The sequence below is a fragment of the Benincasa hispida genome, chromosome 8, assembly GCF_027475165.1.
Source record: "Benincasa hispida cultivar pf3 chromosome 8, pf3_genome.v1.1, whole genome shotgun sequence".
NCBI classification, from domain to species: domain Eukaryota; kingdom Viridiplantae; phylum Streptophyta; class Magnoliopsida; order Cucurbitales; family Cucurbitaceae; genus Benincasa; species Benincasa hispida.
The window spans coordinates 20,521,499-20,593,587 of record NC_143485.1 but is presented as its reverse complement, the minus strand read 5'-3'; the positions used below and the strand labels follow the sequence as shown (position 1 = coordinate 20,593,587).

At 34.1% G+C, this 72,089-nt stretch overlaps 1 protein-coding gene and 1 pseudogene across 2 annotated transcripts; both read right to left on the bottom strand.

Annotated features, from left to right (window-relative positions):
* Positions 1-45,058: 45,058 nt before the first annotated feature.
* LOC150034426 (uncharacterized) lies at positions 45,059-63,352 on the bottom strand (annotated as a pseudogene).
* A 5,568-nt stretch (positions 63,353-68,920) lies between these two features.
* LOC120083583 (dof zinc finger protein DOF3.6) lies at positions 68,921-71,038 on the bottom strand. 2 transcript variants are annotated; one of them, XR_005483462.2, is made up of 3 exons: positions 70,584-71,030; positions 69,386-70,417; positions 68,921-69,185 (listed from the first exon to the last, which is right to left on the bottom strand). XR_005483462.2 is itself a non-coding variant. In XM_039039404.2 (2 exons), the coding sequence occupies exons 1-2, from the start codon at positions 70,635-70,637 to the stop codon at positions 69,446-69,448; spliced, it is 1,026 nt and encodes a 341-aa protein (XP_038895332.1). In that variant the 5' UTR covers positions 70,638-71,038; the 3' UTR covers positions 68,921-69,445. The 2 variants fall into 2 exon arrangements, 1 of the variants encoding a protein (XP_038895332.1); XM_039039404.2 differs by having other exon boundaries at positions 68,921-70,417; positions 70,584-71,038.
* Positions 71,039-72,089: the final 1,051 nt, after the last annotated feature.

The window sequence follows — 72,089 nt, the reverse complement described above, 5'->3', positions numbered from 1 at the left end:
ACTACTAGCTTCATCGTTGCATTCCAGATTAGTTGCTTCGGACGACAAAGAAGATCCTGACATCTCCCCTCTAATGCGGCGTCGCAAGGAGAATGTGTCACAAGGGTCCACAAGTGACCCAACATTTTTTCAATGCATAAAAAAGGAGAAGGAAAGAAAAAGAAAATTAGAGGAGAAGGAAGAGAAAATGTCACGGACGCGCCAAATTATCGCATCAGGCAATTTGGCCAGAAAACTTCACGATGAGGAGGTTTTCCGTGACAACGAAAGGGCGAAAGAAGAGGAAAGAAGAAGGCTCGAGGATGAGCAGCGCATTGCGCTTGCCTCGGATCAATTTAAAAAAGAAATGAGAGAAGAAGAAGAAGCGGAGAAGAAGGAAAAGGACGAAAAGGAAAGAAGCCGCAAAGAAAATATTCAGCGGGTCAGAGAGCGGAAAAGTAAAGAAGTGGAAGAGTGGGAAAAGGAGAAAGAAGATCAACGCAAGGTGCGGGAATGCATCCAAAGACAAAAATCCTGCCTTACGTCCGCTTAGGAAAAAGGCAAAGCAAAAGTGGAGAGCAGCGAGCTTGCGTCGATCGGGAGGCGCCCAACAACCAAGAATGAAAATGATGATCTATGGATGGAAATGGGCTTCTTTCCTGTGTCGATGCCACTACCGAATCTCATCATCAACATTGTGGTGCAACATGGGTGGGAAGCTTTCTGCCAATGTCCATCCATCATAATTCCATCGGTGGTGAGGGCCTTCAATCATGGCCAGCTCCACGACACCGAAGATGCGGTGATCGTCGAAGGGAGGGTAGTGTCGTTCAGCACAAAGGACATCAATCAACTCTATCAGTTGAAGAATTTCTCAGAAGCACCGGGTAAAAAACTGATTGATGATCCTACAGAAAAAAATATGGAGGATGCGCTGAGAGTATTAACGCAACCGGGCACCAAGAAGACGGTGTCCTTAACGGGCATAAGAACCCTCGCCTCTAACCGGCTTCTACTAGAAGTGCGCCTGTGGGTCTATTTTGTGAAGAGGAGACTCATCCCAGCATCACATGACAAAACCATTTCAAGGGATTGAGTTATGGCCGCATATTGCATAGCACGCGACATTCCGATTGATGTGGGCCAACTTCTTGCAAAGAAAATCTAAGGTTTTTGTTGGCCGAGTGAGAGGCCAGTACTTCTTCCCATGGACAATTTCGAGCCTATGCCTATCTGTGGGCGCGAGCATTGAAGAAGAACCCATGCCAGAAGTGCACGACATCATCAATACCAAAATCCTGAGAATGCTTCTCAAAGATTAGCCGCATCTGAACTTCCACCGAAACGACCCCTCATTGATTTAAATGCGCCGCAACCACTAAGATCTAAGAAGCAACGCTGCAATGACAAAGGGAAGGAAATCGTCCAAGGAAGTTCACCGCAGAAGCAAACCAAATTACCCTTGGACCCTTTACCCTTAGTCATTCGTCCACCAATCCCAACAAATGAACCCGTTTCCCCTCTTCCCAAACAATTCACCAATCTCCTCCTTGCCCTTGACTCCAACCCCGCATCTCCAGCAGCATCCACCCGCCATTCATTTCCACCCCACCTTTCACCGCAAACATCGCCACATGTTGATGACCCACACGGTTTGGGAGCAGGCCCTTCCGCTCAACCCCAAACCGATGCTGGTGAAACATCGACGGCGCATCCCTCTACCGCATCTCTTGCTGTTGCCTTAGAAGATATGCGGGGCTTCTTATCTCAAAAGCTATCCATCTTCCACCATTCATTAACGGGTTGCGAGAGAGCAACACAAAGCTGCGACATGCGATGGCCAATATTCAACGCAACATTTTTACCATTTGCCAGAATCAAAGACAGATGGCTAAGCGCAACCATGAGCACTTCAATTTCTTAATTGCATATCAAGAAGTGCCACAAAGAGCTCCTCCGCAACACCCTCCTCACCAAGAGCCCCTACCGCAAATCTAAATTTGGGGGTGTACCAACTTCTCCACAATTTTTCATTCTTTTTGCGGTTATTCAATTTTTTTTTTTTTTATAGATAGCTATACCTTATATTCTTCTGTAGATGCTTACAATTTTGTGTTGCGATCATTATAATTCTTTGTGTACTTAGACAAATTTTATACAACTGAGTGATTATTCTTTCCATATGCGTTGGCCTCTTTATTTTTATCATCATTTGTCAACTTATCGCGATAATTCTTTTCTTTTCTTTTGCATTGTTTATTTGTACTGCCATGATGAGTATAATGCGTAACCTTAGAACAATTTCTTTATACATTGTAATTTCTTCCTAATACTTAGAAAATTCATCGCAATAGCTCTATTTTACCTTCTCTATTACAAGACTCTAATAAAACCTTATTTTCAAAATTTTGACTAAGTGTTTTGTCTTTTCTGTCCAAAACAACGCAATGAGGACCTTGCGCATCTCTAAATTTGGGGGTGGGGAAGGTCTGAGCAGATGCGATCAAGCGGAGGCAGTCATATCAGGCAAATGCGTTCATCATCATAAAAAAAAAACTCCGCTGTCAGTGCAAGGGAAAATCCCAACCTGATAAGAGTTAAGTCGTGAAAGGAACCTGCTCGTAGTTGGATGTTTGCATGACACTCGTTGGAGCAAGTAAAAACGAAGGTAGGTTACCAGGATCGACGCAATACAAAAAGAGAGAGAGAGAGAGAGAAAATAAGAATAAAAGAGACAACTCCACTGACCAGCTAAAGTAAAACTTGGCTAAGGATCAAGAGTTGAAGTTGGATGCTCACATGATACCCGTGGGAGCAAGCCAAAACGAAGGGTGTAATCATGATAAACGTTCTCTATAGGATGACGCAAACCAAGCCACTGCATAAAGGGCGCACTTTGTTATTTTCACAAGAATAGGTAAAAACATTCTTTTCAAAACAAGAAGAGAACTTTGAGCAGAGGTTTGCCTTAGGTAAGAATAAAGTAGAGCATGTTGAAGAAATGATCAGAGGATAGAAGGAACTTGTAGGTTTGAGAAATTATGTAGAGGTGGAGCATTCGGAGTAGCCGATCGACGCAAAGTTAGGATATGATTTGAGCTGAATTGCCTTAATCGAGGATATGCGTGAGAACAAGCATATATCTAAATTTGGGGGTGTGATAACTTGTAGAAATACAAGTTATTTATACTGTTTTATTTAGATTATGCGGCAAAAAGAAGGAAAAGTTGCATCGACCATATAGAAATTGGCTTAGAAACGCGAAAATTGTAAAGTGTCGTAAGCACACCCGCTAACCCCATTGCGATGGTAAAATGGAATGTCCAAGTCTTTGTTTTACAGGAAACAGGTCGCCGCATGCGACAATCGCTCGAGGACAAAAATGAACAATGCATTCACACTGCATGCGATGGGCAATCGAGAATGAAAAAGAACAACGCAATTGCAGCGTATGCGACGATAGATCATGGACGCAAACGATCAACGCATTTGTACTGCATGCAACAATCAATAAAAAGAGCGGATGTTTCCACCAAGCCATGGCAGGAAAAATCAGCTTTTCAGAGCAGGACTACTGATGCAGAAGGTGCCAAGGTCTATAAATAGCTACATCAAATTCAAATAAAGGAGGCTGGTCTGAAGAGACAACTTAGAGAAAATCCGGGGAGAAAGACGAGACGAGACTGAAAGGTAAGTCTCTGGAGCAAGCGATTCATTCTCATTCCCAAAGAAGAAGCTCTATGCAAAGATCACTTCTACCTGGAAAACAAGCCTGAGAAGGAAGTTCTCCACTCTATTCCTCCCACACACCAGAAAGCAAATCGTCTCCGATCAGAATCCATGTCAAGACATGACACGCTTTCCATATTTGTCCTCATTTTCTATTCATCTACTATGTTCATCTCTATTCTTTCATTCATTATATATAACAAATGCTTATCTTTATATTTTAATACCATTATCGTATTCATCGTCATATCTCTGTTCTTCACCATACATTCATCATCCATTCCTTCACCATGTGTAACTAATCCCCAGGGTAAGGGGGAAGGATTAAGCGAGTGAGTTAATCCTTGTTGAAGAAATCAACTAAGTTTAGCTAACGCATGCTCGACGACATCTTCACCTGTGAGAGCAAAAGTGAAGATGTTATTCTGCCTCTCGAAAGAAGGTTGGAAGAATGCGTTAACTATAGCGAGAAGTATTTCCAGAGATGGAAAAAACCTTGCGTTCACTACGTTCATCACTGTTTCACCATAGACATATGGGAACTTGGCCGATCATTGAAAGGCGTAAAACAAGAGAAAGTGGAATCTTAGTTGCGTCCTCAACAAGATTGACGAACTTTGATGTCCTTTCCCTCAACCCATTCTTTTTCTGACACATTTCACAAGACTTGCCACCGCATTCATTAGATACTTGCATATCTTCACAGCCAGTCCTCAATTTGTATATTTAATTGTTTATTTATTTATTTGTTACCGCATTCTACTTTACTACCGCAATTTACTTATCACCGCATTTTATTATCGCACTTTATTTATCATTACATTTTACTTTCATTATTGCATTTTACCGATTACCGCATTTTAGTCTTTAAATCCAATTCATTATTCTTTTTGTTTCCTGGTCGCATATATCACATAAGTATCGCATTAATCATTGCAATCCCCGTGTTTGACCTCAGATCACTCTGAGAAACTTGCGTTGGAATTATACTTGGTTCCAGTGTAAGAAAACTTGTGACACGCGCATACTACACGAACGCATACTACGAAAGCATCTAAGCATCACCGCATACATCATTTAGAACGTAGTATCGCATATTGTCATTATCGCAAAGCACATACGTCAGCAACCTCATAAGTTATTTGACTACACGATCAACGAATCAATCATCAAATCACTAAGCTTACAACAGTCTCATCAGGTCTAAGTTTCCTCCTTAAGATCCATTTGCACCCTATTGCCTTACATCCTGGGGGTAGATCTACTAAATGCCAAGTCTTATTTAACCCAAGTAAGTCCATCTCATCATTTATGGCTTATTGCCATAGGTTGGCATTTACTGAGGATAGGACAGCTTTTAGATCTTTAGGGTCTTCTTCTACATTGTAGGTCAGGAAGTCATTTCCAAAATCTTTAGCGATTATATCTCTTTTTCTTCTTCTAGGTTCTGGGTCAGTTTCCTCTCTAGGGTTAGGATCTCTATCTAGGGTTATACCACTTGAACCAGAGCCCCCATTATTCCTTGATTTAAAAGGAAACCTATCTTCAAAGAAGTCGGCATCATTTGACTCAATGATCACTTGGTTCACTAGATTATAGAACCTGTAGGCTTTACTATTTAAGGCATAACCTATAAAGACACACTCGTAAGCTCTACTAGACAACTTTCTCCTTCTTGGGTCAAGAATCCTTACAAAGTCTTGACAACCGCATGTTCTAAAGTAGGACAAGTTTGGTTTCTTATTCTTGAGAATTTCGTAAGGTGAAGTTTTATTTTTAGATTTCGGGATTCTATTTAGGACATAACACACGGTAAGGATGATTTCACCCCATCAATAAGACGGGCTTCTGAACTAAGTAAAATAGCAACTACTAGCTCAGCTAAAGTTTTATTTTTTCTTTCGGCTTTTTCGTTCATTTTAGGAGAATAAGGTGCGGTATTTTCGTGTACTATTCCATGTGAGTTAAAGAATTCATTAAAACTGTCCGAGTCGGACTCGGTTCCTCTATTACTACGAAGTCTTTTAACTTTTCTATTAAACTGATTCTCTATTTCAGAAACAAAAAGTTTGAAGACATCAAAACCATCACTTTATTTTTTTGTCAGGTATACAAAAGTAAAATTAGAGTAGTTGTCAATAAAAGTAATGAAATATCTTTTACTGTTCCTAGTCAATATGCCATCAAATTCACAGACATCAGAATGAATCAAATTTAGAGGCTTAGAATTAGATTTATGCGGAGTTTTAGTAATTTTAGCCTGACTACAATACTCACATTTATCAAAATCATTTGTGGATAACTTAGGTATCATTTCCAGCCTAATCATGTTACTAATTAAATTCTTATTCACATGACAGAGTCTAGCATGCCAAATATTCATAGAACACAACATATACATAGAAGATTTCATTTTATTAAGTTCTAGATTTAATTTGAACAGTCCCTCAGTTGCATACCCTTTCCCTACAAATATATTATTTTTGGTAAGGGTATATAGGTCTGGCCCTATAGTTTGAGTAAACCCGGCTTTGTTGAGAAGATAGCCCGAAATCAAATTCTTTCGTATCTCCGAAGTGTGTAGAACATCCTTCAACGTGAGGGTCTTCCAAAAGGTAAACTTCAATTCCACCTCGCCGGTTCCAGCAACTTTTGTGGAGTGGTGATCTCCCAACAAAATATTCTTATCCTTAGTTTCGTATAATTTTTAAATAGATGAAGGTCGTGACAGACATGGAGCGTTGCGCTAGTGTCTATCCACCACCCTTCACAACCACCGATCACATTTACTTTTGTGATCATGGCGACTAACGGTTCTTTTGTCAAGTTCGCCTAACCAGCAGGATGACACCTATTCCTACAGTTCCTAGCCATGTGTTTAGGTTTATTACAATTAAAATAGAGAAACTGTACCGTTTCTCCTGAAGGGGGCTTCTGTTTTTTCTGTTGGTTCTGGTTGTTGGAGCCACGGTTCTGACCTTTCCTCTTTGTCCCCTTAGGTTTTTGGTCAGGTTTTAACACGGTAGAGGTGAGTTTCCTAGGTACTGCATTCACCTCCTCCCTCTGGTCCTGCTTTCGGGCTTCCTCCTTGATCCTTAGCCAGGTTATAAGACTCTCCAAGGAGAACTCCTTGGTCTTATGCCTCAAAGTGTTCTTGAAGTCCTTCCACAAGAAAGGCAGTTTATCAATAATAACAGCAACTTGGAATTGTTCGTCTAGAGGCATACCTTCAGTAATTATCTCTTGGGCTATCTTCTGGAGTTCATGGAATTGGGCCTCCACGGATTTGTCATTTATCATCTGAAACTTGAGATAACGGCTAACCGCATATTTCTTCGACCTGGCCTCCTCGGTGTCATACTTCTTTTGCAGGGAACCTCAGACCTCCTTCACTGTCTTCATTGTACTATAGTAGTCAAACAAATCATTAGTCAAACAATTTAAAATGAAATTCTTACATAGAAAGTATTTCTCCTACCAGTCAGCAGCTTCTTTTATTTGTTGTTCAGTTGGTTCTTCTAAAGGGACGATTGGCTTAGCGTTGGTACAAGCTTCGACGACTTTCTTGACGGTGGGGAAGAACAATATCTATTGCTTCCACCACTTGAAGCTCGCTCCTTTGAATCGGAATGGACGGTTGAGGTTAGATATCTCATTGTTGCTACTCAGGGCCATTGATGATGGCAAAACATCTTAAAATTGTTGGAAACAGTAGGGCCCTTAGAACGACAAACTGTAAATCGTCAAGGCATGACGGTCAAGCGAAAGGAAAAACCTGCTAAACAAAAACTCGTTATAGGTTGAGTCGCGGAGCTCGCTCCCTTTAAGATATTTCTTGACTCTTCCCAAGTGTGCAAGCAGGTCTGAAAATTGGCACGTCGTCCCCAGGATAAAACAACCAAATGAAAACCGATCGAAAATGCACCGTATCGATCAGAACGTACACCCTTTCTAAACTCACTGCTCGGAAAGCTAAGATGGAGGAGGAGAGGAAAATGAAGTGGGGAATTAAGAAAATGAATTATGTATATTACGAATTGCTGAAGGCCTCGCCTTTTATAGGCCTTCAGCGTCAAAAGTTAGGGAGCGAAATGTGCGCGGACGTTATGGATGGGCAACGATAGGGAGTGAAACGTGCGCGAACGTCACGGATGGGCGAACGAAACGGAACGGGATGGACCGTTTCCCCTTTTTCTAGTTAAAAAAATAAAATAAAAATAAAAATAAAAAATAAAATAATATTTTTTATTAAAAATAATCATCACACACACGCCTGATCGGAACGGATGACGGCTGCGTGTAGAATATCCACCGAACCCACATTAGTCTATCTTCTCACTCCCTCCAAAACATGGGTACCCCTTGGGGCCCAAACCCAAAACACAAGGTTGGAGTATATAAAGGAGACTTCCAACACCAAATTTTCCAATGTGAGATTCTCCAACCAAAAAATTTGGTTCCCTCTTTTTTTTGAAAGTTAAATTTTCACCTAACAACTTAACCGATCAAATCCATGTGCAGGATGAAAGGCTCGACCTAATCGACCACGACCAATAGTTTAAGTCACACACTCACTTCTTTCCAAAGTGATTCCTATCAAGTCATTGTGAACAGGTAGGCCAAGCATATAGACAGTGTTGGTATTAACCTGGTTGCCTTGGGGGTCTTATACCCACCTTGACCAATTCGATCAAGGGAGGATGTACATCGTCTAACATTGTTTGTTTCTCTTTTATTCATGAGATCTCCATGATTGACATCAACGTCACATCATGATTGGTTAGTAATTTCAATTGACAATTTTTAATTGGGATTTTCATCCTCCAATCTAAATCGACTTCTTTCTTCATGAATTCAATTATTTAGATAAAGTTTTTATCAATCCATCCCTCACTTTCTAAAGTAATATTTTGGTCTAGAACCAAGAAAAAATATTGTTACACAAGTTCAAAAGTGATGTAAATGATTTGGTTAGGTGATTTTCAATTACAATGTATTTGTTTTAAAGTTTATTGTATTTGTTGGGTGTAGTTTGGAAATTAATTACACTGTATTTGTAGGTCATATAAATATCTCATCAGAAGTCGCAAAAAACTTTCAAAAGATCTTTGATGACTACAAAACCCTCATCAGATTTACAATGTAATTAATCTTTAACCCTAAAATGCCCCCATTTAGATTTTCAGTTATGTTGCAACTAATTCTGTCATTTGTAAATTTTTTAGCATAAATCCAGATTTTCTCCTAAATTTTCTCTCTACACTTTCGAATTTTAAAAATCGAATGTAAGCTTTTTAAAGTCGAATATATATATATTTTTTTCAAATATTATGTTTGATCGTTTCTTCAATTTCAAATTTTTATTTTAACTAATATTTCAATTTTCATCTATTTTTTTACTAATTTTATTTTTTGTTCTCAATCTACGACAAGTTTAATTTAGAGGCTTAATTTTACCAATAAAATCCATTGGTGCATAGATGAAAAGCTTGACTTAATCGACCATCGACCAAGAGTTCAAGTCCCAAACTCTCTTCTTCCCAAGGTGGTTCCTATCGATCCATTGTGACAAGATATGCTAAGCATATGGAAGGTGTTGGCATTAATGAGTTTTCCTTGGAAGATTCTATTCATGACCGCACCATTGTTGGCAGAGAAATCGATTTTGGAGAGGAAAATGGCGATAACGTGGTTGGAAAATGTAGGATTGTATCAACAACAGCGGAAACACAAGGATCATCTAAGCACTCAAATTCACTAATTTTGGCATAATATAAAGCGTGCTTCTGCAGAAAAATGGGTTTCAAGACATACCTCTAGTAAAACTTCTTCAAAGGTTCTTCTCCAGCTGTAATCTTCTCCATATCTTGTTGTAGACCACCTCAAGATCTTCTTCACTATTCTCTTGGTGCTCTAGATTGAGTTGTGGGACTCAAAACAAGCTTGAATCAAGGGATGAAGGAGAAAAGCTCACTGTAGCAACCTTGTTGAAGAACCATTCTTCAAACCGATTCTCTCAAAATTCTGTAGCTTTTCTCCTTCATCCCTTGATTCAAGCTTGTTTTGAGTCCCAAAACTCAATCTAGAGTACCAAGAGAACAATGGGGAAGATCTTGAGGTAGTCTACAACAAGATATGGAGAAGATTGCAGCTGGAGAAGGAGCTTTGAAGAAGTTCTACAAGAGGTATGTCTTGAAACCCATTTTTCTACGGAAGCATGCTTTATATTATGCCAAAATTAGTGAATTTAAATACTTAGATGATCCTTGTTGTTTTCACTGCCGTTGATACAATCCTACAAAAAAGAGGTTGGTGCGTGCTAGAATCTGTTGTTCTTCTCATTTGCCCAAGAAAGAATGTGTATAACAATACCTAGTAAGTGATTCGCTACTGGGCCTTCTAGATAACCTGTTAACTAGTCTATCTAGACATCAGTATATACTCATATCATATCAATCGTGGTAATCCTGATGGGATCACATATCAATCATAAACGTGATCTTGAAGGATTACACATCAGTCATAGTGTGTAATCCGAGGGAATGTAAATCAGTCGTAAACATGATCCTGAGAACACATGCATTAGTCATCAGTTGTAAACATGATCCCGAGGGAGCGCGCATCATCCATCAATCATCAACATGATCCCAAAGAACACGCATTAGTCATCAATCGTAAACGTGATCCTAAAGGAACACCCATTAGTTATAGTGTGTAACTCGAAGGTATACAAATCAATCATAAATGTGCACATATATAGTCATGGTGTGGATTTAAAGGAGCACACAATCAATTTGTATGTGTACAGCTGCTTAAATGAGAAACGTTAAGAAGAACAGCATGTATCAGTTCACATATAACTTATTTGTTATACTGACAGTCATTTATCTTAGGGGTAAAATTACAAATACGTCCTTAGTCAACTTTACATATCATCACAATCAAAGCAATAACCAGTCCAATCAGTCTAAAATAAATAGTCCAACAAGTCTAAAATAGACAATTCAAGTTGTAAGGACGACTGGTTCACAATTCAAGTTGTAGGGACGACTGGTTCGAAGGTGAACCAGTAGAAAGATACTTGCCTCGAATTGAAATTTCCAAACTAATCCATGAAATCAATCTCTAACAAAAACTTGAATAAACATTCCAAACGCTTTGTTTGCTCCAAATTTATTCCAAGCTTCACTCAAAAATTAAAACTACATATAAATCATAGTTTAGGATTTAAAATCCGATTCCCAATATTTATAATTAACATAAAAAGTTCCATAGTCTTAATATTCACCAAATAAAAATCCGATGAGCGGCGTGACCGGGCTAAAAAATGAAAATAACAAGGATTTTTTTCTCTAATTGACCTCTCTTTTGAATTAAGTGAATGGTTTGAAATGAACTAGATGGTTGTATTTATGGAGTAAAAATAATCCTAGTCCTAAATTATTTGGGACTTCATAACTTGAAGTAGTAGATAGATTAGATTTTTTTTAATATCACTCTATCTAATTAGGAAATCTATTTTTTAGAAAACCAATAATTAAAGTAGTAAATAGATTAGATTTCCTTTTTGAATGATACATTTTCGATAACATGAAATCCACATTTTAACTAATTAGAAAATCCATAATCTAATTAATTTAGGAATCTATATTCTAATAGAATTAAAATTTTCAAAATCTAACTCAATTAGAAATTTCATAATCTAATTAATTTAATTTAAATCCAAATTTCTCTTATTGACTCAATTTAAATTAATCTTCTTCTTTCATTTGGATCCATACTCCAAAATTAAAGAGGATAAAATTTAAAACCACAATTTCCCATTTTTCTTCTTAAATTTCAAATTCCTTGTAATTTTCGAAATTCTAATTCTTTTTTTTTTTTTTTTATATATATATATATTTTCAAATCATTAATCCAAAATAATAAAAAATTTCTAAATCTTTATCCAAAATAATTCAAAAATTCCAAATCTCTTATCAAATCTTTTCCAAATCTTTATTCAAATCTTTATTCAAGATAATCCAAAGATTTTTAACCTCTGGTCAAATTAATCTGAAACCAATTAACTTCTCCAATTAAGTTAATTTTTGCTCCAAGCCAATTTTAAAAGAATATACAATCTAATAGTTGAAATAAATTACATCATTTCAAATATTTAATAAATTTAAAGTCATGCTTCCCCAAGTAAATTAATTCAATTTTTCCTTAAATTGAACTAAAATTCCAATTATACAAATATCTTTTAAATTAATTATCTTGTCTCCAAAATTAAATTTTTAGTCCCAATTTATCAAAATAACGCCTAAATATTTCAAGATAATTTAATGAAATTTACTTGAAAAATTCGGATGTTACATCTTATATTTTTAAAATATTCATTTTGGTTCATATCTGTTTAACTTTCATTTATTTTGTACCCTATACTTTCTAAATGTTCATTGCAAATGACAACCTGCCAAAACATTTGCAAGTATAACAAATATTATAAAATATATTATAGGCATGGCAAGTGCTTATTTTCCAATATATTTAAAATTTTCTTAATTTCAAATTTACCCTTATCTTAGTTCGTTAGTGATAGACTATTCACATATGATATCAGTCTATCAACGATAGACCTCAAGTAAATATTAAAATTTATCATAGATAGACTATGATATTCCCTTGTCATTTTATATAGGAATATCATTCTATCGCTGATAGAGTTCTATTCATGATACTTGTTGACTTGTCTGTAAATGTAATAGTGATATATTTCCATCCATACTTCTAGTTGACTTGCCATATGAGTGATATGCTGATATTCCTTCAAACATCATAGATGAATATCATTCTATCAATATATAATACAATATATGATTAAAGCCTATCAATGATAGGTTATATTCTATCAATTATAGTATGCTATTAGTATAGTTACCTAATATAATGTTTTTTGTTTTCATTATTAAGCTTATTACGATAATTTGAAATCATAGCTAAACTTCCTATAATTGTTTTTCATCGTGGATAATGGAATCATATTAGTTTCCATGAAAAAAGTCAGACACGTGGTTGCACTCATTCTCTTCTTCCTCGAGCTATTGAATCACATAAAATAAGGCTTGTCCATGTAGTTTATCAACAATATGCTTCTAACATAACAAGGCCCTCATGGTATCCAATTTGAAAGAAATAAATTTAATAAGTATGGTCGTCCTCTATTAAGATGTACTATTAAACTAAAATTAGGATTATTCGTTAAGAATTATGGTGGTCGAGATGCAAACTTTTCCCACTTTTTTTTTTTTTTCGAGAAAATAGGTGAGATGAACTGAATAGATATCTTCATTTTTATATTAATTATCCAAATCAATGAACTCAAATGGGGAAAGTAAACAATTTATATAAATAAAAATCAGTAGTCAAAATATTGAATCTCATTTTCTATGTATAAGAATAAAGCAGAAATAAATATTGGCGACAAGGGGGCAAAAACAAAAAAAGAGGGATGAGATTTCTCTTACTTTTGGCATACCAAGTCCCAATAAGAGGCCGACATGACGGGCTATTAGCTTAATAGTAGAGCACACACCTAATAATTGTGTCGTTGTGTCTAGGCTATAAGGGCTCTTAGTCACATAGATAGTTCAATGTGCTCATTAGCACTTGACCCTGAGATGTGGATCATCCAAGGCACATTGGCTACATGCATCCTAATTGAATTTTTTCGGTGATAGATAGCTATTGTTGATAGACTTCAATTAGAATACATGTAGTCTATCATTGATAGAAGCATATGTGATAGGACTTCTATCTATTGAATAAAGTCCACAAGGAAACACAAGTAATCAATTAATAAGTCTATTAATGACAACCTTTTTATCACTTATTCTATTAGTAATAGAAACCTATCAATGATATACTTCGATCATAATGTTAAACAATGACAGGTTCTTAACATTAGTAAAGATTTCGTGATAGACTTCAATCGATGGATAAACTCGTATCACTGATAGACTTCAATTAGTGATAAGAGTTTGTCAATCACTCAAAGACTTCAATCATGGCCAAATGTCTATCACTGACAAGATCCTATCCCTCAAGTATATTAGTGATAGGAGATAATAAAGCAGAAGCTCAATCAAATAACAGAAACTCAATCAACAAATGTAGGCTATGAAAAAATAAAAGAAATTATGAAGATCACTGCTATTTGACTAGGCTAGAAACTAATAAAAAACTTAGTTGATAAGAAAATAAACATGGTTGATAAAAAAATTAAAAGAAAAAAAAAACTCATCCAAATAAAACATGCATTGAAGAAAAATGAAACTAATTAAAAACTGTTGATGATCGCCGTTAGTGATAGATTGTCGAACTTATTTAAATGAATCATGGGCATTTCTGTGTCATTCTTGTATGGGGTGAGACTAAAAAATTTTCGTCTATTTTAAAGGTGTACCATTGACCATTTCAAGAGAGTACTATTATTATTTAAATATTAATGTATATTGATAAACAAATGTTGTAAAAAATAAATCTTAAAAGTTTTAAAACCATAATCACATTATATAAGATATCTAACATTAAAAAAGAAATAAGAAACCACATGACGTATAAAATCATGTGGTGAGATATGATCATGATGTATCAATTTCGCTGTAAATGATATCAATATTTGATCAATACGAACAACCCATGATTTGAATAGTAAAACATGTTCCAAGTCAAGTATTTTTCCTCATTTTTGTACGGAATAGATGTGCCAATTGTTCTAAAATGAATCTCTAGAGATTTAAAACCATAATCTATAATTAGACCTCCAATAACCTAAAAGTGTTCACAATTTGCTATAAAAACAATTGAAGATCAACAACTCTTAAATGAGTTAAACAAATTGATTCTTACAACTTCCTCTCTCACTTTGTGATAGCCCAACACTTTCAAAACAAAAATGGAGAAGCCCACAAGATCTGCACATCTTAGAAGAATAATAACAGGCCCAAATACAAAACTTGGAACAAAATGAATTGCATATAAACAATTGAGCAAGCAACCAAATAACAATTGTCCAAGTTGCTAGTTAATGTGTAAGCAAATAATAATAAAAGACAGAGGCCTTCCCGAAACATCATGTTTTCAAAGAACCAACTTTGAGAGCCTTCCAACAGCTTTCAAGTTTTTGTGTAGCACAAATTTGAAAGGAGATCTTCTCAACACTTATTTTTCCATTAGCAATAAATGGAAACTAATATCTATGTGTTTAGTTCTTTCTTGTTTAAACATTTTTTGTTCTCTCTCTAGAACAATCTCAGATCGATTTACTCAAAAATTAAAGGGAGAATATAGCCCTATGAAAATGGAAAATGGTAACCCTATAAAACCAACGAAAAAGGGTCCCTTTCTTTTGATTCCCTCGAAGATTTAATTGTTGCAAGCTTAGATCTGAATTTTAAGAGCTCCAAAAACATGGTGCTCAAAATTCTGATAGGTGCTCCCTTTCCTATTTCTCTCTCTCTCTCTCTCTCTCTCTTTTTTCTTTTTTTTTTTTAATTTGTAATTATGATATTTTCTTGATTACTTGAAATTGGAGAGCTTTTCTCTTGCTCTTGTATTATAATTCTGATTGTACTTTTGGATCCCTTTTGTGGTAGGGGTATTCGTGGATTGAGTTAGATTGAGTTGAAACACTTCTAAGATCCAACTTAATTGTCCAGGTTGCTCATATAAAGCTTATTAAATAATGAACCCAACCCAAACCAAACATGAAACATTTAGGTTTTGTTAGTTTTGATTACTCAAGTCATTTAATTAAATTTTTGTTTTAAAAATAAGTCAAATGTTAATATGTAAAAGTTTTATTTAATGGTTATCATATATTGAATTAAGATTATTAACTCAATTTGAATTTATATTAAGAAAATTTTCTTTTCAAAATGCTTAAAAATTATTTTTAGGAGTACTTCGGATTGTTTGATTCATCGGCAGAGATGGCTTAGAACCAATAGTTCATTATCTAATTGATTTTTTGGTTCTAATACTCCATCTGAGAGTTATCGGTATTTATCAAATCTGTTCCTATCTAACGGAACACTATTGGATCAAATGACAAAGACATTGTTGAGAAAAATATGGCTTTTCTTGGATGCAATGCAAATTGGATTCATGTAACAAGAGAAAGGTTTCCCATTCCTTAGTCAAAAAATATGTGGCCATGAAATAGGGATTAAGTGGAACAAAATTGATTAGGTGATAGAATCGTGAAAACACCAGTTTCTTCCATATTTTGGACCTTAGCTCCATGGATACTACTATTAAAATATGGAAAAATTGAAATCTTAGATAAAAAAATTATGTATGGATGGTATGAACTGCCTAAACAAGAATTCTTGAACAGTGAACAACCAGAGTTATTCTCACATCAAAAAATTTCCATTAATGAAATATGTAAATCCATTTATCCAAAAAATTAAACCATGAAAATAAATAAAATTAAAATTAATATATGCATATATAATTGTATCATAAATAAAAGAAAATATTTTTTAACATTAATAATAACTTCAGGTTTGTTTAAATTGATTTGAGTTATTTTAGGTGAACTCATGAACCAACCCATCCCATTAAATTTTAATTTATTTCAACCCAACAAAAATGAATTAATAACCCAACCTAAACTGTATGGGTTGGGTTGGGTTGATTGAGTTTTTTTGGGTCATCGAGTTTTCTAGACCTCTTATTTATATAATGAGAGTACCACAAATGTGTCAACATAGTTGAAATATCTTGATGCACTCTTTGATCTCTTCCATCTTCTAGTATCTTGCTCAATGATAGAAAATACTTTATTTTAGGCGAAACACCGGAATCCAAATTTCAAGAAAAGTGTTTATGTGTGTTTAATTGTGAATTCTTTCAAATTTTTTAGGATACATAAAAATAACAGAAATTCTGATTAATAAAAAAATACAAAAAATATTTATATTTTATAGCAAAAAGTTCCAAAAAGTGCTTTGTACTTTTGAAACTTTTTGCTATAAGATGTAAATATTTTTAAATATTGTTTTTATATTTGAAAAGGCACCTAAAAATAGCTAGGCTCCGTTTTCTAACCATTTTGTTTTTTATTTTTATTTTTGAAAACTAAGCCTATGGACACTACTTCCACCTCCAAATTTCTTTCTTTGTTACCTACTTTTCACCAATGATTTAAAAACCAAGCCAATTTTTGAGAACTAAAAAAAGTAGCTTTTAAAAAATTATTTTCTTTTTAGAATTTGGCTAAGAATCACCATTGTACTTAAGAAAAATGCAAATAATTATAAGAAATGTGAATGAAATAGGTTTTATTTTTCAAAAACAAAAACAAAAAAACAAAATGATTATCAAACGGGCCTAAATTAATACCCTCTCACTATTTGACTTTTACAGCCACCTATTACCTCCACCGAAGTCCATGCCGAAGACCATTGCCACCTTTTGAGGAAATGTAATCAAATATGTGAGGGCTTCATTTATAAACAATTTTTTTTACTAGAAAATGATTTTAAAAAATGTTTTTTTGAAAAATACATTTTTCTCTATGATAGCACCAAAAATGTGTTATCTTGATCCGCTTAATTCGTGATTGTCCTAGGAATTTATGTATTTATTTTTCTATTTTGTAGGTTTCGAGCACTTAGGAGGTGGAATGGGGCGTTAATAGCAAAATGAAGTTAAAACGGACCAAATCAGACCTTAATTGCATCAATCGAGAAATAGAAAGCCAAATGACTAGAATGCCCGTATGTGCAACGTAGCAACTTTCCTCCAAGCGTAGAGTTACGCTCATTAGTAGAAGCATCCCATCGCTCGCTGCGTCGCAACTCTATTTCTACGCTTCGCTGCGCTAAAAGGTAGCATTTAAAGAAGCAAGGCAGTGTGGTAGCACTGCGACGCTATGAACTTCAGACACGCACCGCTTCGATGAGGGCGTTGCGACGCTGGGCTACAACTATAAAACATTGTTTTTGTTGCCTAAGTCAAAGGAGTACAATTTCTTCTGATTCCAACTGGCTACTTCTCCGATTTCTCTCCATTTTTTTCCATTTTAGTTTGAGAATGTATCAAGACAATACCTTGGCATTTTCCATGACTATTACAAGCTAAGGTTATCGATCTAGCTTGGGTTTATTAGGATTTTTCACCTATTCGATGTGTTAGTGAGATTTCAAACTAGAGATTTGTGGTTTCCTATTTCGTTTATGTTTATGATTATTTCATTGGATGCTGAAGTTGTTGCTTTTTTATGGCATTGGATATGCAATATTTAATCTTATGTGAATCAATTAGAAGCAATAGGTTAGGGTAACTTGCAAATCACCTAGATGAACATTGTTTTAACCAACCTAGGATTAAATCAACCGAACGTTTAATTAAGGTTGTTCTTTGTTGAATGTTCAACCTAATTTTTCCCTAGTTCTTAATGCAATTAGGTCAATTTAAATTTATATGTTATTCATCCGTTTAAATTGGTCTAATTAATTGGTTAGGTCAGATTAACTGTCTGTTTCAATAAATTCAGTTAGGTAAATTTAATTTCATGACTCTAGTAATGAGAACTCTATGATCAAATATATTGAATAGGTGAATTCTATCACAAACTCATGCTAGGCTTTCTCAAACTGGAATTCAACATTTTATTTTATTTTATGCATTTCAATTTTATTCGCAATAAAACAACTTCTAAATCCCCCCTTTGGTTACGCTTGGGCTGAAAATAATTTAATTACAAAATTCTAAAGCTCAATATGTTCGATTCGGTCTTGCCATTGAGATTAGCAGTTTGTTGTTGTGGATACGATTAGTTATTTAGTCTGGATTTGGGCGACAAAATCCGCTCCGACCAAATTGGCACCATTGTTAGGGAGTCAAGTATTTTCTTTTTGTTTTTTGAGGGTTTTTTTGTTCTTTGTTCGTTCTTGAGTTTTTTATTCCTTTGTATGACCCGATCCTCCTAGGATCAAAATTATTTGTTGTATTTTTTAGAGCTTGGTATGGAGGAAAGGAGACGAAGAAGAGAAGTTAGAGAACGAAGAGTTTTACAAGAGTAAATCCATGTTGAAGGCACATTGAAGGAAGAGCATTATGAATAGAAGTTTGAACAAGAGATGATGGCACAACCTATCGAGCTCACCCTGAAGGAGCTTTCAGCTTCTAACCTTACTCAATAGCCCCTTTACATCACTTATCCTGAGACCATAGATAATTTTGAATTAAATATTGGTCTCATTCACTTACTACCTTCTTTTTCTGGACGTGTAGGTGAGGATCCACACAAGCACTTGAAGGACTTCCACATCGTGTGTAGTGGAATGCACCCTCACGGTGTAACTGAAGAATAGCTCAACCTACGAGCCTTCTCGTTCTCTCTGAAGGATGAGGCGAAGGGCTGGCTATACTATCTGCCATTAGTATGCATCACCACCTGAACAAAGATGAATAAGAGATTTTTGGATAAATTTTTCGAAGCATCTAAAGCCGCGAGAATAAAGAAAGAGATTTATAGCGCCTTACAGGGGCATAGGGAGTCTTTATACGAGTATTGAGAGAGGTTCAATTATCTCTCTACTAGCTTCCCCCAATCATCATATCCCAGATCATCTTTTGATTCACTATTTTTATGAGGGATTACTGCAGCAGGATAAAAGTAACATCGATACATTTGCAGAAGGAACACTTGTGAATAAAACCCCTCTCAAGCTATGGAACGATTTCCACCATGGCTGAGAATAACTAACAGTTTGGGTGCAGAGACCGTGTCTCTCAGTCAACCACATCTTCACAATAGGTAAATGACCTTAGAGTTGAAATTACTGAACTTTCTACTCTTGTTAAATAGGTTTGCTCTACAAGGTCACAATCTCAGGAGCCTGTTGTTAAGGTAAATTATTTTGGAAATCAGCAAGGCGGTCAGATGTACAACAACAATTGTTGGGGTAGCCAAGGACACCGAGCTAAAGTAGTTCGAGTATGCCTTTGGAGGATTTGGTTAAAAGTCTGACAGAGTCTACCATGCAGACTTAATAGAACCAGGAGAAGTTCTAGCAGAATACTACCTCTCACATGAGTAGTATGGCTTCTCAGACTCTGTATGTTAGTGTCATTTTTGCAGTGAATTGCGTGGAGAGCGCCGAGGCACCTGTTGACAATCCAGTGGAGGTTGTAAGTGAAATTGGTGCGTAGAAGGTTGATGATTGCTAGCTTACCTAGAAATGAGGTATAAGATTTAATCGACCTTTAAATTTTAAAGCTAATATCCCTCGTGCTCCTTTTTCTAGCAGGTTGATTGTTGCTCAGGGAGGATCATTAACGGAGGAGGTGGAATCTGTACAGTATTCTAGTGGCAATAGCCCTACTGCAAAGGGCAAAAAGGTTTGGGTTGAGGTTTCTAAAGAGGAAAATAAAGAAAAGATGGTCAAACAGGATGTAATTATCACAGGTAACTTATATATTAAGCAGGAAGACCTAAGTATATTTTATGTGCCTTGCCAGATAGGCAGTAGGAAATTTCAGCATGCCATGCTAGATTTAAGGTTAGCTATTAATATTATGCCTACTTCTGTCTTCTGTGAATTTCAGTCTCATATCCTGCACTCATCTGATATTTTAGTGTAGTTAGTTGACCACTCTATTGTTAGGCCATTAGGATAAGTGAAAGACATGCTGGTTAAAGTTAACAATCTAACGTTTCCTGTTGATTTTTATGTTTTGGATGTGAATACTTCTTCTCTTCCCTTTTATTTATCTATTTTGCTAGGGAGACCCTTTCTTAAGACAGCTAAGACTACCATCGATGTGGACAAAGGATCTCTACAAATTGATCAAGGAGGTAAAATCGAAAAAAATTTGTATGATTAATTCTTCTTCCCCCACTAATCCTATGTGTTCCAGTATTAATTTTTTCTAGGATAGTGGCCAACCTCCTAAGTTTGGGGGTAGGGGATGGAGACTTGGCAATTCATGATGGGTATGGTTGATAAAGCCAAGTCAGGTCGAGCATAATGACCTTAAACAATTGCGCTACCTGGAGGCAGTCAGGATTTATCTTTTTATTGCTTTCTTAGTATAGGTTTCTTTCCTTTTTATTTTTTATTTTTCTGAAGCCTAATTCTTCCTATTTTTCTTAATCTTTAGGTTTTAGTTGTCTTTGAGAAGATGGAGAGAATTATATTTTTGATGAGTTGGATATCACCGCCATCCAATGTGCTAAATTTTAGGGAAGTTTTATGTTTCTCTTTTTAATTTTATCTCTTGTTTTCTATTCTTATTGTTGATATTAAAAATTAACATGGGGAATAAATTAGGATCTTAAGCACTCTAATTACAATAATTATAGCAAACAAGCATGCATGTTCAAACTGACATAGTTAGGGTTTAGAAATCACAACCTTTTGGGCTTTAATGTCAGTTTTAAATCGACATTAAAGATAGTGTTATTAAAGCCCTTTAATATCGGTTGTCTTTAATGTCCGTTTTAAACCGACATTAAAGGTCTTTAATAACACTATCTTTAATGTCGGTTGCAACCGACATTAAAGCCCTTTAATGAAATTTGCATCCGACATTAAAGCCCTTTAATGTCGGTTCTGACTGACATTAAAGCCCAGAATCTGTCTGTTTTATCAATTATTGTCCATTTTTTTAAATTCCGTTGCCGAATCCATTTTTTGGTCAAAAAGTATAACATGACACATCATCATCGAACACTGTGGCTATGACATATTATTTATGTATAGATTGCAAGTCTATTACATTTAATCCACAAATTCTGCTATAAAATTATAATTTAAATGGTCGTACAATAATTCAGCCCTTGAAAACACAAATTACAAGTAATACAAACATTATGAGTTTACTGTTCCTCTCCACTTGGTAAGTATGGATCCCTTCATAATTCTTCTTGAACAGGGCTTTAGCAGTGTCTGGTTATAGGCATCTTTGTCTGATCAATGTTGTTCAAAGGATCACAAACAAAAAAGGTTTAAAACAAAGGATTGAAAGTGAAAATGTGAGCAGAATTCGTATTCAACTAACCGTGTTTATTGGGAATGTGTATAAATGGTACATTCAAGGCAAAATTCTTTACTAGAGTTCCCCAAGAAAAAGCATAAAGAGGTTGTGATACTAAATCTTTACTTTTTTGTTGCACCTGCAAAACAAGAAAAATCAATAGTTTAATAAATGAGATAATCTTCTTTTTAAAACTGTGAGTCATCAACTAAAACTTATTAAAACTGTGAGTCAAACATTCTTTTAGTGTATTTAATTAGCAAAATGCACATTTTCTCAAGCCAATCAATCGTTTAGTTCCTGCATCTATCACTTAGCTTCAGCGGCCCATTGTGTAGCTCAATCGTTTAGTAAACAATCTTGCACATAGGCTATTGTTTAGCTACCGTGCCCATCGTTTACCTCCATCATTTAGCGCTGACGCCTTATCATCTAACGCATTCACCTATCGCTTAATGTCATCGCCTATCGCTTAGCATTCCGCCTATCGTTTAGTGCGTCTGCTCATCGTCTAGCATAGCACGGCTATCGTCTGGCACTTATGCCCATCGCCTAGCGCCATCGTGTAGTTTATCACTTAGCACCGCGCATCTGCTATACGATCGTCCAATGCCTACCTACACAATCGTCCAGCGCCCACGCATCTGCTATACGATCGTCCAGTGCTCGCCTACGCGATCGTCCAGCACTCGTGTATATCTACACGATCTTCTAGCGCATCACTTAGCTCCGCGCATCTGCTATATGATCGTCTATCTCATCGTTTAGCTCCCCACATTACTACATGATCGTCCAGTGCCTGCCTACACGATCGCCTACCTCATCGTTTAGCTCTCCGCATTGTTACCCGATCGTGTAGCGCTACCCATTCGCTACACGATCGTCTACCCAACACCTTGCGCTCAACATTTTTCTTTCACTGCTCTTTCTCACGCATACCCAACGTAGAAGCAACTCTTGGCAACGCCTCTTGCCAATACTTCAACAAATGTATTATATACAGCAAAACCATTAATCAAATCAAATTTTAAAGGCCACAGACACATAAAATGGCCCAAATCTAGGAGTAGAGAGACATATTGAAGTGAAACCGCAGTTGGCTTTCATTGAGACATTTACATAAACAGTTGAAAGGCATAACATAAGAACAAAAATTGCTATGAGTTTAAGAGAGGAAAGACAAGAAGAGCATACTGATCTGGATGAACGACGAACGACGAACTTCAAATCTTCAGATTTGGACTTTATATCGAACGACGAATGGCGACACACGGATCCGGGTGAATGGGTGCGATGGCGCGAGTTACACGACGAACAGACCTGCACGGAAGCCAGATCTACACCATGACAGACTCTTCACCCACGATCGACGGACGAATGGAAAGGGTTTAGAAGAGAGAAGTGAGAAAGAAGAGGGTCTGAAAAGGGATGTGTGAGAATGAGAGGAAAAAGAAAATAGGGGGAGAGTGAAGAGAGAAAAATTAAGCAGGTCATTAATATCTGTTTAAAACCGACATTAAAGATCCGCTTTTAAAAAAAAAAAACAAAACCTACATTATACATCCGATTTCACTTTTTTCAACCGACATTAAAGCCCAAAATTCTTGTAGTGGCCCTCTTTGTTTTCTGATCACAAACGGTTCGTGGACCATCGTAAGAATCCTCCCCGCTATCTTCGACCATGGAATGGATTGTGGGATCCAATTGAGTGAGAATTAGTAGGGAATTTTGTTGGGTTTTATGTCCTAAAACCCGTGGTTTGTAAACAGTAGAACTTATTTTGAAAATTCAATAAGTTGTTATTGAATATATTATTTTTTAAAAATCCAATAAACCTAAAGTCCCTTGATTATTACATGAGTACTTGAACTTTATATAGAGACATACAAGTAGATTAGGTTCGAGTAAATAGTCAAAATGATTTATAGTATATGAACAAGATTGGGTGTCTTATTCTGGTAACACTATTGGATGCGGCCTACTTTGTAGTTGTTACAAAGAGTTGTAAAGTGCTACATACGAAGGGATCATAATTCGTGCATGTTGTGACATGAGGAGTGGGGGCGTCCTGTTCAAATGAGTTTTGTACAAGATCGAACCATGAAACCAGTCACTCTTATATTATAATGTTGTTTACTGTTTAAGACGGACTATTTCAAAGCGATGACCTAGATAACTTGACCTTAATCCTGAGCTAACTATGAACTCCTGTTTGTTCGGGATTATCCTTTGATCTGCAAACGGTGAGAGTAGACCAATATCTTTGCTTAATAAGCCTCCCATTTTGAGGATAAGATAGATGAATAGTTGGGGACGTAGGGTGCAAGACGAAATTCACTCCTACCCGGTTAGAGTTAGTAGAGAGGTTGTTCCCTTTAAGTGTTGATTCTGGGTCTTGAACAAGAGATCTCACCCTCTCATTGGCCTGAGAGGGATTTGATTTGTTGATTGGATCACAAACCAATTGTTCATTAGGGGATCAGTGGGACTTAAGGAACAAAAGGTAATTGCAGGGGTAAAACAGAGATTCGACCCAGCCGTTATTACGAACAACCTTTGAAGGGTTAACTTACTAATCATGGTTATATCGAGTGGATATAATATATCTACAGTGAGGGGAGTTCAGTTATGAGCTTTAGTGGAATCACCCATTAGTTAACGAATGAGGGTTAGTACGGTCTAATGAGTTTAGCCAATTAATCTCGGATCGTTGGAGCCCATGATCTGTAGGTTCATGAGGTCCCCTTACTAGCTCGTAAATGGATTAGCTCTATAATAACATGATAAGTTAATTTGAAATGTTCAAATTAGAATTAAACGAAATTGGAGAAATAATATTTAAATATGATTTAAATATTTGAAGATGGAATTGTGTAAAATTAATTTAATATTTCATATTAAATTAATTAGAATTATTTAAATTGTTTAAATAATTATTTATTAATTTTATTAAGAAAATTAATTTATGAAATTAATTTTATATAATTAATAATATTTTCAATTTTATTATAAAATTGATTTATGAAATCAATTTTGATAAATTGAAAAAGAAGGAAAAACACAAAAATGGAAAATAAGCATTTTCCATTATTTCTTCAAGTAGCTTACTAACAACTCACCATCTTCAAGCTTTATTAACTCCAAGCATGAGCTGCATCTCATGAAACTAATCTCTTTGCATGAGTGTTTGCAATATATTGAAGAGATTGGAGTGTTTTTGAAGAATGCAATCGATCAATTTTTTCTGAAAAATTCGTGAGAAGAAAGAAGTTCTTCCATTGGGTTGCTGCTGTGAGTTTGTCTCCAAATTCCCTTAATTCAGGCTTATTTTGAGTCACACTACTCAATTTAGAGCACCAAGAGGATAGTAGGGAAGATTTTGAGGTGGTCTACAATAAGATCCAGAGGAGATTTGCAGCTGGAATTCAAGTTTAGAGGAAGTTCTACAAAGGTATGTCATGAAACCATTTATTTTTGCTGAAGCATGCTTTCATTTCTGCCAAAATTAATGAATTAGAGTGCTTAATGATCCTGATCACTTCTGCTGCGTGATGGTATGTTCCAACAACTGGTATCAGAGCTTCATATAAGCATTCAATTTGGTTTAATTTTGGTTTGGTGGGTGTTTTATATGAGTAATTTGAAATTGCTGTACTGATATGGTTATTTGAGTTTTGGCTTTTAATTTCTCTTTGAATTCTCAATTAAATTTGTAATTGGCTCGTGCTTGATGAGCTTATATGTGTTTCTAAGAGTCAATAATTTATTTGGAGTCATTAGAGTTGAAATTAAGCTGTAAATCGAAGAAATAAGCGAAGAGGTCGAGTTGCAGATTCCAGCATTTCAGCCTCTGTTCATATCGTCGTTGAGCTTCAGTAGCTAGATGATCATTTAGTTTCAGGCGTAGGCGATGTGAAGAAAAGCTAAATGATCGTGTAGCTACGGGTGTTGATCGTTGAGGCGTTGTGCACTAGACGATCATGTACCTACAAGAGCTAAGTGATGCGTTGTATTGCTATGCGATGGCACTACACGATTGTGTAGCTTCGAGTGGGAGCTAAGCAATGTGTTGAAGAGTTATGCGATAGCACTACACGATTGTTTCTTCTATACGGTAGCTAAGCGATGCGTTGAAGAGCTATGCGATAGAGTTATACGATCATTTACCTATGAGCGGCAGCTAAGTGATGGGTCGAGAGCTATACAATAGCACTAAGCAATCGCTTACCTTTGCGCGCACTAAACGATCGGCTTCAGACATTAGACGATGGCGCTAAGAGATCGTGTAGTAATTGTCTGTGCTAAACGATGTAGCTGCACGATAGTATTGGACACTAAGCGATTGTGTAGCGTTCTCCGACACTAGACAATGATATTATGTGATAGAAGGCAAACACGAAGGTAAACACTACACAATTGTATACCTTGGTCAGGCGCCATGCGTTGGTGCTAAACGATCACGCAAACACTAAATGATCAGGCAAACGCATGGCGATGGTCGTTAATACGAAACAATCAACCTTAGCAAGATTTTGAACATGAGCGAGAGCAGCCGGTTAGACCGATTCTCTTGAGGTCTGGTCGTGTTCAGCCTCAAATGGTTTTTGGCTGGTCTGGTTTAGACGGTTTGGGTCTAATTCAAGCTACTTGAGTTCGTTTTGGAGCAGTTCGAGCGGTCCGAAAGCGGTTCAGAAGCTGTTTTGTAATAATTAGGTTTTTGTTTGCTTGTTTTTACCAAAACTAAAACCATATCAGTTAGTGTTTAATTATTTATGCATTTGATGTATGTTATAATTAAATAAATCTTGTATGTGCATATAGTATGCCATGTAGATTTAAAATCCCACCATAGGAAGCGTGTTACATGCATTTAAAGTATGTTATAAAATGTTATTAAATGTTATAATATGTAGTATGCATGTTAGGGTTTCTTTTATTTAATATAATAGTTATATTAGATATTGAATGCCTTTGTTTTTTTTCGTGGATGTTTAGCATGTCTAAAATTTTGTAAGTTGTTATAAAATTGGGTTAGACGTTTAAAATCCATAACAAAGAACATCTGCATGCTCACTTAGGTTAACCACTTGTTTTAATAGTTAAAATAGGTCGTTAAACCTATAAAACTAGGGTTACAAACTCAACCGGTATATAATCCTGACGAAGGTTGGGGGTACTTAAGTTGACGGTTTACGGAACACCTCTTACCTGAGGATTATGGCCGAATAATTGAGCGTTGGTAACCGGTTTTATGAGCATTCGTGGGCGGTGTGAGGTAATAAAAACGGTTTATCACCTAGACATCATAGGTTTAAATCTATTTATAAGTGTTATACTTGGATAAACCATCTAGACCTTGGGTTGTTTTTATTAGCCGAAAAGAACCTAAGTATAAATTTACCCAAACATTTAAAACACTTCAGTGGGAGAATAAAAGTTATTAGCTCTCGCATCCTCAAGAGTTCACACCGTGAGATCCATGCTCGACTTCGTGTCGATTTTACCTCGACTGCTCCATTTGGGAAAGTTTTTTCATGGGTCAATAACAAGGTGAATGAGGGAAGTCATTCATAGTAAGTGGGTGAAGGAAATGTGTCAACATTGTCTTATGGTCTCCTCTATTAGTTTGAACCGTGAGATTCCTATGTTGCGTCTGCTGTCATTTTTAGGCGGCACTAGCTAGTCATTAACCGTAGCGATCCCCACGGAGGGTTGTAACATAGGATTCAGAACAACCCAAGCTTCAGTAAAATGAATAGGGTCTGATAGTTCCGTTTTGGGTATTGTCTTCTATTTCGGGGATGTACTCATACCGTTCTGTAAGATCTGAAGATGGCGGGTCTACACTTACAAGAATTACTAAGTGATAGTAAAGATCTTGACCGAAAACGATAACTAAATGACTATCGGAATATGAGTTATTCTTGATATAATATTTGGTCAAGAACTGTCTTGCTTTTATGAAGGAATTCTTGACTGCCCCTCGGTAGCAATTGTTCTAAATCACTTAAGTATCGTTGCAAAAATAATGATTATGGGTACATTATCACTTTGCTAAAATTTGATTGGATTTAAAAGCAATTCACTTATAGAATTCGTTTATAATTTCAGAATGACGAGTTCAATTATACAATTTTCGGCATCGAACAAACTGATCGGGGATAACTATGTGACATGGAAATCAAATTTGAACACAATACTTACGATAGATGACTCATGATTTGCCTTAACAGAGGAATGTCTTCCCATTCCTAGCTCTAATTTCAACTAAACTGTTCGAGAAGCGTTTGATAGATGGATCAGGGGCAATGATAAAGTACGTGCTTATATTATCGTCAGCTTATCTCACGTTTTGGGAAAAAAACACGAGAATATGAGTACTGCCAAAGAGATTATAGAATCTTTGAGAAGGATGTTTGGACAACCGTCCTTCACCCTTAGAATACAAGTTGGTTTTATTCTAGAATCTCTTCCGAAGAGTTTTCTGTAATTCTGTACGAATGCATTGATGAATAAAATTGAATACAACTTGACTACTCTGCTGAATGAGTTGCAGGCTTTCCAGACTATGTTGAGAACTAAGGGTCTAAAATCAGAAGTAAATGTTGCTTTTGCTGAGAAGAAAGGAACGTCCTCCAAGCCTAATGTTGTCTCTTCTTCGCAGAGTAAGAGTATTCCTACAAAGGAAGACAAAGGGAAAGGGAATAAGAAGCCTACTGGCAAGAAAAACAAGAAAACCGCTGTAGAGAAAAGGAAATGTTTCCAGTGCAATGAAGAAGGGCACTGGAAGAGAAATTGCCCTAAATATCTTGCTGAGAAGAAAGCAGAGAAAGCTAAACATGCAACTTAGTACCTGAAAACTACTTACTCAGCTTGACCAGTAGGAGAAGTTGTTGCTGATGATGATGTTACTTGTTTTTGTTATCTTAATCCTAAGCTAATTATGAACTTCTGTTTATTTAGGATTATTCTTTGATCTACAAATGGTGAGAGTAGACCAATGTCTTTGCTCAATAAGCCTCCCATTTTGGGGATAAGACAGGATGAATAGCTGGGGACATAGGGTGCAAGACGGAATTCACTCCTACCCGGTTAGGGTTAGTAGAGAGGTTGTTCCCTTTAAGTACTAATTCTGGATCTTGAAAAAGAGGCATCGCCCTTTCATTGGTCTGAGAGGGATTTGATTTGTTGATTGGATCACAAATCAATTGTTCATTAGGGGATCAGTGAGATTTGATCTAGCTTGAGTTTGTTAGGATTTGTTACCTATATGATGTGTTTGTGAGATTTCGAACTATAGATTTGTGGTTTTTGATTTCGATTCTGTTTATCTAATGTTTATAATTACTTCATTGGACACTTGGGAATGTTATGATTATTGTTTTCAGATTGGCATTAGATATGTGACATTTAATCTTATGTGAACCAATTAGAAGCAATATGTTAGGGTAGCTTGCAAATCACCTAGATGGGCATTGTTCTAACCAACCTAGGATTGAATCAACCGAATGCTTAATTTGATGATGTTGACAATCAACAAGAAGAAGCAATTTGGATCTCACGCACTCTAATTTCATTAATTTTAGCAATCAAGCAAAACATGTTCATATAAAAGAAATAGGGTTTCTGAAGTATACCTTTGTTGAACTCTTTAAATTCTACAAAATCTAGCTTGATCTCTTTTCCAACAGGTTGTAGCAAACCATGATCTTCCCAACTATTCTATTGGCCCTTAGATTGGATTATGGGATCCAAAATGAGAGTGAGTTTAGGGATTTTTTTTTTATTATTTTGTTTTGGTAGCTAAAGGATGAAGAATCCTTTCTTCTTAAAAAGCATATAATCTTTTAAAAAAACCAGTTGAAATTCTCAATCTCTTTTTATGAAGAACCATATGCAATTAAATTGCATTTCAATTTGACACTAGAACATGCACAATTGGAAGTGGGATTTTAGGTGTAAGAATAAGTGGAAAAAGTGGGATTTTCCCACTTACTTCCAATTTTCATTTCAATTAAATTAAATTTAATTTAATTTAAAATCTAATTTAAAATTTTAAATGAAAAAATAATATATTAATTCAATAATTAATTAATTAATTAATTTTAGATATAATTAATTCTATAATTAATTTTAACTAAAATTAATTCTTTGTAATCAATTAAACAATTAAATTAATTAAATTAATTTAATATCAAATATAAAATTAATATAACATCTATTTAAAACTTGAATCCTTATTCATGTATTTAATATTTAAATCATATTTAAATAATTTTCAATTCTCCACTTTCGTTTAATTTGTTAATTAAACGTTTAATTATATCACATATAATTAATAATTTTCTTAACTCAAATTTGAACGTTTCGAATTTTCTCATCATGCTATTCTAAGGTTTAGTCCATTTGTGAGCTAGTAGAGGGACCTAATGGACTTATAGATCATGAACTCCAACGATCCGAGATTAATTGACTAAAATCTTTAAACCAAGTTAATGAATATTCATTAACTACCAGGTCAGTTTACTAAAGTCCATTAGTTACACTTTCCTCACTGTAGATGTATTTTTGTTCACTCAATATAACCATAATCAGTAAGTCAACCCTTCACAGGTTGTTTGTAATAACGGTTTGGTCAAAAGCTGTTTTACCCCCGAGATTACATCTTGCTTCTTAAGTCCCACTGATCCTCTAATGAACAACTGGTTTGTGATCCAATCATCAAACTGAGTCATTCTCGGGCTAATGAGAGGGTGAGATCCCTTGTTTAAGACCCGGAGTCAGGACTTAAGGAAACAATCTCTCTACTATCCCTAAAAGCGGGTAGGAGTCAATTCCATCTTGACGGGGTCCACGATTTGATATGGGGGCTTATTGAACCGGTGCTATTGGGCGAACCCTTATCTATGATCTAAGGGGTTCATAGTTAGCTCAAGATTAAGGTCAAGTTACCTAGGTCATCGCTTTGAAGTAGTCAGTCTTAAACAATAAACAACATTATAAAGTTAGAGTGACTTATTTCTTGGCTCAATCTTATACAAACTCTTTGTACGGGATGCCCCCACTTGCATGTCTCCACATGAACGATTCAAAATCACATTGTTTGTACTGAATACAAAATGGGTTGCATCCAATAGTGTCTCCAGAATAAGGTACCCAGACTTATCCATATACTATAGACCGTTTTGGCTACTACTAAAACTTTATCCACTCTTATGTCTCCATATAAAGTCCAAGTATTCATGTAATAGTCATGGATCTTAGTTTATTGGATTTAAGTTCTTTCTAAAACGAAATGAGAAATTCATATATTCAATAGCAATTTTATTGAATAAACCTCAATAACATATTTATTGATAACAAAATAAGTTTATAGTTTATAAACCACGAGTTTTAGGACATAAAACCCAATAAACTCCCACTTGAACTAAAACTCCAGTGGGTCTACATATATGAAAATCTATATAATGTTGAGTATGAGAGAATAAATACAATAAACTAGACCATTAGATACCCATTAATTCTCTTACTTGCCTTAGATTTATCTATCTCATAGTCCTAATTCAACTAGGTGACACACAAACACTTAGCTGTGAGGTCTTTGTAAATGGATCAACTAAATTATCTTTTGAGGCTATCTGCATGACGATTACGTCTCCTCAGTGTACGATCTCTCTGATGAGATGGTACTTGCGTTCGATGTGTTTACCACGCTTACGGCTTCTTGGTTCTTTAGAATTTGCAACTACTCCACTATTATCATAATAAATGGTGATCGACAGATGCATATTTGGAACCACTTCCAAATCGGTCCAGAACTTTCTAAGTCATACTACTTCTATGGTTGTTTCACAAGCAACTACATACTCCACTTTCATGGTAGAGTCAGCAATACAACTTTTTTTTATACTCCTCCATATTATAGCTCCTCCATTCAGGGTGAATACTAATCCCAAAGTTTATTTTCTAGAATCTACATCGGTCTGAAAATCAGAATCAGTGTATCTTGTAAAGATCAGATCCTTAACACTATACACGAGCATATAGTGTTTTGTTCTCCGAAGATACTTAATAATGTTTTTAACTGCAGTTTAATGATCATATCCTGTATTGGACTGATATTTGATGACTATTCTAACTACATAACATATGTTTAGGCATGTACACAATATGGTATATATCAAACTTCCAACTACTGATGCATAGGAAATTCGTTTCATAACCTCAATCTCTTGAGGTGTCTTAAGATATTGTTTCTTAGAAAAATGAATTCCATGCCTGAAAGGTAACAAACTTCTCTTGGAATTTTGCATTTTATATCTAGACAACATCTTGTCTATATACGATGCCCGAGATAATTCTACCGTTATGTTTTTGCAATTCCGAACTATTTGGATTCCAAGAACATACTATGCATCTCTCAAATCCTTCATTTGGAATTGCGATGTCAGTCATCTCTTAATGTCAGCTAGAAATTCTATCTCATTTCCAATGAGTAGAATATCATCAACATATAAAACCAGAAAAATACTTTAATTTTATAACATTTTATTTTATTTTATACATTTTAATTTTATTCGCAATAAAACAACTCCCCCTCCCCTCCCCTCCCCACCCCCCTTTCGTTACCTTCGAGCTGTAAACACTTAGTCTTGCCATAGTCTTGCCACAAAGACAAGTAGTTTGTTTTGGTGGATATGATTAATTATTTGGTCCGGATTTCCCACACTAGCATTCCAAAATGCATATTAGGCAATTTTGATAACTATTTTATTTTTATTTTTAAAATTAAACTTTTAAACACTAAATTATTATATATATAACTCTTCTATTTACTTTTTAAAAACATGTTCACGATATGATAACTAAAGAAAAGTAGTTTTAAAAAAATTGTTCGATAAAAAAATGCTAAATGTTCAAATTTAATTGTGGGGAGATCTCCAACTTAAGTTGATGCTTATGATTATAGTTCAATTAACATAAAATTTGTTTTTTTTTTTTTTTATCAATTTTTAGGTCAGAGGTATATATGACTCATATGACTCTCCCCTACACTACATATTGGAAAAAAAAAACAAGAATAATCCTAATTTGAAAATAAATAATAATAAAAAACAAAATTCTTATCAAATAGGCCTGAACTAGCACATTTATCCTCATCAAATTTTGATGATTTGTGTGTTGATTAATTATTATTAAATGCCTGATGACATTAGTACTACTAAATTTGTGTGTAATACTATATGAGGAAATTAGGAGAAATAACACCTTCTAAGTTTAACTTTTCAAAGTTATCCTGTTTTTTGAAAATTTATTAAATTAGTTTTTTCGATTCATCTCGGTATGGTTCGAGATTTAGTGAAAAAAGTAACTTTTTTCTCTTATCAATTATTTTGAAAAAAGTTAATTTTTTTAACTAAATCTCGGTAGCCGATCTCGACATAGATGAATCCAGAAAAACTATTTTAACGAGTTTTCAAAATATATGTTAATTTTGAAAGATGAAAACTCGAGGAGGTTATTTCCGACAATTTTTCTATATTTGATTTTAGTTCAACAATGTGGGATGAGAATTCGATTTTCTAAATTTTTAGTTAATGACATATGCTAAACCAATTAAATCATGTTGAGATTAGTGTGTGGTCTCATTTTGTATTAAAACCTTAATTTTATCGTAAGGTATTTTCTTAAAAGAATAATTCTCTCAGTCCCCTAATTGTTAAAGAAAGGTCGAAAAGAGAGAGCGGTATTCAAAAGAAAAATATTCTCTTTCACTTCTCTACTCCACAGCTACATTTAAAGCTTAAATGGCAACTCATACCCCATCTATAACTTTATATACCAAGTCACTATGGTAAGAAGCTGCCACAGCCACAGAAAAATAATTAGGCTCATCATATTGAACAAAAAAAGCTAAGCTGTTTATATAATAAAAAAGAGAGTTGAATTGTAAAAAAATAACCTTTAATATTTGGACAAAGTTCAAGGATTTCGTGGATTTTGGAAAGTAATGACAAAAATGGGGTAGATAGGAAACAATTTTAAAAAATGTTGAAGTAGAAAGTATTGACAAAAAAATAGAGTTATTTTTTGTGGGGGGGATAATCGTATACCGGGTACATAATTATGTTTTAATCCAGTCAGCGCCATGTCATTGCCGATGGACTTGGTCAAAGCCAAACTGGTGGACAGGGTCTACGATTTGATTATTTCTATTTTTTTTTAATATCTAACTAACACATTTCTTCCTTACTAAACTTAGTTATATATTTTGTTGTGTAATTTGCAAGCATATTAAAAATAAAATTTTGACTTAACTAAGTGGTACTTCCCTCTGAAAAAATAGAGAAAATATTTTACAAATAAAAAATAAAACTCATTTATATGGTAGAGTCAACTTTATGAAAAGAGATATTAGTTCTTTAATTTCAAAATAGAAATTTACATGAAGTTAAAAGGCAATCCCCCTGGCGCTTACTCCACAGGGGTTGTCTTCATGTGCCTCTAAATTAGCTTTGTCTTGTTACCATTATCAACTACGACGAATACGTCTTCAATCAATGTTAGCAACATTGAGTCATCTTATTTGTTGAATAATACTTTCAACGTTTACCAAGGTTTGGTCACACATTGAACCCAACTCTGGTAAATTGTGTTGTACTGAGTATTGTTGTACATCTTTGACAAAATTATTTTATACGATGAAAAAATTAATATTAAATAATATTCATATCATATATTTGGGAAATGTAAGATAATAAATTTCTTACCACACAGTAATGGTAAGTGTTATCAGGTGATAAATCACCTCGTGATTGAATCACACTTGGAAAAATAGTCATCTAATACAATTTGTCCATTTGTATTTCTCCCTGTACACAACAATCATGACGTGCAACTAGTATGATATATAATATGCGTGAATTCGGTGCCAGTCTTGGTTGTGCTTACGTCTCAAATTAATCTGATGTAGTATCGATAGTGTATAGCACAACGAAAGTATCGTTTGTCGTAGACTGAACTGTCTCAACACACGATCTGGATAATGCCACTCTACTATATGGAAGCATATAAGAGGGCTAATGGTCAGCCAGATGTCTTAACCAACACGACAGTAATCACGTAGTAATGACCAAATATCTTGTGTGTATGACTTCTAAATAATCTGAAGAAAAAAAAAGAATAGTTAGACACCCAAAAAGTTTTTAATATTCATTTGTATATACATTTGTTACCTGATCACACATCAGTCTGTAAAATATTTGTAGGTATACTAGCAACATATTTGGTGACCGTTCAGGGGTAGCTAATACACCACTTCATCTAGAAATATAAAAAAGTACAATTAATTTAATTTATTACATAAAATGATAATAGAATAAATATATAAATGTAATAATACCTGACACTGAGTGGACGATGACCTGGGGCGTGTAACTAGACTTGTGGTGCTATAATTTTAAATCTATCATAAGCCCATACCTCTATTAGTACTAGTGGCCCCGCTATTTCAAATGCTTTTGCATTAGTAGTCTGACAAAGTTCTCTATAAAGCCATGCAAGACAGACACCACCATACGAGTAGGTACCAATATGCTCGAAATCAGAAAGTAGTGGGAGAAACATTAGATGTACTAGAGTTTTCGACTTGTTAGCAAACAAAAATCCTCCAATAAGTTGCATAATGTATGCTCGTGCATACCTACATGCACTGATGTCGTCGGCATTGGGAGGCAATTTTGGAAATTGGGACACTAACCACAGGATACTCAATCTTGAGCCTTTCAAATTATCTGGTAGAACGACCAAGAGCTTGCACAAACAGTTTTCCAATCATATTATAATAAACCTGTCAAAGGTTCTCCGTCCACTTATAACCCAAACAGAATAGCAACATCGTACAATATAATTGTACATTCCCCACAAGGCATGTGAAATGTGTGAGTTTCTGGTTTCCAACGCTCTACTAAAGCAGTAATGAGGTGCCAATCAAATTGGATAGATCCAATTTGTGCAACCTCAAGAAAACCAGCCTGTTGTACATAAGGAGTAATACGTGAATCAAGAACGACGGACGACGATAGTAAATGGATAAGCGGACGGCGGTGGGAGTTGGACCAGTGACTTTGAGAGAGAGATAGAATGTGAAAAGTTTGGAACGGGAAGAAAGTGAAGAGGGGAGGCCATGGGGCACGTATTTGGGACTACTAAGTCATATACCCGGTACACGACTTAGGGTAGTCGTGGACCCCGTCCATGATTACCTAGTTAATGCTACATGACTGTCCATGTGGCAGTTTACTTGTGTCAGGTTAGTGCCAAATGTGCCAGATGCACGTGATGCGAAGGATGTCGTAGACCCCATCCACGATTTAGATCTAATCGTGTATTGGGTCCACGATTGCACTACTCTATTTTTGACATTATTTTGAGCCCTACCCTATTTTTGTTAATAATTATTAAAATAACATTAATTTTAAAAAATTTTGAATATTTATGTTATCTTTTATTTAAAAATAGAAAATTTATATTAAATAACAAAACTGTTGAAAATATTTATAACCAATAGAAAAATATCACAATCTATTTGCGATAGGTCATGATAGACTGTGATAGACTACTATTTGAGTCTATCATGACACAAGTAGACACATATAGTAGTCTATCATAGTTTGTCGCTGACAGACAGAGAAATTTTGCTATATTTGTAAAAATTTTGGTACATTTTCCTATATTTTAAAACAATACTTAAAAATATTACCAGTCAATCAAAAGTTGCAATGTTACTATTGATCTTTCATAATCGTTTCAAAATACATTTGGAGTAGAAATCTTTTAAAACTTTGGATGGAAGTTAGAACCTAAAATAGTGTGGCAATGACGTAAAATATGTGGTAATTTAGATTTAATTTCATTCCAAGTCACTGCTATAAAATTCTAAATCATCATAGTTTTCATTTAAAATTCTAAAAGATTTCTATAGTAAGGATAACTTTAACATATGTACGAAAGGTCAAAGATAATAATGTAATTTTGAAAAGATAAGAATATTTTAAATACTGGATAAAGTTCGGATTTATTTTATTTTTTATTTTTTATATTTAACTTGAAAAAAGACAAAACAACTTTTTTTAGCCACACTTCAAGAATAAAATGAAGGAAAAAATATCTTTTTGGCCCTTGAGTTTTGAAAAATATGTGCGTTTAGTCCAAATTATTTTAAATTGACCAATTTAGTCCCGAGTTTTCAAGAATGGGCTTAAAAGGTCACTTTATTGAAAAAATCATTAAATTTAAACAAAAAATTTCGTACATGCTAAAGTGACTTGGTGGGTTTGAAAAGATTAGGGTCTGTTCGGTAGAAAATTTGGATTTTGTTTTATGTTTTGAGATTCACTAAGTTCAGCAAATATGCGTTTAGCAGACAACTTAAATTCTGTTTCTGAAAACTGTTTACGGATTCTATGATCTAGACAATGCAAATTCTAAAAACAACATTTTTATTTTTACATTGTATCAAGACATCGAATCTTAACTTTTAAAATATAGAATTGTATTAAATAAAGATAAAAAAACAAAAACAAAAAATACAATATGTTATCTTATAAACTCAATTCATTTTTTTTTTTTAAAATATAGTATGTATTATGTGATGTATTATAAATTGTATAATATTACAAACATTAATTGTATAGTTTTTATTATAAACCATATTGATAAATAAATTAACAATAATTTATCGTCAACTAAATATTGGTGGGTAACGACACATGTTAATCAACTACTTAAACTAGAATTTGACTTCTGAACCTATTAACAAACATATACCCGAAAACATAAAATACAACTCATTTTTCATTGAATGTCTTGTTTTCAAATTTCTGTTTCCAAAATCTTTAACACAAAGGCTCTTATTCTCTTTTAGTATTTCTCTTATCTCTTTCTTTCATTTTCTTCTCTCTTATTCTTCACCTCCCTATGTATTGCTAAATTTCAGAAGAAAAAATCTAAAAAGAAAAAAATTTGAAAAATCTTTCATTCTTTTCTCTCTCATATCCCCGTTTTTGGGATGAGAATGCGACAGCCACAACTCTCCATTGAAGAGAGCAAAGGAAATAGAAAAATCCAAAACTTAAAAGCACAAAATGGCTATGGATTTCTGGAATTAGTTGAAGAATATATATGAAGTCAAAAGTGTGAAAAAGCTACACAATAATGTTCAGGAAGAAGATTGATGGATACTCTACAAGGGGAAGAATTACCCATAAAATGCAAGTGAGACAGAGAAAGAGGGAAGAGGGGGAGAGAGAAAGAAGAGAGATGAGAAAAATATTTTAAATGATTTTTTTTTTAACTCATCCGAATTTTGTTTAAATTTAATGATCTTCTTTTAATGGAGTGACCTTTAAACACATTTTAAAACTTTAGGACTATATTGACCATTTTCAAATATGAGGGACTAAACGTACCTATTTCTCAAAACTCAGGATAAAAAAATATTTTTTCCTAAAATGAAAAAGTAACAGAACTAGAATAGCAAGGAACGGAAATGTCCCTAAAAAGGACAAACTCGTACCTTTGTTAGTTTTCAATTGTGGGATCATTTTCAAAATTTGAATTAATATGGACAAAATCGTGCAATTGGCATCTGGGTGTTATAGTAACCACGAGGACTGCGATTCGAATTTCCTAGCCCCTAATTATTATATTAAAAAACTAAATTAATGTCTATGGTTTTTTATTAACATATTTTTCATGCATTTAACCGAATAAAAAAATAGGTATAATATCAATTAATTTATTCATATCTCTAAACTTTGAGCTTACATCAATTAAGACCTTGAACTACTAATTATTTAGTATTAATTTAACTTCTAAAATGTCATAAGTGTGTATTAATTTATACTCTCTATATCATGTTTCGTTTGAATAAATATTATAGGATACTTATCATTTTATCAATTAAATTATTAAACTTCAAAAGCGAGTCAATTTGATACTCAGTTAGGATTTTCTTTGAAAATCATCCATGCATTTATTCCAATCATCATTTCTCTAATCCAACATTTAAAGAAGTCTACACATGTATAAGAATTGAAATATTGATGATTGTCAAAGTTAATCTTAATAAAAAGTCTAAACCGATTTATTTATGGCAATAATTCAGGTTTTAATGAAAATAATTATAAGTTTCATATAATATTTTTAAATAAAGTTTAAAATAAGATGCATAGTGATATAATTATTAGTTAAAGATTTTAGTTGATACGACTCCCAATAAAGGAAAGTAATTTTCCAAATATTCTGATGATGTCCACGAATCCAAAATAGAAGGTCCCTTGGAGATTCGTTTTATATTTTAGCAGCCTATTATTGATACCCACTTAGATTGAAATGTTACATTTAATTATATATAATATTGAAAAAAAAAAGGGAAAAAAGGCATAACTTTAAGTGGGTCTCGATAGATTTAACAGTGTCTGTCGGACCACAACAGCTTGCACTGATTTGCTCATTGAACTTATTACATTGAAAGAAAGAGAGAGGTTTCGAATAACTCACAAAAAGCTAAAAGCCACCAAGAAATAAGATTAAAACCCACCAACTTGTGTGAATGAATGCCAAAAAGAAGGGGGTATTTACAAATGTAACATTGGTCATCTAAACTTGCAAATATGATTTTTTTTTTTTTTTTTTAATTTTAATTTGGAGTAATTTCGATGTGTAGTACTTTTAAGACTAGTTTGTTGTTAGGAAATTACACATTTGTTATTTGTTAGTCTCACAGCAGTTTTTTTATAAATACTCCTTTGTATTTACTCATTAATTAATTCAATGAGAACCGTACTATTCTCTCAAAGTGTGCAATTTATATGGTATTAGAGCGACAGCTTTTCTTTGCTTCCATTCTGTGAAATTCTAAAAAAAAGAAAAAAAATCTTCGAGATGGATACTTAAATTCCGATAGAACTTCCTCAGGAATCTGGAACAAACACCAATTCTAATTCTACTACTTCAAAAGTACGATCAATCAATGAAGCCTCACAAAGCCCTTACTATCTGCATCATAACGTTACTTCCAATTTGGTTCTCGTTTCTGAATTACTTACAGATAAGAATTATGTCACATGAAGTCGATCTAAGATTTTGGCATTATCGATGAAGAACAAGTTAGATTTCATTGATGAAAGCATTTCGAAGCCTTCAAATCCAGAATTGGTTCCACCTTGGATAAGGAAGAATCATATTGTTATAGCTTGGATAGCTTGAAACGCGAATTAACTACTCTGAAGCAAGAACAACAATCGGTTATAATGTATTTTTCTTGATTGAAGAGTTTATGGGATGAATAGGTGACATATCGACTAGATTGTACTAGTAGGAGTTGCAACTGCAGAGGAGTTTAATCGATTGAAGGTTTCTTTCAATTTGAATATCTATAGGTTTTTTATGGAATTAAACAAGTTCTATGGTCACTCAGATCTCAAATCTTGCTTATGGATCTACCTCCTATGATTAACGAGACCTTCTCTTTGATTATTCAATAAGAACAATAGAGATCTGTTTCAGCATGTAATCCTCCTCTTACTAACCATCCCCTTGATTTTGGCCTTGTTATCAGCCAGTTCAATTCAATTGGACAAAATCATGCAAATGCTTCAAATCAAAATCAGAACTCTTCTCAACAACAAAAGAATTGTCCAATCTATTCGCATTGTGGAATACCAGGCACTACAAGAAATATCACTTACAATAGATTAAAAAAACATTATGGTAGACTTTCCATAGCGTTTTCAAAATGTTGTTGTAGCCTATGTTATTGAAAATCCATGACTTTCAATAGTGTTTTTTCAACGCTATAAGAAGCGCTATAAAATTACCGTTTTGATAGTGCATATATGATGCTATAAAAACTTTTCATAACGTAAAAAAACGTTATTAAAATGTTTTGATAGCATATTTCTATAGCGTGATAAAATTGCTATCAAAACCTTTCAATAACGTTTATTCAACGCTAAAAAAGACGTTATGGAAACGTTTTAATAGCATTTTTCCAATGCTATAAAAAGCGTTATCAAAATGTTTCAATGACATTTTTAATCACATTGTAGAAATACTATCAAAATGTTTCCATAGCGTTTTCGAAATGCTTTCGTAGCCGATGTTATTAAAAGTCCTCGACTTTCCATAACGATTTTGTTCAACTATTAATATCGCTATAGAAAGTTGACATATGTTAGCTTTAACTCAATGTTATTGAATCATTCATTGTATTAGAAAAAGTGCCATAAAAAAGTTTTCATAGCAATAAAAAAATTGTTATAAAAGACATTCTATACCGATTGACATGCTATTGAAAGTCCCTTATTTTTATTAGCATTTTTTCATCGTAATGAAAAAAAGCTATAAATTATACCCCATCTTCAAGCATGAATTTTAATGTTAATGAAATTTCTATAGTATTTTTTGTAATACTAAAAGCAATTCTATAATTGATCTTTAATAGCACTTGAATAGCACTTGTTAATAACTTTTTTTTTAGATTTTATAATTTGTTTCACAAATATTATTGTAGAATTAATTACAAACATATATTTATAGAGGTCGCTTGTCTATATTATTGTCTAAACGAAGAAAGATGTAATTCACATTTTATCCAAATCTATAATCATAATTATAACCAAAATCTTCAAATTTATAGCATACAAAAGAAATAAAACACTACATTCATTAAAAAAAAAAAAAAAGGTTTGATATAGTCATCGAAAGTATGTTCCAACGAAGTTATGACCTAATAGAACTATTTGTAAATTCTTAATTCAAATAAAATGACCACATATATAATCTCAAAATGTTGATACAACCAAAAGAGATGTTTAGATTATAGTGATACCAAAATTTTCTCACACAAAATATGTAGCTCCGATGTTTGTCGTTCAATCAATCACCTAATAAAAGATAAAACAAAAATAGCTTTCATAAATCATCATGATCTATCTATAACTAGATTAGCCAATGAACTAAATAAACACTTAATTCACAAAGTAGTAGCCAAATTTTCTTACATAGTTTGACGTTATCCATTGGCCATGCAATAGTAGTGCCCACAGCATCGTCAATAACAATAATGTTAGATGTAGGCATCCATAAGAAGGAATTTGGTATTTTTACCGTATCAACCTACACACGAATTGCATGTAGGCCTAGAGGTATGTGATGGACAAGGATTGATGAATCATTGGAAGACCATCTACCTTCAGCAACGACTTCTTCTGAGCTGACCCAATCTAGCACCAAACACTTACGAGGAGTGTTGGTAGAACACTCTTTTTCACCAATAATATGGTTAGAAAATTTTCAAACAATAATAATTTTGAATACTAAATTAATAGAAAAAGTCACAAATGAATTTACCTGTGGGGAATTTAGGACTACAGCTAGATTATCTGCTTGATACTCTAACAGGATTATTAGAATTTTGTTCCTTCATTTTTTTCTTATAGAAACAACATATTCAAAGTGTTATTTAAAACACAATTTCAATAGATAAAAAGAGTTAGGACAATTTTACCTTGTCCCTTATTAAGGAAGCTACCACGCTTTTCAGTTCATCTACATCGGTTATTAGGTTGTTACATTTTGGTTGTTACATTTTCTTTCAAGAGATGCAATAGTCTTATCTTTCTGAGTTGATGTAAACAACTTCGATATACTTACACCGAATCCTAATCCTCATACATGGCCATGATCGAGATAGTAAACTCTACTAATTGCATCATCAATTATACTACTTGAATGAGACGTTTCCACACGATTTTGTTCAATACGCTCCTATGAAAAAAAAATGCATGAAATCATTCAAATACCAAGAAGGCAATGAGCCATTGGGGAGGGGGGGCTTATAATTAACACAAATTCACAGCATTTAGAAACTTCTACTTGAATTAAATCATTACTCAAATGCCAACAAGACAACAAGAGATCACTTAAACATAACCAACTCAATAAAGCATTGAACATAAAAAAAAAGATCATTTGGGGGGCGAATTCACAACATTCAGAAACTCTTACTTAAACTAAATTATTACTCAAAATGCCAACAAGCCAACAAGATATCACTCAAACAAAACCAACTCAATAAAACATTGAACATAACAAAAAAAAAAAGAAAAAGAAAAAAAGTTCATTTCAGAGAGAGGGAGGGGGAGGGGGATGCCTTATGACAAACACAAATTCACAATATTAAAAAGCTCCTACTTCAACTAATTAATCACTACTTAAATTCCAACAAGCCAACAAGAGATCACTTAAACAAAACCAACTCAATAAATCATTGAACATAAAAAAAAGATAATTTAAGAGGGGGGATGCCTTATGACCAACACGAATTCACAACATTTAGAAACTTTTACTTGAACTAAATTACTACTCAAAATGCCAACAAGCCAACAAGAGATCACTCAAACAAAACCAACTTAATAAAGCATTGAACATTAAATAAAGTTCATTTAAGAGAGAGAGAGGAGGGGGAGGGATGCCTTATGACGAACACGAATTCATAACATTAAAAAACTTCAGACATAACTCAAACATAAAATGCCAAGATTAAAAAAAAAACTACAGATATAACTCAATTTGTAGCAAATACCAGAAGCCCACAAGAGAGATTTATATGACTTAAGACCTACAAAAAAATTAAGAAAAAATACAAACAATAATCTAACCAGAGTTTCAACCCCTTGGGAGTTAATGGGTTTCCCATATTTCTTTACATGTGCTTTTGTCCAAACATCTAGTTGGGTAATTGGAGTTGAAGAAGAAGAATTTTTCTACATGGAAAAAAATTAAGTTACATATTATCTTTAGTACTAATTATAATAACCCTGATTCCCAACATACTCTTTTAAAGTCTTCATGTACCTAAGGATAATCTCATAACAATTATAAGATACTTAGGATATTTAATCAATTGTTATCTATAAAATATGATATGATATGCTAAGATGCCTTTCAAATGGATACATCCAATGAAATTGAACTGGTCCACATAAACAAACTTCATGCCCCAAATGAATGATCAAATGAGTCATGATGTCAAAGAAGGAAGGAGGAAAATACCTCTAAAAAAGACACAATGTATCAATTACCTTCTTTTCAGTTTCAATATACTTTCTTGATCAATTATACGTTGGCAAATTTTATTAAAGAAAAGACACACATTCGTGTTATTGAATGTCTTGAACCCTTCGAAAGTATTCCTCTAATGACAACTGGTAAAAGTTGTTGCATTAACATGAGATAATCATGAGATTTTAATCTTATTACCTTGTATTCCTTACCGAAATACAGTATGAAATGTTTGAACTGTAACCATCAGGTAATTTCAACTCATGTAATCTCTTGCAAAATAATTGTTTCTCTTATTTGGATAAAATGTGTAAAGCTAGAGGAAGGTATACTCAATTCCCGCGTTCTTTTGGGTGTAAGTCGTGTCGTATATTCATATCTTGCAGATCTTTTCGAGCATTGTATCCATCTTTTGATTTTTCATTAATATCCAACAATGTGCCTATTATGCTCTCGCATACATTTTTCTCAACATGCATGACATCCAAGTTGTGGCATAATTTAAGTTCCTATATTAGAGTAAGAAACTTGTCAGTACATAACATAATGTACATCAAAGCCTAGCCAACCAAAGGACATTAGTAAAAAAGATGTATGTACAATCCAATATGGTAAGTCAAATAAAATTGATCATTTTTTCCACATTCCATTCAACTCTTTTTTTGTCTCTTTTGTTTTTTCTTCTCGAATTTTCCAAAACAATTTTGGAAATCTTTGAGTTGGGCATCAATTGCATTTTTATTTGTAATCCTAGGAGCTTGTTGTTGTTCAACTTTGCCATCAAACCATGACTTCTTTCTTCTATATGTATGAGATGAAGGCAAAAAAACGTCTATAACCCATATACACTAATTTCTTACTTTGGTAACCATTGGGAATGTGTGTGCTCCCCACAAATTGGACATGCCGTCTTGCCCTTTGTTGTGCAACCAGCAAGATTTCCATAAGCAGGAAAGTCATTGATCGTCCACATAAGCACAACTCTCAAATTGAAGTTTGATTTGCTTACTACATCATAAACTTCCACTCCATTCCATAACAATTTTAGGTCATCAATTAATGGTTGCAAATAAATGTCAATGTCATTGCCAGGCTGTTTAGGACCAGGAATCAGTAATGTTAGCATTAAATTTTTTTTCTACATGCATAACCAAGGAGGTAGGTTATATGTCACAAGCATAATTAGTCAACAACTATACCTACTACTAAGGTTAGAAAATGGGTTGAAACCATCAGTTGCAAGACCAAATCTTAAGTTTCGTAAATCATTTGAAAAGTTTGGCCACTTTGCATCAATTGAGTCCCATGAAACGCAATCGACTGGATGACACATCTGCCCATCACTACTTTTATGGTTCATATGCCACGTTAGTAATTCAGCTACATCCTGCATTTGGAACATTCATTTCAATCTTGGAATCAATGAAAAATACCTCAACACTTTTGTTGGAACACCCTGTTTCATCTATTTGGTATGTTTATCCACCTTCTATCGAGAATGCCCACAAATTGGACAACTCTCTAAATCTTTATTCTCTTTCGTAAACATGCAACAATCATTTGTACAAGCATAAATTTTTTCATATCCTAAATCAAATACTTTTAAGAATTTCTTTACTTCATAAATGGATTTTGGGATAACATTGTCAGGGGGTAGCATATTATGCAATAACTCTAAAAGGCTTGTGAAACTTTTATCGGTCTAATCATTAGTAGCCTTTATCTTATCTAAGGATACCACAACTGACATTTTTGTTTATTTTGTACAATGAGGATACAAAAAAGTATTCGCGTCTACGACCTTTTGCTTGCCATCACTATTTACACATGGTTCATCAACTTTTTCGTTGCTTATGAAAGAAGTACTACAAAAGGATTGACCATCAAACATATACTCTATAGGTACTTCTTCACCATGATGATACCAAATCCTATAAGCTCGATCCATACCTTTGATAACCAAATGTTCATAGACAACATCAAAGGTTTGATGATTCATGTTCCTACATGCCTTGTATGGACACAAAATTTTGTCTATCTGACCCAACATGTTCTCTACTTGTTTGATGAAGTTCCATGCTCCCCTCAGATATTCATTAGTCGGCTCTATTAAAAAAATCCAAGTTCCCAATTAATATAACTAACTATATTAATCTCTGATTAATTCCATGTTAATTTGACATTCTCTTACCTATTCAAATGAATCGAATCTTTTTCAAACGTTCTTCTTCAAATTATTGCTACAAGAATGCCAAATGTAATTGTTGGATGAGGATACACAATCGTAGATGAAAAGGTCAAACAAAGATATGTGCTATTAAACTAAAAGGCCAAAATTATAGTTAACTTTAGTAATTAAAGATCTCCATCATGATATACATAAATTAGAGGATTTGGAGCACCATTTGAAGAAATTTGATAGTATTTATGATATTTTAAGACAATTAAGTTTGGTTCAATACTTGACAAAATAAGCCTAATTGTACAAGCCCATGAACACAGTCTGTTTTCTATTAAATTTTGTAGAGTCGCTATTTCCTTCTTAATAACTTCTATTTACTAGCATACATAATAGAATTTATTGTATATATATATCAAAGGGAGAAAATATACAGGAGAGGGACTAAATACCATTCAATTTATCTCCCTAACTTACACTTTCCTTTCAAGAAACTAGCTATTTGATAGGCTAACAATCAAAGTGAATTATTATGTTCAAGGAAAACTGAAAGAAAAAGAACAAGGACCAAAAAAAAATTAAACTCATGGTTAACATGCAATGCCATTGGATTCAAATGAAGAGATAATTCAGAAACAACGTTCACAAAGATCTATATCAATCCAATCGAAAATACAACAATGACTAACTAAAGAACTTAACATTCACAAGAAGCTAATTATATTTTGGTATCGTTAGCTACTTGGCTCGAAGCACTGACTGAAGCCGAAACACCTCAACAAAGTGAAGTTTATAATTTTTAACACAAACTCATATAATAAATAAAGTTTAATGATTTAATGATCACGTGGTCACTAAAATATAGAGCTGGAAATATAAAAGAAATTAGAACCTTACTTTCTGTTGGGGTTGATGCCCTAAATCTCGTAGGGTCCTATAGTTTGTAAACCTTGTATGAACAAAAACATTTATGTGATTAATAATAAATGATATTTTATTCACTTCTGTTTATGAAATATATGATATTTTAATTGCATTAATCACAAACCAATAAATTAACTTCCATGGTTATCGTTGTAACTTAAACATGTATGTGGAGACATACAGGTGGATCGTATTTAAGTGATAACCTAAATAATCTGTAGTATATAGATAAGGCTGGGTACCTTATCCTAGTGACACTACGAGTATGGCCCGCTTTGTAGATGTTACAAATGTTGTAAAGTACTACAAATAATCTAATCCTGATCTTTCATGTATTAGACATGCGAGCGGGGATATTCTATACAAAGAAGTTTGTATAAGACCGAACAACGAAATGTTTAATCTCATTATATAACGCCGTTCATAATAGAGACTTCCATTTTACTAGGATGACCATAGGTAACATGACCTTAATCCTGAGAGGGTTGTGAACTCCTGCCTATGAAGGCGGTCATTTGACTTGCATGGGCGAGAGTGGCCAGATCATCGACTCAATAAGCCTATCATTTTGGGGATTTGTCCGATTGGGGAGTTGGGAACTCAGCTACACAAGATGAAATTCACTCCTTCCTCGAAGCAAGGGTAAGTAGATAAATTGCTCCTTTAAGAACTGATTCCAGGTCTTGAATAATGTGGCGCCACACCCTCTCTTGGCCCAAGAGGGGTTTAGTCATAGTGGAATTATGATCTATTGTTCATCAGAGGAACCAGTGATACTTAAGAAGTTAGATGTAACTACAAGAGCAAAACGGTAATTTGGCCCAACTGTACTTACGAGCAATTTGTGAAAGGTTATCGTACTGTTGATTGGTTATATCAATGAATACAGAAATATATCTGTAGTGCGAAGAGTGCAGTTGTCGGTCTTTAGTAAAGTGTCTGACAGTTAACGGATGGTAAATAATGTGATTAAAAAGTTTAATCAGTTATTCATGTACCGTTGGGGCTTCAAGCTATAGATTCATAAGGTCCCCTTGGTAGCTCAATGGATTTAAGTTGAGAATCAGTTTTTGAGTTAATTTGAAATGTTCAAATTAATAAAAAGGTATTTAATTATAAATGATAGAATTAAATTAATTCAATTATATATGATATAATTGACATAATGTATTTGATACATTATTGTTTAATTGAAGGAATAAATATTTGAATATGATTCAAATATACTTTCTATGAATAAGATTCATAGTTATTAAATTTAATATAAATATGATTTATATTAAATGCCATAAAATAGAAAAAAAGAACTATGGTTTATATATTGTAAATGATGCAATATTAAAACTATAGGTTATAAATATAATATGCTAAGTTAGTTATCATATTTATTTATAATTTATTAATTATTTAATAATGATTCCTTTTTCTCCATAACTACCCTTAGTGGGAAGTTATTTGGTTTTATGGCAAAAGTGGGATAAAATAAAAATTGGTTTTTTATTATTCAAGAGAGTTATTACATGATTGTTGAGAGCTTATGCGATAGACTCGTTTCTCTAAACGATCAAGAGTCTTTGCTATACGATAGCCTTGCTTCTACTTGATCGTCTTCCTCCTCCAACTTCAAACTCCCCTATAACCAAAATTAGCCAGAGCCCACCATTTTTGAATTCTCACACCAAGAATACCAAGGTCACTAAGTGATAGTGTCCCTTTTTAGTTCGAGGATCGCGTTGTTGTTTGCTGCTGTTTGAGGGTGTTCGTGACTTGTTCAACGCGTTCGTGAACGAGTACGATCGAAGAATTAACTTGAAGAACGGTTCTTCAAAGGTATAATCTCTAAACTTTATTTTTATTTCAATAGCATGCTGTAATTCAGTTTTATGCATAATCTGTTCTGCTAACTGTGAATGTAAGAGTTCAATTGAAATGGGATTTGGACGATTTGCTTCCGCTCAAAGGTTCTCTGTAAAAAGAGTTTCTTCAATTGATATCATTGTCAGGTTGTGTTCTGATTCCAAATTTCATTTGTTGTATTGAATTTTGTTTACAATTTGGTGGGTTTTAAGTTTCTGCAATGCGTTTAATTGTTAAATGTTTGTGGATGTTGTTGATGGATAATTTCGGGATAGTTGTCTTCTTTTAATGCTTTCTGTTTACTTTTACAAAAGTTAATTGTAAGGGCCCCTGCATTTTTTAGGTATAATTTACTTGCAATCAAGTCTATATTCATTTAAGTTTTTTAGTCGTTCATGAAGAAGCTTCAGAAGCAAAAGTTGTAGTTCGCTTCGATGGAGACGAAACGGTGGTCGCATCGTGTAGCTTAAGCTAGATGATTGTTTAGTTTTGATTATGCATTCGTGTAGAATTGTTATACTTGATTGTGTAGCATTTTCTAAATGATCGCATAGCTAATGCTATGCGATCCTATAAAATGTTTACTCGATCATGTTGGGTTGGCTGCATGATCGCATAGATGCTCGAGGGTAAACGATCGCGCGGTATTTGATACTCGACGCAAGGCATGCGTGCTAAACGATCGTGTAGGCTATCATGCTCATCGCATAGTCAGTAACTACACGATCACATCGTATATGATACTCGGCGCTTGTTATTCAATCGTGTAGACTATCATGCTCATCGCATAGTCGTTAGCTACACGATCGCATGGCATGCATTACTCAAAGCGTGTTGCACAATCACGTGGACTTTCATGCTCATCGCATAGTCTTAAGCTACGCGATCGTTGCTACACTATCGTTTATATTCGACACTCGTTACTCGACGATCAAAAGGACTACTACACGATCAAGTGATGAGGCTTCAAGGCGGGCGTTTCAAGACTCAGTTCACCTATTCAAACCGGTTGACTCAAACTTTTGTAATAGTTTAACATTTCCTTTTTGGTTTTGAGATAAACTATCCCGATCCATCAACTTTTATTAAATATGCATGTGATGTATGTTTATCTTGTATCCCATAATATATGTCATATAGTTTTAAAACCCACCATAGGTTATGCATTTTTTTCATGCATCATGTTTATAATATAAGAATTATAATATATTAGTATGCATGATTAAATTACATTAAGCATGCTCATGCATCATATAATATAAGAGTTATAATATATGCATGCATTATAGCATATCCATGAATCATTTATATTATAAGTGTTATATCATAAGGTTGTATGTTAGCATGGAATGTATGCTTAGTTCATTACTTTATTATATAAAAGTTATATATTAGTAATGAATAAACATTGCATGAAGTATGACACTTATGTTTGTTTATAAATGTTATAAATACCCTATGCATGTCTAGCTAAGCAATGTGGAATGGTTTTAATTGTTTCATTTTCTATAAAGGTTATAATTAATGAAATTAGAATTAAAATCAATAATAAAGAGTTGCGTGCACACCTTAGGCTTTCATCATCTCTTAAAAATATTTTAAAATTTGATTGAGATAGACCTAAGATCATATTTCTAATGAGATTAGAAATCTAAGTTTAATCTTTTAATTCGGTTTAATATTATTAAATTGACTAATAAAAGATTAAATATGTAACAAATGTATCTATAAGGGACCTTTTGGCTAAGGTTGATTCTGGCTAGGCTAGGATACTTAAGTCGATGGAAACGTCGCACCCTTACTTGAGAACCTATCTGGAAAGGTGAATTATATAGATTTGTTACATGCATGAAAATTTGATGAAAATTGGTTAAAGTGTTTAATAAGACTTGAATCAAACTTGTTTAATCATCAAAAGCAAGTGTTGTTTTTTAGCAAATTAAACAAATCACTTAGTTAAAATCAGTAGCCGGATTTTTTAAGTTAATGAACCCTAGGTAGAACATTCAGTGGGAGGTAATTGAGATATATGATACTTCACTTTACTTCTACACATTTCTCCCTAAAAAGTTCACACCGTGAGATTTATCCTCGACTTCGAGGCACCTCTGGAGTGTCCCCCTACGGGTGGCATTTTGGTAGGTCAATAACAAGGTGAATGGAGAGAATGTTCATAGTAAGTTCAGGGGGACGTGTGACAACATATCCCACGGTCTCTTTCATTAGGTTGGATAACGTTTTCGTGCATCGCCTCGAGGCACCCTAGGAGTGTCCCCTAAAAGATGGTTGTATTTGCACAAGTCTTGTCCTAATCGACTTTTTCCTAAGGTTGGCTCATTAGGGTGGGGCTCTAAGGCTTAAAATGAGGGGTTACACTTACACATAATTGTTAAGGATGTTAAAAAATTCTGGACCAAACAATGGTGACTGTTAGATTCAGTTACAAGGAGTTGTTTCTATCTGATAGTTGGGATTGTCTCATTCCAGTGAAGGGGCACTTGATCACCCTATGGTGACTTTTTTCCTGCCTCACTAGAGCATCATTGCAAAATAGATGTCACTTAGTGTACAATAAAACTATTTTGCTACAACTTAATTGCTTTTTAAAAGTGGTTTAATACAAGTACACCTATTAAGTTTGTTCATTTTTCAACAATTTTAATATGCCTACCTCTACTCTTTCATTACTTGCCGCCGATAAACTAACTGGCGAGAATTACGCTAATTGGAAAAACACTATTAACACGATACTAATCATTGATGACTTGAGATTCGTCTTTATGGAGGAGTGTCCTCCTATTCCACCTCATAACACTGCTTGAAACATTTGAAACACATATGAGCATTGGACACGGGCGAATGAAAAGGCCCGAGTGTATATCTTGGCTAGCCTTAACGATGTTTTAGCAAAGAAGCATGAGCCCATGATCATTGCATACAAGATCATGGAGTCCATAAAGGGAATGTTCGGACAACCGTTCGCACAACTCAGGCTCGATGCTCTGAAGTACATCTTCAATTCATGCATGAAGGAAGGAACATCTGTTCGAGAACATTTTTTCAACATGGTGAAGATGAACGGGTCAAACATCGATGAGCCCAGCCAAGTTAGCACTAGTCTGGAGTTGTTACCATAAAGCTTCATTCACTTTGTAAGCAACGCTGTTTTGAACAGGGTTGATAACAACCTTACAACTCTACTCAATGAGTTGCGGACTTTTTAATCTTTGCTGAAAAGCAGGGAGAAGAAGGTTGGTTGCCTCATCTTCCAAAACGTTCCACAAGTGTTCGACCTTTGGAACTAAATCTACACTTTCTTCCTCTGGCACAAGAAAGTGGAAGAAGAAGAAAGGTGGTAAGGGGAAGAAGCTTGCTAACCCACAACTTGTTGCTCCAAGGGGTAGGCAACCAGTGAGGGTTGACAAGGCAAAATATTTCCATTGCAACCATGACGGTCATTGGAAGTAGAACTGACTGAAATATTTGGCTGAGAAGAAGAAGGCCAAACAAGGTAAATGCGATTTACTAGTTTTGGAAACTTGTTTAGTGAAGAATGATGATTCTGCTTGGATTATTAACTCTGGGGCCACTAACCATGTTTGTGAAGGAACTCTTATACAAGAGTACCTATGAGCAGAAGCGGATCTTTCCAATTCATTATGATAGAATTTCCACATATACATTTAAACATACAGATATGTATTCACAACGCTAAATTACTGGCATGCTTAAAGGATAAATAAATAAGAGACCGAGAGAATATACCAGTTGAAGACTTTTCTTCACTTGAAATATTGCTCTCTCTATGAACAACCTCTCACTCTTACTAGACCAGCAAGTAATCGTCCAGCAATACCCCGGTCGTCTAAACGAAAAACTTCACACAAAGACAAGGAAACGGGGATGACACTACCACTGGAGCCCTTAGTCTTCTCAGAATGAGAATACAAAGGGTGGACTTTGTTCGGATTTGGTAGAGGGGAGGAGGAAAAGAGATCATATACAACGATCAAGCAAGTGGGAGAAAGACTCATCTATCGTATAGACAAAATGCTTGATCGTTTAGGTAAAGTATACGATCATGTAGGAAAAGTAAGCGATCGTCTATACGATCGTGTAGAAAAAGCTAAGTGATTGACTATACAATCATTTAGTAAAGCTCGGGCGCTAAATGATCGTTTAGTAAAAGATAAGCGATCGTTTAGTAAATAGCGCACGCGGGTGTAAGCGATCGTTCAGTAAACAACACTATGTATAGGCTCTGATTTACTAAGCGATGACTCCTCTTGAATCGCAACACACCGTGAGCTATTTAAGCGTCTCAAAACGATTCTTCATCTTACTCATTCATTATGAAAACAGAAGAGACGCTGGCCAATTATCCCATAACTGTCCAATTAATAAATAATAAATACAATCATATTATATTCATAACCTATGTTTTAATATCAGATATTAACCATAGTATTTTTCCTCCACTACATATAAATCATATTTATATCCAATTTTCTCCTAATTAATGTATCTTATACATAAAGTTAATTATATCATATATAATTAACTAGTTCAATAATATCATATATAATCGAACTCCTTCTTGTCAATTTGAACATTTCAAACTGACCCAAAAATTGATTCTCAACTTGTATCCAAGCTACCAATGGAACTTTATGGACCTATGGCTCGAAGATCCAATGATACTGAATAATTGACTGAACTCTTTAGCCACGATATCCACCATCCGTTAACTGCCAAGCATTCCATTAAAGACCGACAGCTGAACTCTTCTTACCATAGATATATTTCTATGTCCATTGGATATAACCAATCATAAGTACGATGACCTTTCACAAATACTCGTAAGTACAACTGGGCCAATTTATTGTTTTGCCCCTATAGTTACATCTTACTCCTTAAGTACCACTGATTCTTCTAATAAACAATACAACATAGCCCTACTATGTGTGAACACCTCTAGGGCCATGAGAAGGTGTGTGGTGCCACATTGTTCAAGCCCCATGATCAACCCTAAAGGGAGCAATCTATCTACTTACCCCTGCTTCGGGAAAGAAGTGAACTCCATCTTGTGTAGTTGAGTTCCCAACTCCCAAATCTAATGAATCCCCAAAGTGGTAGGTTTATGTTGGTGCTCTGGCCACTCGCACCCAAGCAAATCAAAGGACCGTTCTCAATGGTAGGAGTTCCCAACTCACTTAGGATTGAGGTCATGTTACCTATGGTCATCCTAGTGAAGTGAAGTCTCTATCATGAACGGGGTTATATGACAAGACATTAACACTTCGTGGTCAGGTCTTATACAAACTCTTTGTATAGGATGCCCCCACTCGCATGTCCTCTACATAAATGATCAGGATCAGACCATCTGTGACAAGTCACAACACTAGCAGGCTGCATCCGTAGCGTTACCAGGATAAAGTTTCCCTCCTGTATCCATATAGTACAGATCATTTTGGTTATCACTTAAGACATGATCCACTTGTATGTCACGACATACATGCTTAAGTTACATAAAGACAACCAGGGATTTTAGTTTATTGGTTTGTGGTAAAGAAAATAAAACATCCAAAGTGCAAAGTCAAGTAGTGAAGTAAATATCATATACTATACATCACAAGCGTTCGTACAAAATGTATTTATAGGGCATCAACCCCAATAGTTTGTTCTTCATTTCAGGAAATTAGTTCCTAACGGCAACTTGGTGCTGGTGAGATGACGATGCAACCGGGCACGTTGTCTCAGCTGTGGTAGTGGAAGGTCTCCGGTTGACTTTACAGAATAGGTTTATCATTCTGAATGATGTATATGTAGTTTCCAAGTTAAAGAGAAACTTAATTTCTGTAAAGTCTTTGCTGAATGTAATTATCAACTGAATTTTTCTATTAATAAAGTGTTTATTTTGAAAAATGATGTTGATATATGTTCGATTCAACTGGAAAATAATTTGTATGTGCTAAGGCCGTTAGCAACAAATGCTCTCCATAACATAGAGATGTTTAAATCTTTCGTAACTCAAAATAAGCTACTTAAAATTTCTCCTAAAGAAAATGCCCAACTTTTGCACCTATGTTTAAGGCACATTAATCTCAATAAGGTTGAAAGATTGGTGAAGAATGGACTTCTAAGCGAGTTAGAAGAAAATTCTTTGCCTGTGTGCAAGTCATACCTTGAAGGCAGAATGACTAAAAGACCTTTTACTGAAAAAGGTTATAAGGCGAAAGAGCCTCTAGAGTTGGTGCATTTAGACCTTTGTGGTTCGATGAATGTTCGAGCCAGGGGAGGTTATGAATACTTCATCACTTTCATTTATTATTATTCAAGTTATGGGTATGTTTATTTAATGAAACATAAGTCTGAGTCCTTTGAAAAGTTCAAAGAGTTCAAGGCTGAAGTTGAAAACGCATTAAATAAAATGATTAAGGCACTTCAATCTGATCGAGGTGGAGAGTTTTTTAATTTAGAATTCCATAGATATATGATAGAACATGGAATAATTTTCCAATTCTCAGCATCTGGTACACCTTAACAGAATAGTGTATCAGAGAGGAGAAATCGAACTTTGTTGGGTATGGATCGGTCGATGATGAGTTACGCTTCCTTACCTGACTCATTTTGGGGTTTTGCAGTAGAGACTGCCACTTATATCCTGAACTGTGTTCCCTCAAAGAGTGTTACTAGAACACCTTTTGAGTTATGGAATGGTCGTAAAACTAGGTCATTTTCGTATCTACGGTTGCCTAGCACATGTGCTTGAGGCTAATTCTAAGAAACTGGAACCACGTTCGAGGTTATGCCTATTTATAGACTACCTCAAAGAAACGAGATGAGGTTATTTTTATGATCCTAAAGAAAACAAAGTATTTGTATTGACAAATGTTACTTTTCTTGAGGAGGATCATATAAGGGAGAACAAACCTAGAAGCAAAATCGTGTTAAATGAGCTAAAACACTACCGAATCTTCAACAAGAGGTATTGACGTAGGTTAACCTAGTAGGTCAAATCCACCTCAAGTGTTGAGGGAACCTCGACGTAGTGGGAGGGTTGCGAACCCACCTATTCGCTATATGGATTTAACTAAAATTTTAGCTATGGTAGCTAATGGCGAGATTAAGGATCCACTGTCATATAAGAAGGTAAGAAGGATATTGACAAAGGTGAATAGATCAAAGCCATGGATCTCGAAATGGGGTCTATATACTTCAATTCAGTATGGGATCTTATAGATCAACCTGATGGGGTTAAACCTATAGGTTGTATATAGATCTACAAGAGGAAACAGGGTGCTGACGGGAAGGTGCAAACCTTTAAGGCTAGGTTGGTGGCAGAGGGTTATACCCAGGTAGAGAGAGTCGATTATGAGGAGACTTTCTCGCCTGTTGCCATGCTAAAGTCTATCCGGATCCTCCTATCCATTGTCTCATATTATGACTATGAGGTATGGCAAATAGATGTCAATACTACTTTTCTGAATAGTAATCTTGAGGAGACCATTTATATGGTGCAGACCGAGGGATTCATAGTCCGAGGTCAAGAGCAAAAAGTTTGCAAGCTGAATCGGTCCATTTATGGACTAAAAAAAACATCTCGATCTTGGAATATAAGGTTTGATACTGCGATCAAACCTTATGGCTTTGATCAGAATGTTGATGAGCCTTGTGTATACAAGAAGATCATCAACAATTCAGTAGTTTTCCTAGTGTTATATGTAGATAATATCCTACTCATTGGAATGACGTAGGCTTACTGACTACAATTAAGAACTGGCTAACTACCCAATTCCAAATGAAAGATTTAGGAGAGACTCAGTTTGTTCTTGGTATTCAGATCTCTCAATTTCGAAAGAAAAAAACGCTAGCATTGTCTCAGGCATCGTATATTGACAAGATGTTGATCAAACATTCAATGCAAAACTTCAAGAGGGACCTATTGCCTTTCAGGCACGGAGTTACATTGTCCAAGGAATAGTGTCCTAAGACACCTCCATCAGGACAAAATGAAGCTCATCGATGATCAATATTGTGTTGATTGTATTTTTCCAACTGGCGTAATTCTCTCCCTTTAACTTATTCGTGGCGAGTAAACTTAAAGTAGCAGTAGCCATGTTAAAGAATTTGCTAAAAAAGAACAAATTACTTACATTTAGTCTACTTGTATTAAACCATTTAAGACAACCAATCAAATTTTTAGCAAAATAGTCTAGTGTACCCTAAGTTACATCCATTTTACAATGATGTTTCAATGAGGCATGAAAAAATTCACCGTAGGGTGATTAAGTGCCCCTTCACCGAAATGAGATATTCTCAACCATTAGACAGAAACAAACACCTTGTCACTATAACTAATAGTCACCATTGTTCGACCCAGAATTTGTTAACATCTTTAACAATTTTGTGTAAGTGTAACCCCACAATTTAGGTTCTAGAGTTCTGCCTCAATGAGCCAACCGTAGGAAAAAAAAATGATTGAGACATGAAATTAAAGCAAACCCATCCATTTCTGGAGAATGAATAAAGCGTCATGCAATATTTTCATCCTTTAGGAGGACAACCACGATGCTACGAGGCGATGCATGAAACTTTATTTAACCTAATGAGAGAGACTGAGGGATGTGTTGTCACACGTCCCGCTCCCACTTACTATAAACACTCTCTCCATTTATCTTTTTATTGACATACCCAAATGCCACCTGTAGGGGGACACCCATGGTGCCTCAAGGCCGAGTGTATATCTCACGGTGTGAATTTATAGGGTGAAATGTGTAGAGAATAGCATGAAGTATCATACACTCCATTTTCCTCCCACTGAGTGTTTTATCTAGGGTTAATTAACTAAGGAAAAATCTGGTTATTGGTTTTATCTAAGTGTTTGTTTAATTTGCTAAAAAATAACGCTTGTCTTTGATGATTAAACAATTTTGATTGAAGTCTCATTAAACTCTTTAATAGACTTTGATCAAACTTGCATGCATGTAACAAATCAATTTAATTCACCTTTCCAAGTAGGTTCCCAAGTAGGGTTGTGACGTTTCCATCAACTTAAGTACCCAAGCCTAGCCAAAACCCGTCTTAGACAAAAGGTCCTTTATAGATACATTTGTTACATATTTAATCTTTTATTAAGAATCAATTTAATCATATTTAACCGATTAAAAGATTAAACAAAGATTTCTAATCTCATTAGAAATGTAATCTTAGGTCTATCTCAATCATATTTTAAAACAATTTTAAAAAATGATTATAGCCTAAGGTTTGCATGCAACTCTTAATTATTGATTTTAATTTTAATTTCATTTAGTTATAACGATTATAAATAAATAAAACAATTAAAACATTCATTGCATGCTTGACATACTTTAGACGTTTATAAATTAACCTAAGGTAATGTCATGTTTCATGCAATCTCCATTCATTACTAATATATATAACAATTATATAACTAGGTAATGAATCAAACTATAGCATACTTCCATACATTCATTCAACCATATATTATAACAATTATAATATAAATGATGCATGGAAATGCTATAATGCATGCATACATATACTATAACATTTATACTATATGATGCATGAGCATACTATAGAATTTAAATCATACATATTCATATATATTACAACACTTATAATATAAAATGATGTATGAATATAAATGCATAACCTATGGTGGGATTATAAATCTATATGACATACAATATAACATATAATATTAATAAAACATACATCATATGTGTATTTAATATAAAAAGTTGATGGACCAAGATAGGATACCTAAAAGAAAATTTAAAAGGCTAACTATTACATGAGAAAGAGTCATCCAGTTCTAAGGAGGTGAACCAGGCCTTGAACCGCTCGAACCAAACCACATTAAAAAAAAATTCCCTATAGTGATTATGTAGCAAACTTGTTGTGCGATCTTATAGCAAATGTTACGTGATCATGTAGCAAAACCTACACGATCTTGTTGTATTAGTCACACGATCGTTTAGCAAATGCTACATGATCATTTAGCAAAAGTTACACGATTGTGTAGCTGCATCTACACGATCTTGTAGAACTATTTCGTCTTCTTCTTTTCTTCTTTGAAGCTCCCCAGGAACAGCACGAGTGACTCAAAACAATGAATTACAGACTCTATAGCAAAAAATTATGCCCAAAATAGGGGCCTTTACAAACCAAATTTGTAAACGAAATTAAGCCTTAAAACTAAGTAACCTATCCTGAAACATCCATCGACAAAACCACATTCAAAACTATACATCGCATAAACTTTAAACAAAATGCAAAAAGAGTAAAACCCACCATCACTGAAAAATCGATTCAATAAAAAAAATGTGAAATTTGGGATCAATAAAGCAACAACCTGGCTCTGATACCAATTAAAGGATCCCAAACTGAAGGGAACTGTGAGTGGAAGAAAGATCGTCCTAAATCCATTTTTCATTGAACGTAAATTTTACTGTAAATAAAGAACTAGATATGTATTTATATAAATTATAATATGCTATTAAAAAGGTTTTAGAGACCTTACCTTTGAAGACTTTTCTTCAATAATCCCTCCAACAACACATGAACGTCTTGAAGACTCTCTTCAAGAAAACTTCGATCAAGAGCACAAACACTACCACAAAGGCTTCCTTGGTATTCTCAGGTAGAGAACCCAGGAGTGGTGGACTCTGGCTATTTTGGAATGAGGGAATTTTAGTAGTAAGGAGGAAAGTTTGAAATTGTTCACCAACAACTCAAACTCACACAAAGAACTCTTCAACTGTTTTTCCCAATCTCTCCAATTCGATGATCAGATTGTTGAAGAATGAGACACTCTCCTATCTTTCAAAAAAAATCATAAACCACAACCACCCACGTAAGAAAAGAGGAGGAGAGAGTTGTAACTCCCTCCATCATTTTTATTTAAAATAAAATAAAAATTATATTTAATATAAATATAAATATGATAACTAACTTATCATATTATATGTATATTAAATTATATGTTATATCAAATATAACCTATAATCTATAGTTTTAATATTGTATCACATATAATATAACCTATAGTTTTTTTTCTCTTTTATGTGGTCTTTAATATAAATCACATTTATATTAAATTTAAAAATTATGAATCTAATTCATATTAATAATATTTGAATCTTATTCAAATATTTATATCCTCTCAATTAGGCTATAATGTATCAAATACATTATAATAATTATATCACATATAATTAAAATAACATAATTATACATACATAATTAAATCCCTTTATTAATTTGATAAATTCAAATTAATCTAAAAACTGATTCTCAATTAATCCTATTGAGCTACCAAGGGGACCACATGCACTTGTAGTTTGAAGCTCCGATAGTACATGAATAATTAATCAAACTCTTTAATTAAATTATTCATCATCCGTTAACTATCGGGCACTCCAATAAAAACTGATAGTTGCACTCTTCGCACTACAGATGTATTTTTGTGTCCATTATAAGCAATCAACAGTATGATGACCCTTCACAAATTACTCGTAAGTATAGTTAGGCCAAAATTATCGTTTTGCCCCTGTAGTTACATCTAACTCCTTAAGTATCACTGACTCCTCTAATGAACAATATATCATAGTCCAACTACGACTCAACCCCTCTCGGGCCAGGAGAGGATGTAGTACCACATTGTTCAAGCCCCAGAATCAGTCATTGAGGGAGCAATTTATCTACTTATCTCAACCTCTAGGAAGGAGTGAATTCCTTCTTGTGTCTGTGTTCCCAACTCCCCAATCAGATGAATCCCCAAAATGGTAGGCTTGTTGAGTCGGTGATCTAGCCATTCTCACCCATACAAATCAAAGGACTGCCTTCATAGGTAGAAATTCAAAACTCACTTAGGATTCAGGTCATATTACCTATGGTCATCCTGGTGAAATGTAAGTCTCTATTTTGAATGGTGTTATATAATGAGACTAAACATTTCATGGTCCGGTCTTATACAAACTCCTTTGTATAGAATATCCTCGCTCACATGTCTATACATAAATGATCAGGATCAGATCATTTGTAGCATTTTACAACAATCGTAACACCTACAAAGCGGGCCATACTCGTAGTGTCACCAGGATAAGGTATCCAGCCTTATCCATCTACTATAGACCATTTAGGTTATTGCTTAAACATGATCTACCTGTATGTCTCTACATACTTGTTTAAGTTACAAGATAACCTTGGATGTTAGTTTATTGGTTTGTGGTTAATGCAACAAAAGTATGGAATAAAATATCATATATTTTATTAAATAGATAATGAGTTTGTTCAATACATTTACAAACTATAGGACCCTACTGCAGGAGTATATCAGCATGCAACGGAAACAACAAGGATCAATAAGCATTATAATTCTTTAATTTTGGCCATAAATAAAACATAATCATACAATAATAAGAGGGTTTCAAGTAATACCTTTATAGAACCTCTTTCAATCACGAATTCAACTGCAAATCTTCTCCAAAACTTGTTGTGAACCACCTCAAGATCTTCCCTACTATTCTCTTGGAGCTTTAGATTGAGTTGTGAGACTCAAGATAAGCTTGAATGAAGGGAATTTGGAGAAGAACTCACTGTTGCACCCACTTGAAAAACACCTTCTTCAACTGAAATTTTTCTATAAAAATTCAATTGATGCATGCCTCAATTCCACTTCCATTTTCTCTATTTATTGCAGAACATTCATGCAAATAAGAAGGCTGCATGAGATACAGCTCATGCTTGGAGTATTGAAGCTAGAGTCAAGTGGATGTTAAGTGAGCTACTTGGTTGATAGTGGAGAAATCCAACATTTCCAATTATGTGTTTTTCCAATTTCAATTTTCATTTATAAAATCAATTTGATTTTCAAAATTGAAAAACTTTATTAATTTTATAAAATTAATTTCATAAATTAATTTTCTAATTAATAATAAATAATTAATTAAACAATTTAATTAATTCTAATTAATTTAATATCAAATATTAAATTAATTTTACACAAAATTCCACCTTTGTGAATTTAATTTTTAAATCATATTTAAATATTAATTCTCCAATTTTGTTTAATTCTAAAATTAAACGCGAAATTATATCTCATATAATTACTAATTCCCTTAATTCTAATTTGAACGTTTCAAATTAACTTATCACTCTAAAACTAATCCATTTATGAGCTAGTAGGGGGACCTTGTGGACCTACAGATCATGGACTCCAACGGTCCGAGATTAATTGGCTAAACTCTTTACACCATATTAATCACCATATGTTAACTAATAGGTTACTCTACTAAAGCCCATAGTTGCACTCCCCTCACTGTAGATATATTATGTCCACTCGATATAACCGTGATTAGTAAGTTAACCCTTCACAGGTTGTTCACAATAACGACTGGGTCAAATGTCTATTGTACCCCAAGATTACCTCTTGTTTCTTAAGTCCCAATGATCCTCTAATGAACAACTTATTTGTGATCCGATCAACAAACCGAGTCCTTCTCGGGCCAATGAGAGGGTGGGGTCCCTTGTTCAAGACCCGGAGTCAGCACTTAAGGGAACAACCTCTCGGGTAGAAGTGAATTCCATCTTGCACCCTATGTCCCCAGCGATTTACCCGGTCTTACCCCTGAAATGGAGGTTTATTGAGCCAACGCTGCTGAGCCAACCCTCACTTATGAAAATCTATGGATAATCCCAAATAAACAGGAGTTCATAGTTAGCTCAGGATTAAGGTCAAGTTACCTAGGTCATCGTTTTGAAATAATCAGTCTTAAACAGTAAACAATGTTATAAAGTAAAAGTGACTTATTTCGTGGTCCGATCTTATACAAACTCATTGCACAGGACGCCCCCACTCCTTATGTTATAACATGTACGAATTAAGATCACATTGTCTGTAGCACTTACAACTCTTTGTTACAACTACAGAGTGAGCCGCATCCAATAGTATTACTAGAATAAGGCACCCAACCTCATTCATATACTATAGATCATTTTGACTATTTACTTGAACCTGATCCACATTTATGTCTCCACATAAAGTTCAAGTACTCATGTAATAGTCATGGATCTTTTAATTTATTGGATTTCTAAAACAAAATAAGCAATATATATATTTAATAACAACTTATTGAATTTTCAGAATAAGTTTTATTGTTTACAAACCACGAGTTTTAGGACATAAAATCTAACACCTACAAGATTTAGGGCATCAATCTCAACAAAAAATAAAATAAGTCCCTTGAATCGGGGAGTGATTAATATTATATTCAATTAATAAATATTATATATATATATATATATATCCTCTGTCACAGGGTCGGAGTTCTTGTGCACGCGACGTCTCCGTGTGGCACCTTGGTTGTCCCAATACCGAGGTAAGCCATGTATGACACCCTCGAGTTGGACTGGTTTCACCTCCCATGGGCTCATCAGGGTAGCGGGAATAGCTCCCGACCAGTGTGGTGCCAAGGCAATACACCTATCCATCAAGATCCCTCAGGAGTAGGCACATGCTTGTGGCACGTACTCCGCTTGTTCGCTATCCCGCATGCCCCAATGAATGTAACTTTGGGACTAGTCAGCCAACTCGTGTCTCGCCATGACTGTCACGATCTTTGATCCGTGACATTCTCCCCCACTCAATTTCACAACGTCCTCGTTGCAAGGAGGAGTGCAAACTCGCCCCTAGGATCGTCATATGGTGCAGCTGCTCCTTGCATACTCCCATAAAGGTCTTCATCCTCGGGGAAGACCAATGCTTGGCAGACACCTATCTCTCATGTGCGAGGCAGCGTGCGTTGGCCAAGCGCACTTCCTCATTCACATACTTTTTCACGAACCCGCCCATACGATGGAGCGCTTGGCGAACACTATGAGTGCGACCATGACCACACGTCAGCTCTGATACCACTCTGTCATTGATAGAGTGGTATCAATATATATATATAATTAAACTTTAATTAATCAACTATATATTATGCAACTTAATCATATTTAGATACAATTTTCTTTTATAACCTATATTTTTAATATGAATCATACATTAATTTTGACCTATAGTATTTATATGAATCTACTTCATATAAATAATATTGGAATCTTATTCAAATATTTATATCTCACATATAGTTCGAATTATAAATTATATTTATAATTAACTATATATTATAATGCCTCAACATACATTGTAATTTATATTAATCAAATTAATATAATTAACACCTTTAATTCCTTCAAATAATTTGAATTATTCAAATTATTGAAGAAACAACTATCCCTTGTTTTATCTTTAGTGGCCTAGCAAGGGGCCTTATGGACCTATAAAATAAAAACTCCAATAATACGAGATTACTTAATTAACAAACATTCATTAACTACTGGTCAACTCCACTAAATACTGACAGTTTTACTCTTTGCATTGTAGATATATTTTGTGTCCATGGATATAACCAATCAACAGTAAGTCAATCATTCACAAATTGCTCGTAAGTACAGTTGGCTTACATTACTGTTTTACCTCTATAGTTACATCTAACTTCTTAAGTACCACTGATCCCTCTAATGAATAATTAGTTATAGTCAAACTATAAACTAGATCCCTCTCTGGCCAGTGAGAGAGTGAAGGCCCTCATTGTTCAAGACCTAGAATCAGCCTTAAGGGAGAAATTCATTTACTTACCCTAGAACTGGGAAGGAGTGACTTCCATATTTTTTATCTATGTTCCCAGCTCTCTACTCAAACAAATCCCAAAGTGGTAGATAGGAGTCTACAACTCACTCAAGATTAAGGTTGAGTCACCTATGGTCATCCTAATGAAATGTCAATCTCTTCGTGTAACGGTATTATAAAGAGACACTAATCATTTTGCGGTCCAATCTTATACAAACTCTTTGTATGGGATACTCTCACTCATATGTCTCCACATGAACGATTAAGATCAAATCATTTGTAACACTTTACAATAATTGTAACAATTACAAAATGGGTCGTATTTGTAGTGTCACCAGAATAAGGCACCCAACCTTATACATATAATACATACCATTTAAGTTACTATTTAAACATGATCTACCTGTATGTCAACTACATATATGTTTAAGTTCCACAAAATAACCTTGGATCTTAGTTTATTGGATTGAGTTAATGCACAAATAAAATAACTTTTATTTTATTACTAACAATTTGATTATACAAGTTACAAACTACAAGAACAAAGAGATTTAGAACACCAATCCCAACAATTCTTATGTAGGATTCTTGGACTCTAGGATATGTTGAGCATGCCTTATGCAAAAGTTGAGCTCCTCAGCTTCTAAGGCCAAGACCGATCAAGAAGTTGGAATGAGAAGAGAAAAGATCTGAGAATCAAAGATTTAACTCCTCTCGCTTGGCCTATCATGATCGTGTCTTGGTCCAAACCCAATTTTTTTTTCTTTATTGATTAGATTTATCTTTTTGGATTAAAATTACCATAACATGATCTATCTTCTAAATAATGAAAGTAGGAAAGAAATGGAAGATGAAAAGAAAAGAAATGGTGCATGTGGGTGGGGAGAGAAAAGAGCAGAGAAAAGGGAGGTGTGTGTGGAGGGGTCTTGGAATTCTGCGCCCACCTTTGATTGCTGGTCTTCGTACGTACCCACAACAGCAACCACTCCTCTTTTATGTCTTTCTCTCTTCCCCCCTTTCTTTTCTCTTTGTCACCCATTTCCTCAGACATCTTTAGAATCATATTTCTCCCTTTATTTCATTTTTCTTCTTTCTCTTTCTTTCTTGGTTTGTGTGAAAGTTATATATGGATTATTACTCTCCTTCCTTTCAAATTTTTGCCCATATTTCTTCATAGCTTCGATTGAATTAAACACACAAACTATTAGCTAGAGAGCTTTCTTCTCTATATTCATTCCATTGCTGGAAAGAAAACAGCTTCTTCATATGACATAGGTTGCATTTGTATCGAAACAAGTGTCGGTATGAAGCATTGGTAGAATCTAATTTATCCCTCATTGCTTAAGCTTTTTATCAAATGATTAGTGGTTTAAGATTGTATTAAAGTGGGAGATTCTGTATTTGAAGAACTTTAATGTCACTTTTGTAAAGAGTATCAGATTTAGCAGTGATACTCTTAAACATAAATTTTTAGCATTAGATTTTTTTCTCTACAATTTTGTGGAATCTTTGGTTAGAACCGAACATTTCTATTTTAGTAGTAACTAGGAGCTCAGAGTTACATGTGGGAAGATATTATTGTTTCAGCCATGCATCAACCTAATCCTCTAAATCCTATGGTACCTATGGCTTTGAGAGGAATAATCACAATGTTAAGGATTGGAGTTGCAACCATAATCATCTTAGGATGACCCACAACATTTCTCTCACTGCTCTGGTCTATAGAATCTTCTTTATTGGTCAATTTTAACTCTTCTTCTATTGCGTTAAATTGACTTGCTTTCTTGTAGCTCTATTCAGATTGATTCTCTCGTTACATCAACGAAGTATTTTTTTTATATGTAAAAAAAAAAAAAAAAAAAAAAAAAAAAAAAAAAAAACCCTCTAAATCAATAAATCTAAACTCTTCCATTGATTATTCTCACTCTTGTATTGTGCTCAATTGACATTGACATGAATTTTTCTATCTTTTTATGCTATATGTTTCTCACAACGTGTTTAATAAAATCATATCTTTTTTTGAAAAAAAAAAAATATTATTTATTTCTGCTTTTTAAAACTTTAACAAATAAACTTTTAAACTCAGGTGAAGAGGAGTGTTAAAGTATGTTATAACTAAATTTACAGTAACCTATAACTTAAATTTTTAGATTACTTGATGATTTTTTTTTCTTTACAAGAAAAGTCCATTTGAAGACTTTATTTTATCAAGGGGAAATTTTGGAAATTTTCCTCCCTCAAGAATAGAATAGCCCCCAAGGGGCAGGAAAGCAATGGTGTTCCATGTGGATCCCCTCCTCTCTCTCTCAAGCTTTTATTACAAAAACATAGCATAAAATAATTACTCTTCCTACTCATGTGACAGAACAAAAAAGCAAGAGCAGGACAATTGCTTCCTCTTAATTGCCTAATACATATAAAAAAAATTAAGATTAACAACAAACTCATAAAAAGTTTAGATTAGATGTAAAATTTTGCCCATCTTTGATACTTAGGTGTTTGAATGCCTTAAATCTCTTATCTAGAGTTTCGAATGACAGAGCACAGGATTTGTTGACCTAAGTCGTATTCATATTTTTGTTATCTATGATTTTACGCTATATATAACTTCTCTAATTTTAAAGGCGCCTCTGTAACCTAAAATAAGATACTTCTATCTAATAATAAAATTGTTCTACACATAACTAATACAATATTAATGATAATGTAAATCTATGTGTTGATTTTTTTATTGTTAAAACTTTATGTTTTTGTTGTTTGTCGATTTCACAATACTAGAAGTGGAATTTAAAGGCATATATTTTGAATTATCCAAAAAAGGAGTAACTAACTCCAAGTAGTTTGGATTTCTACCCATACATTTCAACTAAAAAAACAAGAAACAAAAATGTTCTAGAAACATTAAATTGTATGTGCTTGGTTTTTTAGTTTGGTTCTTGGCGTTTTCTTTAGATTGTTGTCTTCGTAAACATCCGTACCTGTACACATATTCTCACATTCATCATTTTTTATTATGACAATATCATTGTTTTAACTTTGTCCTTTTTTTTTTTCCTCTCTATCATGAACACACATGCACACGTAGATGTTTCAAAGTGTTGACGAAAAATATGAACCAATCAATAAAAGAAATTGACCATGTGGCTAGGAACATCATTATTAAAGCTACCTTCATGGTTTACTCTTTTTCTTTAATATCTCAAATCTGTTATCGGACATCCTGAATGATCAAAGATTGATATTTTTGTATTTGTATTTTCTGATATTCTTTTTTAATAATAAATTGTTCTCTTCCCTACCTGTAAACGTAACTAATACACAAAGCACATAAATTTATATGACATTTTTTTTTATTATTTACGTTTTCTTTCGTTTTTTTCCAAACATTTCTTTTTAGTATCATACAATTTGAAGACAAAAGACACCAATAATAAGAGATGTTGTTGAAAGGACTTGAAGGCATCAAATGAGGTCTGTCAACAGTTTTTTCTTCAAAATCAGAGCTGCATTAAAAGGTGTGTCATTGAGAATAATGTACTAAAAATTTGAGTGATCGAATCCCATTCTGCATAGTTTTATTTCAATCCTTATAAAACTCAAAATTAAATTTAATTTACTTTAACATTTCTGCCCAAAGCTACATATTATAGCTCTTGATTGAAAATATGTATTCATACCAATAACATTTTCAACACGATATCTGACTCTAATATCATGTTTAAATTTACAATTGAATCCGTAAGATTAACATGCGGAATTATGATAAATTAATTATAACAAAACTCTATTTAACAAAGAAATTTACTCTCTTTTTGTTGAGATTGCTATCTTTGTTTGTAATGTACTTGAAAATTCCAAGTATACTGTTAAAATTTTGGAAGTATATAAGACTGAAATGAGTGAGTGTAAATTAGGGTTTATAGAAAATTTTATCACTTCCTTCATAAAGAATACTTAGTGGCAAAAGCTTAAATATAGTTATATATATATATATAAGAGAATTTAGTTTAGATCTATGGAAAATGTGTCTTACTCTCAAACTTTGTCAGTGTTCTTGAATGTAGTACATATATAATAATGCAAATATTGTTAAAATGTTAAATCAATTGCAAGTGTGTTTTACATCAATCAATTAAGAGAATTTGGTTAGAAACATAAAGAAATATTATGAATTCAATTAATACACCACTTTCTAAAATATAGATTCAAAAGTGCAGCCAATCCATGCAAATTATTCAAGACAAAATGAATAATATATCAATAGAACTAGACAAGAAGAGGGTTTTTTTTTTTTTTTTTCCTTTTGATATATTACTCTTCAAGAATATGAATAAAACTATAAATAAAATCAAGTTCCAAGTCCTAATTAACCATTTCACATTCCATTTTATACACAAACAAAAAACCATATTCTTCCATTTAAATCCAACAAACATAACCAAATCATAGTCACACACATTCTCAAAAAGAAATTGAAAGGGGAAAAAAACAATATTTCTACAAAGCACAATCTTTTTGTATAAAATAGAAAGATAAAGAGAAGAGCACAAACTACCATGGAGGATCAGAATGTGATCTTTTTTGAAGGTTGTAACAGTTTCTGAGTGTTGATCAAGATTTGAGAGAGGCTGAAGAGAGCTAGATGAGTGCCTGGATATTTTTTGTTATAATATATGATTAATTTCTATAAAGCCTAAGTAGCTTAATTAATAAAAGATTTAACTGATCAAGTGATGGCTTAATTTTAGTTTTTTTTTTTTTTTAATTTAATCAGCTTAATAAATTTGCATCAAATCACTTGACCATTTAAATCCTTGGTAATTAAGTTGATATATATAAATGAAACTTACTACAAAGCTGTGAGCTGAGAGATGCCAATTTGAAGATGATGATCTGATCAATTGGGGCTTTTAATGATTGAAGTCACAAGAAATATGGCCACTTGAAGTTGAACTGATTGCTGAAAGATCTGTCCAACCATTTCCATTGCTCCAAAATTGAGTGTTTTCAGAATTATTGATACCCAAATTGGATGATTTCAATAAATTCAGCACTTGGGTTTCTTCAATCTTCACTGGAGGCAAATGGGTTGCTCTTGAATTTGGTGTTAAGATTGAATTTGTTGCGTTGTTGTCGTCGCCATCGCCGCCGCTGCTAATTTGAAAGGGGTACAACCCCGAGGGGGTTTCTAAGCCACCTGACAGAGGAAAGTTTTGGGAACTGCGCCACGGATGAAGATTCAGAACGGCACCGTTACCGATATCGTTAGCTTGAGCCTGGATCTCGTTAAAATTCAACCCTAAACTCGTTGTTCCGTATCGAGAAAAATTATTCAACGAAGCCATGAATGAAAGATGAGGATGTTGAGGCTGTAAATGACCAATAATATTCTCAGCACTATTGTGCAATGAAACTGTAGTAGTGGTGGGTGAGTTTGAATTGTTATTCATCACTTGACTTCCATTCCCGACCGCCGCTGTCGCCGCCGGAGACTTCGATCGTCTAGTTTTATTCTTCTTATTCCTACGACAACCGCCCCCAACCGGAACGTTCCTTAGGGCACCCCCACGAGTCCAATATCGGCGGCAGCTCTTACAAAAGTGGCGAGGCTGAGAGAGACTATAGTTATTAAAGTAACAAAACTTCGTGTTGGTAGAATCACATCGAGGACACTTGAGCGCTGTCTCCGGTAGTGGTACGTTAGCCATCCGAGCTCGGTCAGCCATGGAACCGCGCCGGATCGATCCAACACCACCGACATGAGACGACGGTGCAGATGAGAGTTGTTGAGTTGGCAATGAAAGAAGGTGTTGGTGTTGGTGTTGAGGAGATCCATTATTATTGCTTACCTGAGGAAGATGATGATGATGATGATTGGATTGCTGCAAAACCAAAAGAGAAAGGTAAAAAAAAAAAAAGCAAAAAACCAATTAAGAAAATTGTAGAGATATAAGAGGGATATTCAAGGGGAGATTACAAAAAAGAAGAGAATAGGGAATAATTCTTTGTATAAATAAGAGAAGAACAAGGAAGAAGGTAAAGCCTTACCTGATGCCAATTGGGAGGAGGATCTAAATAGATTGGAACAGAAGAGAAATCCATGGGGTTGTGGGATTGATATCTTTTTATAAAGCAAAAAAATTTGATGTGTCTTTAGGAAAAACCAAGGTGGAGAATCGCATGCACTTGGGGAATACCAGAGCCAAAAACACAAAAGAAAGCAAAAGAAAAGAGGAAAAAAGGCAAAGGCAAAGGCAAAGGCAAAGAAAGAAAAGATGAAGAGAAGAGGGAAGAGAAGGGAGAGAATTAAAGCTATGGTGTGGAAGCTTTTGTTTAACTTTGCTCTCTTATTCTCTCTTTCATTCTTTCTTCCTTATCTTTTTGTTTTATTATATTTTTAGGGTTTTAGTGGAAGGAGCTTCCTTCACTTATAAGCTTCTTCTATTCTTTTTAGCTGTTCACTATTTGGCTAAGAGGCTCAAAAGGAAGAAGGGGAATATAGTGCCTCCCATCTCATGCATATTTTATTATTAATGCCTACCTCCACATACATAAACGTCTTTATCAATCTCGGTATTTTCAATAAATCTTACTTTTTTTAGTCTTTACTTTTAATTTATGGTTAATATACATTCTATTCTTTCTGTAAGTTTTGAAAACGTATTCACGTTGATATCATATGGAAATTTTTGTTGTCATTTCATCAAGTTTAATAAAAAAAAATTTTGACAAAATAAAGTCTAATGAAATTAACTTCATTGAACTAACAATGAGGATTATTATTGTTTGTTTTTTTTTTTGTTGGAAAAATTAAGGGGTGTAAGTAACATACCATAAAAGGGAAGTGAGATATGATGAGGGTGCTAAGAATTTGTTAATTTAGTTGACATATTCGGATGCATTTACTAACCCACACTACGTATCTTATTAAAAAAATATATATACAACAAAAAGAATAAGAGATTATAAGCTAAAAGAGATAAGCAACGAAGAACATTAAGTGAAAGCATATCAGTCGAGGGCAATAGAAACAACATCATAATTGGAGAAATGGTTTGATATTTTAGGAGCCCGGAGATTTCCAAAGAGATATCATCCTCCTTCAATTGAGTGAACGAGTGTTGTTTGAATTGAAAATCTGACTTTTTGAAAGATATCTAGAACTAAATTTGGATATTTGAAACTAAAAAGAACTAAAATAAAATGAGTATAAAAATACACTGATCAAAATGATATTTTAAGAAAAGAAATCAAAAGTGAAACTAAATATATTTTATCTCTCTCAAAAAGATAAATAACTGTCAAATTTTTAGTGGAATGAACACGACAAAATATGAATGAGTAATGAAGTAGACAAGTATATTATTGATGAACATGGGGTTTTGTGGTTTGTGATGAAAAAGGGAATTGCCAATATGTAGCTATTAGGGTTTTGGTGGTGGGGTTCGAGAAATATGTAATAAAAAACACATAATTGAGGGACTTTTTGGCAATGAGACATTTGCCTGAAAACCCTTTACCTTTTTATACGACCAGATTAGTTTCAGAGAGCTT

Excerpts from the sequence above, each read along its gene's own strand:
- LOC120083583 (XM_039039404.2), bottom strand. The coding sequence starts at position 70,637 with ATGGATTTCTCTTCTGTTCCAATCTATTTAGATCCTCCTCCCAATTGG. Across the intron at positions 70,418-70,583 it reads CTCCTCCCAATTGGCATCAG|CAATCCAATCATCATCATCA; the intron begins GTAAGGCTTTAC and ends TTGGTTTTGCAG.